This window comes from Carex rostrata, chromosome 31 (assembly GCF_964058835.1).
Source record: "Carex rostrata chromosome 31, lpCarRost1.2, whole genome shotgun sequence".
NCBI lineage: Eukaryota > Viridiplantae > Streptophyta > Magnoliopsida > Poales > Cyperaceae > Carex > Carex rostrata.
This window is the reverse complement of record NC_135948.1, coordinates 5,615,794-5,669,875: the sequence shown is the minus strand read 5'-3', so window position 1 is coordinate 5,669,875 and position 54,082 is coordinate 5,615,794. Positions and strand designations below refer to the sequence as shown.

The following is a 54,082-nucleotide window of genomic DNA, read 5'->3' as shown; positions in this document are numbered from 1 at the left end:
AATTTTCTCCTTTTTATTGCTCAATAACCGCATCCTGACTCATGAGATGATGGAAATAAGAGGTATGACTTGTGACATGAGATGTGTGATGTGTGAGGCTTGCCCCGTTGAAACATCTCATCACCTCTTTTTTGAATGCACAAATGCTAGAGAGGTATGGAGTAGTTTTCATCAACTGGTACAGTCGCATAACACAGTACCGGATACTTGGGATGCCTCTTGCCACCAATTCTGCCGTGAAACTGGAAAAAGTAAAAGCGAGTGGATTACTACTTTCATGGCAGTGTTGTGGTCCGTATGGAGGCAACGAAATGAAGTTATATTCCGTCACGTCAAGATGCCACCGTGGCTAGTTGCGAATAGAGCAAGGGAAGATGCAAAGCTGTGGGGTAGGTATTGCAGAAATGTAAAAAGAGTAGTATATGCGGGTTTGGGTAGAAGGGAACAACTAATCACAGAGATCAACCAATTGTTGTAAAAATCTAGTACTACTAGTTGTTGTAAGCACCTTTATCAATTTAATCTTGGTAGCCACTACCAAGTTTTCAAAAAAAAAAAAAAAAAAGCAACTGAAATCCAAGAAACAAATGGTTCAAAAGAGCAGAGGGCGTACCGATCAATCATGCTCCTTTGTTTCTCTCTGGTACTCACTTTCATTTTTACTTATTATATTGCTTAATTTATATTATCTCTTGGTGAATGCTCCTAATTATGATTGTGTGATGAGGATGATCATGCCAAAATGATGGGAAGGAAAGGTCATACTCTATGTATTTATTTACATAATTTTCTTATACGATTATGATATGACAAACAATGATTACCAGTTCCTAATTACCGAATCTACATCTCATATGCGCATGTTCAATCCTCACCTTTTTATATGGAGGGATAATTTTTTTTTGTATGGTTGTCAAATGATGGAAGGATAAATATTGTTAGCTTTGGTTTTTAAAAAAAATTGATTCAACATATGATTTGAGTAATTTTATTTGAAGGGATTTACATAAAAATGTAGTCTTTTTTTGAAAGCTTGGTAGTGGCTACCACATAAAATGTAGTCAAAGCTTGATATTGCTCGTCATTTGTCCTTGCGAATATACGGTGCATTCATGAACGTCCTCAATTCCAACAAGGAAAAAAGATAATTTATTGAGATACATTATAAAGGTTTCGGTATTTAGAAACTGCGGTGATTTCATTAACGGAGAATCTGTTTACATATAAACTTTACAATTTTACACTTTAGTCCCTATAACTAATATATTCATACTTTTACCTAAATACCCTTATTTATCAATACAATATCCAACACTCCCCCTCAAGATGATGCATAGATATTGATCATGCTCATCTTGCCTATTACATTGGAGAAGTCTGTGACACTCAACCCTTTTGTGAAGATATCAGCAATTTGCTCCTTGGTTCGAACAAAAGGCATACATATAATGCTCTCGTCAAGTTTATCCTTGATAAAATGTCGGTCAATCTCCACATGTTTAGTTCTATCATGTTGTACTGGGTTGTTTGCTATGTTTATAGCCGCCTTGTTGTCACAGTACAACATTATAGGTTTGTTCTCCAACAATCCCAATTCCGATAGCAATCTTCGTAACCACAACCCTTCACTCACACCTTGGGCCATGGCTCTATACTCGGCCTCTGCAGTGGACCTTGCTACTACATTCTGCTTCTTGCTTCGCCAGGAAACCAGATTACCCCCAACAAATGAACAGTAGCCTGAAGTTGACTTTCTATCATCTAAACACCCTGCCCAATCGGCATCTGTATATACTTCAATCCTAGTGTGCCCATTTTTACTGAATAGCACACCTTTTCCTGGACAGCTCTTGAGATACCTCAGGATCTGATACACGGCCTCATGATGTGGAACTCTAGGGTCGTGCATATATCTGCTCACTACGCTCACAGCGTATGCAATGTCGGGTCGAGTATGTGCCAAGTAGATTAGTCTGCCTACTAGGCGCTGATACTGTCCTCTATCTACTTGATCACCTATTCCTCCCTTCAGCTTATTATTAGGGTCTATGGGTGTATTGACGGGTCGACACCCAAGCATCCCAGTGTCTCTCAGCAGATCTAGAACATACTTTTGCTGTGAGAGAACTACCCCTTTTGTTGAACGAGCAACCTCAATACCTAGAAAGTAGCGCAATTCACCCAGGTCTTTCATCTCAAACTCTGTGGATAAGCTGGCCTTAAGCCTCTTCATCTCAACAGGATCATTACCTGTTAACACTATATCATCCACATAGACAACCAGAATGCAAATTTTCTCTCCTTTTCTTTGGATGAACATAGTGTGATCGGCACTGCTTTGCTGATAGCCTAGTTTCTTCATTGCCATAGAAAACCTGTCAAACCAGGCTCGTGGTGACTGCTTCAACCCGTACAGGGAGCGCTTCAGACGACACACTTTACCCTTCAGTTGTTCATTTTCAAAACCAGGTGGGATCTCCATATATACCTCTTCCTTTAGGTCACCATGAAGAAAGGCATTTTTAACATCCAGCTGGCACAAATCCCACCCGAAGTTTACCGCACACGAGATGAGGGTTCTAACAGTATTCATCTTAGCCACTGGAGCAAAGGTCTCCTCATAGTCCACACCATATGTTTGTGTGTAGCCTTTGGCCACCAATCTGGCCTTGAATCTGTCCACCTTTCCCTCTGGAGTATATTTTGTCGAGTATACCCACTTGCATCTCACAGTGCTCTTGTTGGACGGTCTAGGGACCATATCCCAGGTGTCATTTTTGACTAGTGCTCTCATCTCCTCGAACATTGCCTTCTTCCACTTTGGATCCTGCATTGCTTTCCTCCAATCACATGGAACAGAGTTAGAGTGTAAAGAGGTTACAAAAGCTTTGTAAGTCGGGGAAAGTGTCTCAAATGAGACATAGTGAGAGATAGGATGCGATGTTAAGGCATCTTCCCCTTGCTTCAAGACAATTGACCGAACTCCTTTGCGCAGGCCAATAGGAAGATCGAGATCAGAGAAAATAGGAGTACCTGAGGGTAACTCTGAGTTACCTGAAGGCTATGGTGTGAGCGAGCCGTCGACAGGAGCATGTAATTGGTATTGGTCTTGAACCGGAGGCTGCTCAACATTCTCATGGCGAGGTTTTCGAGTGTAAACCTTGTTGATCTGCCTATTAGGAGGTGGTAGGCTTTGGTTCATGTTTGAGTCCAGATCTGTCTCTGTAGTTGGACTCAGACCGATCGTAGTATCATCGGCTATACTGTTGTCAGATTCCTTACTCTCCCCCTCTCGACCAACTCGGTCTGAGGAATGGGTGACGACCACCTCAAGAAGATCATGAAATGGGACTGAAGATGTATTGGATTGTGCATCAGAGAGAGTAAAATAGGGTTCTGTTTCTCGGAATGTCACATCCAAGCTTTCCAGCATCCTCTTTTTCACAGGGTCATAACATCTATACCCTTTTTTTCCACTGGAGTACCCAACAAACACACATTTATGAGCCTTCACATCCAGTTTACTAATGCCTGGAGTTGTGTTATGAACAAAACACACACAACCAAACTTTTTGGGAGGTACCTTAAATGAGGTGGTCCCTGTGAGCATTTCAAGTGGTGTACTGAAGTCCACCGCTCTCAAAGGCATTCTGTTGATCAAATATGTAGCAGTCTGCGCTGCTTCTCCCCAAAGGTACCTCGGAACATTCATGGCAAAGAGAAGGCACCTTGTCACTTCCAAGATGTGCCTATTCTTCCTTTCTGCAACACCATTTTGTTCAGGTGTATTCACACATGTAGTTTGATGTATAATACCATTACCTCGCAAGAAGTCTTGCATTGCCCTGTTGGTGTATTCTGTGCCATTATCTGAGCGTAACACTTTCACTTTTTTCTCAAATTGGGTTTCCACCATTTTGTGAAAAGTCTTGAAGCACTCCAGAACTCCCTCTTTACTCCTCAACAGGTACAACCAAGTCATTCGGCTATAACAATCAATAAAGGTGACAAACCACCTTGAACCCGATAAATCAGTAACTCTAGAGGGCCCCCAAACATCAGAATGAACAATATCAAAGCAAGAAAAACTTCTATTACCGAAAGATGGATACATTGTTCTAGTGTGCTTAGCAAACTCACACGCATCACATACTAGTTTAGTCTTGCTATACTTAGAGTACAACTTGGGATACAACCTTCCAAGCACAGTAAAAGATATATGCCCTAAACGACTATGCAACAAAATCATCTCCAACTCTGGAGTCTCTGCCAAACAGGTCTAACTACAGTGGTAAGAAGAGAGGAGAGAGTGTAACCGTCAGCCCTAGATGGAGCAGCAGTAGATGAGGCACTGCTAGCTGGGGTAGTGGACAAGAACCGAGCTGCAAGCTGAGTCACCAGTTGAGTCACCATATCATCAGTGCCTGGAGCTGGTGTACTAGTGCTGTCAGCCATATGCGCCTTTTGGTATCCTTCACCACGTCCTGGTCCACGACTTCTACCTTGTCCTCTGCCACGACCACCATCACGACCTCGACCTCTAGCTGGTCTGCCGTGTAAATCCCAGCAAGTCTCCCGAGTGTGATTCTTCCTATGGCAGTGATCACATACTTTATCACCCTGAGAGGATACTGTGCGTGGCAGGCTGAACATAGCCGAACCCTCCTGCACTGGCAAAGATATCATTGCCTTCCTCCTACTTTCCTCTTGAACTGCTACTGCAAAGGCATCACGAAGAGCAGGTAGAGGATTCCTCTGCCAGAGACTCTGTCGGATCTGCTCGAACTCAGAGTTGAGGCCAGCAAGGAAGCGAAAGGTTCTTCTTTTCTCCAACCAATTTGTGAAGGCTAGTGCATCTGCTGAGCATTTCATTGCCAAAAGATCAAAGAAATCCATTTGTTCCCACATGTTGTTCAACTCTGAGAAATACTCAGTCACACTCATTTCTCCCTGTATCAGACTGTCTGACTTAGACTGGAGGTGATAGATCTGCCCATGGTTACCCTTCTGAGAATACATCTCTGCTGCCCGATCCCACACTTGTTGAGCAGTGTTCAACATCATAAACTGATTTTGCAGTCTCACCTCCATCGAATTCACCAGCCACGACATAACTTGCCCATCATCTGCCTCCCACTTCTGAAACTCAGGTTTTTCCTCTAGCTTTTCCTCTCCCACAGCTACGGGTTTCTTTGCTGTACCGGTAACACACCCGGTTAGTCTCTGACCCTTCAAATGCATAAGCATTTGTCTTGACCACAACAGATAGTTCTCAGCCCCATTCAATCTCACTGAGATGACTTGAGACGACTTAGAGAAGCTTCTCTCTTCTGCCATTTTTTTTTTTAATTTTAATTTTTTTTTTTTTTTTTTTTTAATAAAAAAAACACAGCAACGATCAGTTACGAATCCAGATAGAGAGAGAGGGTCCGATAACACAAAGTGAGAAAGTGAGAAGAGAAAGACGGAGACACAGGGATTTAGGGTTTAGACACACGGCGCGTGACCTGGTGCGAGATCTGGCGCGAGAGAGAGGGTCCGATAACACGTCTCTGGCGCGAGATCTGGCGGAGGCGGCGCGTGACCTGGTGGCGGCGGCGCGAGATCTGGCGGCAGCGTGCTCGACTCACTGGCGACGGTGGTGCGACTACACGCTGGCGACTACGGTGGATGGGGCGCCGGACTTGCTCTGGGCGAACGCACGCAGAGGCGGACGGCAGCGGCGAGCTCACGCGATACTCTCCCGCTCTGATACCATAAAGGTTTCGGTATTTAGAAACTGCGGTGATTTCATTAACGGAGAATCTGTTTACATATAAACTTTACAATTTTACACTTTAGTCCCTATAACTAATATATTCATACTTTTACCTAAATACCCTTATTTATCAATACAATATCCAACACATTATCACGTGGAGTTTTGACACGTAAGCAATCAATTTAATTAAATTTTACTATGATATTTTTTTTCTTTTCTTTTTTTTTGCATTTCAGGTTACATTTTAGTATGATCTCACTTAGTTATAACAAATTAACCATTACCTAGTAATTAACAAAAGTTTCTTGACTTCGATTAATATCAGCGTTTTTCGAATACACGGCCGGCAGAGTAAGGCATAAGAATCAGCCAGGGAACAAGTTTCACACTACTAATCGTTTTTTTTTTTTTTTTTTCTTTTCAATATATATGCAATTCAGTGCCCTCGCCAGTCTAAATCTTGGAAGCACTACTACAACAATGCTAATCAACCATGATACATCAGCTTATTATGTGAGAAATTTCTATTAAATCTGTGTGTAACAGTTTCCCCTAAGTTCGCATCTGGGCATACAATCTGGTAGAAAGCGGCTTGGATTGATATTGTGTCGGTTGGTTTTGTGTCCCTGTGAATTGATGGAATTTACAGAAGCTTTGGCATGCTTTTACTGGTAAGGTAAACAACTCTAACGCACATCAAGTGTTCGACGAAATTATCAAATGAGATGTTATTGGATATCTAGACCTTGCAAGTACAACTGTGACCTGATACCAATGTTATTGAAGTTGATCCATTATATACTGAATTTCCGGAATTTGCAGTAGTTTGTGGCGTGTAATTTACTCGTAATTTCACCGATATTGATGCAGAGAAAGGGTTAATGGTATTTTCCAAGTGAGATTTATGTTAGTATTCGGATCTGGAAAGCAATAATAAAAAATATTGTCAATCTTACAAAAGCTGGATTTGTTATGCATAGATTACAAAAGCTGGATCTGTTGGTTTAGGGGTGAAAACGGATCAGATAGTGGTAAAACCATATTCGTATCCGTTTTTTTTTTCGGATATGGATACAAATCGGATATTAGATAGATACATATGGATACTGATCAGATATCCGTAGATATACATACATATTTTCATAATATATATTAAACGCTATGGTGTATATCTACTATTCGGATATGGATAATTAAAATTCAAAACCATATTTGTACCACTATCCGCACGGATATTCAGATATCGGATATCCGTATCTAATTTTCGAATACGGATCCGGATTCGGTCAGATAATATCCGATCCGTTTTCATCCCTATTTCTATTGATTCATGATGTATTATGAATCTTTAGCTTGAAATGATATGTATCACACCATTTTCAGAAAATCGAGAGCATAGACAGAGAAAGAAATAAAGAAATCCTGATACACCAACGTAAAGTAGCTTTTCAAATAGTTCAAACTTTGAAGACGAACTGGAAATAAAGAGACAGAATGGAAAGGATATTTTGGCCAATTCAATATTTAAAATAATTAAATAAAAGTCTAATAAATAAAAGAGGATAGAAGAAATAATATCAAATTTTTATGGACATATTAGATATTACGATGATTTCATGGGGACATTGACTATTTTAAAAGTTTCCATGGATACAACGGAAATTATCTCTTTTAAGGAAATACGAAAAAAAATGTACTAATTCAATTCATGTAGAAATTTAGCTCTATATTTGACTTCAAGTTAATTTGAGCTTGATAGATTGATTAATAGCTTGAGTTGGAATCTTTTCAACTTATAAATAAATCAAACTCAAATTTGAATTAATCAATTTGGTAGAATTGGAATTGTTTAAAGCCCTACTTATTCGGATGGCCTGGAAGTAGTGGTCAGGGTATCATTAATTACCATTTAATAATTAATTTAAGCACGTTGGTTCATTTTTATTTTAGGGGGAATTGTGAGAATGCCACTACAAAATCTTGAAATTGTGAGATTGCCACTACAAACTTCAAAATTGTGAGAATGCCACTATAAAACGTCCATAATTGTGAAAATGTCATTAACTATGTATTTTTATAATATTTTTATCAAAAAATAACTGAAAAATACTGTTTTGATATACATAATTATGTATTTCCGATTATACCCTTCATACAAAAACAGTAATACTCCAGTTGATATCGCCTCTTCAAATTAATTTTTGATAAAAGTATTATAAGAATACACTGTTAATAGCATTTTCACAATTATGGACGTTTTATAGTGGCATTCTCACAATTTTGAAGTTTGTAGTGGCAATCTCACAATTTCAAGGTTTTATAGTGGCAATCTCACAATTTTCAAAATTCTAGATAACCGGAATCTAATTAATAATTGCAATTTAATTTGCTGGGACTAATCTTGTAATTGGTGAGGTGAGCATATGCATATCGGCGATGTCCGATTAATTTAAGGAAATTCATATGTCATGATTGATATATAAACTGCTGTTAAAGTTGTTGCGAAGAGATTTTAAATTGACACGAGCTCCACAAAAGTATAAAATAATATATAGAATAATTATATGAAACCCCTCACTCCCATTCCTTCATTTTTCCCACACTAATTTTGTTAAATTAGACTGTCATTTAATATCAATCCCCGCATTAATTATGTCTTCCTCTAATAACAATTCCCGCATTAATTATTCATTTAAAAACAATATCTGCATTAATTATACTGTTATCTAATAACAATCCCCGTTAATAAATGCTTATCTGTTAATTGATGTTCAAAAAAGTATTTATCATTATTTCTGAGAAGTATTTACCCTTATAACATAGAGTATTTATCTATGTAACATAGAGTATTTATCATTATGTCTGAGAGTATTTATCATTGATGTTTTACTAAAAGTTGCAAGTATGTCTGAGAAGTATTTATTCATGTAACATAAAATATTTATCTATATAATGTAAAGTATTTACCTATGTAACATAAAGTATTTATCATTATGTCTCAGAGTATTTATCATTGGGTGAGGGGATTGTTTATTTAATGGTCTCTAGTTGTGCGGGGACGATTCAAAAAAAAAAAAAAATTTTGTGCGGGGACAATTAATGGATTGATTTATTCTTTCATAAATAGAAATCATTGCATAGGATTTAATACCTGACAAATTCAAGTTAAATACCCGTAGTTTTTTAAACGCTCATTAATGATTGAGCGGTCCCCCCATGTTTAATGGTCCCCAGTTGTGCGGGGACAATTCAAAAAAAAAAAGAAATTTTGTGCGAGGACAATTAATGGATTGATTTATTCTTTCATAAATAGATATCATTGCAGAGAGTTTAATACCTGACAAATTGAAGGTAAATACTTTGATGCTTCAAGTTAAATACCCGCAGTTTTTTAAACGCTCATTAATGATTGAGCGGTCCCCCCCTATGTTTTTTTTGGCAGTATCTGCGGGAATAAATGCGGGGTGGAGGCTGCGGAGATTGTTATCAGCGTCCTAATATATAATCGATTCTTTAGTTTTATAATCGATTTTCTGTTGAAGATCTTAACCAATACAATATTTAATAAAATACAATTTATGGTTACACAAACCGTTGAAGATAGTTTACATCTGGATAATATTTTCATTCTCGAGCTTTATTAAAAATGTTATCATATTTTAAAAATATATATACATATCTAAAAAAGTGAGCAATATATGTAATATCAATAACTGGAAACTCTAAATTAAAAGGTTGCGGTCTCGGAATTATTAATTACAATATATCAATTTAATTAATTATAAAATAATGTAAGAATTATACTTGGAAATTACTTAATTTCTTGACAAAATTACTTGTAATAACATAAAATTAGGGAATTTTTTTAGTGAGAAATAATTATTTATGTGTGTATCGTTACTGTTCTGATTTTTTTTCTTATACACTATCACATATATCTAACTGATGTTATCTATTAATTAATTCATGTATAATCTCTATTATACTATGCATTTATTGTACTGGACTAGGCTTGAACTTTTCTGCAGTGAAGTATTATACTTGAGTTTTATTGCAGTAAGTGTACTGTGTACATGTGTAAGAATGTGTGTTATGCAAGCAACATTTTTTTTTTGTACGCGCAAAAGAAACAATTGAAAATTCGAATGGGTCTCACAATGGAGCAAAGAGAATTTTTGTTTATAGAAATTAATAAAAAGGAAGAGAAAGAAACAGAAAGAGTGCATTAAATTTTTTATTGATAAAAAGATCGGTAAGATTTCTACCAATCTTCAAAATCAAAAAGTTTGAATTGGTAGGAATTTTACCGATTCAAATTTAGTTATCTTTTTTTAGTTCTTATGCATAGATGGAGATTCTTCTATTAGATATCTAGTAAAATATATAAAAAATTCAAAAAAATAGATAGAATGTTTCTAGAATTTGGCTAATATGCTATGGGTAGCTAAGAGGCCTCCCGTGCTACGGCTCAATATTCGACTTTTCAAAATCCTAACAGTCGATCCGAACCGTTCATCTTATTCTCCATATTAATATGTGTTTGGAGACAAAATTTTACATTTTTTGAAAATTGTTTACTATTTTTTTAGATTTATTGAATATCGTTGTTTTTTATGGTCCAGATTTGTCTGAAAAACAGCGATTTTCAATAAATCTAAAAATATAGTAAAAAAATTTCCAAAAAATGTAAAATTTGGTCTCCAAGCACATATTAATATGGAGAACAAGATGAACGGTTCGGATCGACCGTTAGAATTTTGAAAAGTCGAATATTGAGCCGTAGCACGGGAGGCCTCTTAGCTATCCATAGCACCGTAGCCAAGTCCATGTTTCTATTATATCTAAATTTTAAGATACTTTATTTATTTTCATAAAATATTTTTATACTTTACTAGAGTAAATTAAAAGAAAAAGGAGAAAAGGTGGTTTCGATTGGTAGGATTCAATCCAAATTTTATTTTATTTTATAATCAGTAAAAATTCTACCGATCTTTCTATCAATAAAAAAAAATTAGTATACTCTTTCTTTTTATTAATTTCTAAAAAAAAAATTGAGCCAAGAGACATTGACTGCCAATTACATACTCAAATTAAAGATTGTTCAAATTGAATGTAATATATACAGGGAGGGATCCAATTACATCTTTTTTGGTGACACCGAATTACACTTTCGATTTTTAAAGTTTTCAAAGTTCAAATTGTCGATCCAACCCGTTCAACGTAATGGATATATTAAAGAGTTTGGCTAGTATAACATCAGTGTCATTTCAACCTATATAACACCAACTCTAAAACCTATCAAATCGACTTCAAACGGTGAATCCAAACCGATTTACTTCATTAGTTGTGCGTTTATATGCAAAATTTATAACTTTTCGAATTTATTTAGTATTAAGTCAAGCGGTCAAATGTGTGAGTTTTTAAGTTAATTTTAATACATTAATTTCAATATTTTTACCGCTTGATTCGATACTAAAATAACTCGAAAATATAAAAAAATTTGTATGTAAATGCATCACTCATAATGTAAATCGGTTTGAACGGTTTGGATTAGTCGTTCAAAATCGATTTGATAGGTTTTACAGTTGGTGTTATATAGACTGAAATGACACTGATATTATACTAGCCAAACTCTATATTAAAATGTGCTTGCAGATCAAATTTTACATTTTTTTTTAAAAATTACTATTTATTAAGTACTTAACAAAATTTGTTATATTCAGACCATTGAATATTTGTACCCATCTTAATAAATAATAAAAAAAATTCAAAAAAATGTAAAATTTGATCTGCAAGCACATTTTAACATATCCATCATGTTGAACGGTTTGGATCAATTGTTTGAACTTTAAAAATATATAGTATAAATCAGTATCACAAAAAAATGATGTAATTTGATCCCTTCTCATATATATATATATATTACATACTCAAATTAAAGATTGTTCAAATGAATATGGACTTGTACGAGTTCAAATCCAGTGAAGTAACTCAATTTTTTTGTTTTAAATCGGGATTGTTCGATTTGAATTTGTGATAATTTATCCGAAGTGGAATACACACATCCCGAGAGATAAATTCGAATCACGAAGCAATCTCAAGTGACGGATTCGAATCGAACGGTCTCAATCCAAAACCCAAAGATTGAGTTACTTTAGGGCATCCGGACCCTACTTGTACAGTTGTACCAGAACCACTGGCGCTAGCAAACGATAGTTCATAGTTGTTCCCCGGATTAGACAGGTTAGATTAGATAGTAATTGCTTTTTATGCATCTTGTAAACGATGGATACATTGAAATCACAACAAAGACCAACAATCGCTTTTCCTATTTATTTGCCCAAACCCTAAGACCTTGTTTGTGCAGACAGCAGAGAGCAGACTGCAGAGGCTATCACATGAACAAATTAAGCACAATGGATTTGTCGAGGGACGAATCCCTCTACAAGTCGCTCCTCCTCACCCTCTACACCATCATCCCTCTTACCATCCTTCCTCTCCAGTTCCTTTCAGCACCGTACGGCAAGCATTTCCGCCCTGGATGGGGCCCCACCCTCCCGGCCCCACTCGCTTGGTTCCTAATGGAGAGCCCTGCTCTTTGGCTCACCTCTCTTCTCTTCCCTCTCGGCCAATTCCGCTCTCATCCCCTCTCTCTCTTTGCTTTCTCTCTTTTTCTTCTCCATTACACCAACCGTACTATCATCTACCCTCTTCGCCTTTTCTTCTCCAGTAGGTCGTCTTCTCCAGTCCCACTTTCCATTGCCTTGATGGCCTTCTCTTACAATCTCCTAAATGGCTATGTGCAGTCCCGATCCTTGTCCCACTATGCAATTTATCCTGCCACCTGGTCAGCTTGGGTATGGGCCCGGGTTGTCATTGGAACTGCAATTTTCTTTTGGGGGATGAAGGTTAATATTACGTCGGATCAGGTGCTGGTGCGGCTTAAGGAGGAGGCGAAGGGAGGGTACAAGATACCAAAAGGGGGCTGGTTTGAGGTGGTGAGCTGTCCAAATTACATGGGGGAGATGGCCGAGTGGTTGGGTTGGGCTGTGCTAAATTGGTCACCAGCTGCGCTTGCATTTTTTCTCTATACATTCGCAAATTTGGGGCCGAGAGCAAGAGCACATAGAAAATGGTATAGGGAGAAATTTGGAGAGGAGTATCCTGCTTCAAGAAAAGCGGTCGTGCCATTTCTGTATTGAACACTGTTTGCCTTGGTGAGTTAATTTCTTCCCTCTTCTTTGTTCTCTTGTTGGAATAATTGAGGAGATGAAGTCAAATTGAAAATGTATCTAAGCATTGGAAGAAAAATAATGAATTTGGGTCTTGGACCTAGTCTAGATTTTAGTTTAATTTTTCTTTTTACTTATGGCCTGCTGCTAGCCTGCTAGTGTAGAATAAACGGAGGATTAGAGGTGGTAGTAGTACTGGAATAACTGTCAAATTTTTTATTTACAAATGTTACTGCTTGTAAGAATCAATTAATGAAATACAAAACTTCCTCCTCTTCTTCGTTTATTTCTTTCTCTTATCTAGAAAATATACAAACAAATTTTTACCAAAAACATACAAAAATATCAGCTTCTCTAATCTCAATTCAAGCACATATGAGGCTGAGCCTGTGACAAGTGTAAGAGGAAGAAATAATTCAGGTGAGCGGAGAGATGGGGAAGATGATTGAAAGCGTACGACTGAAGAGGAAGTATCCAAAGTTCTTTCTTTCATTTTTTTTCAGAAAACGGAACTTTCCAGGGAGCTCGAGTGGTAGAGAGAAAAGGAACTGAAGAAATTTTAGTCGAAGAGGCTGACAGTGGGATCTGCCTGTCGATCTCACTATTCATATTACTGTAATCCTCCATCAAGGATTAGATGTGAGTATTATACATGCATTAGGACTTGAACCAACGGGTGCATGTATTTACCAAAATGGCTGCTAAGCCGGTGGTACTATGTCTCGGATGCTTTCATGGTCCATCTGAATTGTTTATGTGTTGATCCAAATTGTTATTCCGTTGGGCTATGTATGTTTAATTTTTGCTTGTGTTAAGACTCTTGTAAGAGAAAAAAATTAGTCTTAAGGAAATCAAAATTAGTTCTCTTCTTGCTCTCTTCCTTCTTCTCAACCATGGTCCTGCAAGCTTTGCTATTTGCTATTTGATAAGTATGAGGTTGTTCGAATAAAATAATAATACAAGTTGGTACATTTCAATTTTCAGAAGGTATAACAAAAATGAAAAACTAATCATCTGTTTATGGTTTTGAATTTTGAGTCAAATTTTGGATGAATTGTGTGATCAATAATATAAATTCTGGTAAAAGGAATGACTAGAGTCTAGAGAAGTTGGAATTGAAGGAGAACCGGAGAAACAGAAACAGGATTAAAATGGAATATTCTAAAAATAGGCTTAACAGAATATCTTGATGATTTCATTTCAATTTATTTTTTAGGGTAATAAGGTGGCAATTTAAACAATTTGCTACCTAACATAATGCAACTGATGAAATCTCTTTTCTTTTTTTTCTTGATCAGATTGTCCAAATCGTTTCTATGTTTTTCTCAACTAAAAAGTGGTGTACTTAAGCAAATATGCTATTAATTTATCTATCCTATCCAAATTCCAGCTTTATAGCAAAGAAAGATTCTTAATTATATTAAAGGGGGAATTTCACGTATACCCCTCAAAAACTTCAAAATTACGTATTTCCCCCTCTAAATTTTAACATTACGTATTTCCCCCTCTAAACTTTAAAAACTTAGATATTTACCCATTTTATGTCTTTTAGATTAAAACTCATTCTAAATTTATAAAATACCTATTTTACCCTTTATTAAAAGTATAAAACACCCCATTGAACTCAAATTTGAATCTAAAGGGTTTCTCTACCGTCTGATCCGCATGCATCGCAATAAGATTATTGCGTGTTTGCTTCAAGATTCGTGTTAATCTAGCACACACAGATCTTAAAACAATTTTGATATGCGTGCACCACATTAAGATATGTGCACATTGCTTCAATATTATTGTGTGTTCGCTTCATGATTCGTGTTGTTTTAGCACGCACAGATCTTAAAGCAATTTGGATGGTAGAGGAACCTTCAGATTCAAAATAGAGTCAGATGGGTGTTTTATGTTTTTTAATAAAAGAGTAAAATAGGTATTTTATAAATTTAGAATGTGTTATAATATAAAAAACAGTAAAATGGGTTAATATGTGAGTTTTTGAAGTTCAGAGGAAGAAATATGTAATTTTAAAATTTAGAGGGGGAAATACGTAATTTTGATGTTTTTGAGGGGTATACGTGAAATTCCCCCTATATTAAAAGTCATATATAAATAATATTAACGATTGTAATGAGTTTTTTATAATATAGTATAATAGTAATGTTAGCACTTCACGCCAATTGCTAATGGTACACTTTAAATCATGCGTCTTTTGCCCAGAAGAGTGATTTTATTCATCCAATTTAATCTACACATTGAAATCTAATACAGTACAAATCTGGTAAATTTTAAAACTTTTTTCACATCCATCTGACGAGTAGATAAAAGAGGGTTATCGAATTACACAAAATGAATCCTATGTTAATTAATGATAAAAATGATACATAAATTTAATTGAACTCCATCCCTAACTGATATAAAAATAGCAATAATGTCGCATTAATCAGACCGCTTATTTGATATTTCTGTGATATGGTTTTGTAATACTTCTATTTCTAATTGTTGATTTATAGTAATTTCTAACTAAATGATGGATGCAGGGGCGTATCTAAGGATTAGTCAAAGGTGGCTAAGTCATTCCTATAATTTCAAAATTTTAATTATACATATAGGAATTTAATTGAATTTTATCTTCTTTTTTTTGCTTTTTATATAGTATAGTCACCCTCAATAAATGACATATGTTTAGTTGTAGTCTAGTGATTAAAACTCTATTTTATAGTTAAGAGACCTTGAGTTTAAATTCCACAAACTACAATTGTACATTTTAATTTTTAGTCACCTCTATCAAGATTTTCTAATCCGCCCCCTGATGGATGGAAAAAATATTCAAAATGTAATACTAATGGTGAAGAGTTAACCTTAGTATATCAGCAAAATTCTTATTTATTAGAGACATTATCAAAAAAATCACAAGTATTTTACATTAATTGTAATTACATCAATAGTATTTGGAGATGTGCCTTGTCCCTTGACCCCTAGCCAAAATGCTTTTAAACAATAATGGAATAAAATAATCAGTTGCTGACAGTAGAAGCATCTTTTGAAGGAAAAAAATTAAATAAATAAAAAAAGAAAGGGAAATAAAGAGCCGCGCGCGCAGACGAGTTTTGTAAAATCTTTCATGACTAAGCCTTCAAAAAAAAAAAATCTTTCATGACTTTGCTGGGTGTTTTTATTGTAATTCATATGCTTGATATTAGCATTTATTTATAGTCCTGGTAATTTTTTTGCGGAGGCGTATAAATTACTGTCATTCTTTACTAGAATAACAAAGCACCAAGAAAATATACCAAAATCCAAACAAACAAATTTCATTTAACTTACAATCCATATACAAATAACTAGAGATAGCACTAAAACAATCCAAAATTACCTCAACATCAGAGAAACTACCATTTACATTCATGCTGATGCTGGTAAAGGAACATCCACAAGCCGCTCAATCATTTCCAATTGATCATAAGGTGCTATCTGAAAAACCAAAATAACATTCTCAAGTTTACACGATAAAATTTTAATAAACTTATTATGAATGATGATCAAAATTTTTAATAAACTTATCTATCTCCATGGAGGTTTAATTATGTGTAAGCCTCAACTTTTCAATTTAAAAACCTCCCTAGAAAACCAAGACCCTGATTCTCATGTCCTGCCCGTACGATCTAAAGTGGACGGACCAGATTAAAAACCTTTTATGAGACATCATGGGTGTATGTATGATCAATCCGTTTCAGATTGAATGGACCAGATATGAACAACAGGGTACTATTTTTTAATGCATGAAAAACAGCAGATATGGACACCTAAACATAAGAAAATACAGATATGCTCATAGCGCATGAACATATAAGGTAAAGTTCTAATTTTTTTTGTTTTGGCAAAAGTACCTTAATATATATTTCAAAATTTTACCTGGCTAAAGCCATCTGGCCAGGTAATAGAAACTGCATAGTTTCCCATTGCCCGTATTTCTTCTGGTTCAATGTCTTCAGGTACATCCCCATATTGCATCTTTTGTTCTCCTGTCCATTCATCCTATCGCAGATTTTTTTTTTTAAAAAGTATAAATATAAAGGTTGGATCCATTCATTATGGATTAACTCCACAATATTTACAATATACTTAAAATAAAGTAAAGAAGTTCGAAATTTGAGTGTCATTGTTGGTCTTATAAATTAATTGTGCATCAAGTTTCATGGAATTTGAATGTCATTTGATATTTCCATCAAAGGCTGCTAAATATGGATCTTTGCAAATTTCAAGTTATTTAATGAACGATAAAACTTGCATTAAATTTCATTGTGTTTGGAGTTCATGATATACATAATATAAATCTCGTTCCAAATGTCAGGTACCAAATTATAATTTATTTCTGCGATTGTCAAGATTATCAAATTAATCAATTATCGAATAAATCCCCATCTAAAGAAAACATCTTATTTTGCCTATTTTGTATCTCAAGGGCTTTTTAAAAGTCCTTGCAAAAGACTTTAATCTCAACCAAACTTCTATAAGTTCTAGTTCAAGTACAAGTGAGACATCTTAGTGCTTTGTAATAGACCAATATATTGTTACAAATTCTGATATTGTGCAAATGATTGTTTTTGACAAAAGAATCAACCTACCACACTTTGTGCTGAACGGTCGTTTCTTCTAACAGTGGCAGGATGTAAGAAAAATTCTTCATCAGAATCTGGCACTTTTACTCTTATTACTTTTCTCAATCTATCATAAGAGACTGCTGTTGACACTGTCAGAGATGAAAGAGAGAAAGGTCATTTGCAAGAAAACCCTCATAGTTCTGAAAATTAGGAAGTGGAAGCAAAAGTTGGATACCTTGTTGGCGTATTTTGGCACATTGTTGTACAACACAAACTCCAAGATCCTGAAATGTCTTTGCTACCTCACCTTGTGGGTCCCGTGCCACCTCAGGCATACCATCATCACCAGATGCTGACAGCTGCCATCTCAAAAACATAATTTTTTTTCGCTTTTCATTTTTGAAAGGATGTGTTGATTTTACTTAAAACAAACAAAATCTCACCATATTAAATGAAAATTTATTAGAAATGCAATATTATTGTAATACAGTACTTACAGTTGGGCGTATAGGGAGATCAAAGAGATGCGGTATCCCAAATTGCTGCACAACCTGAAACGTTTTTTATTCAATAGAGTTAACATAAGTACCAGAAAATGATTCTAAAAGTTTTACTAAAACATAAAAAAACAAAAAACAAAAAAAAATACTAAGCATTGTGCCTTATCCTACATGACCTCAATATATAATGTATATCTTTACTAACAACATGAGACATACGACCTACTCTCCTCTATCTTTTGTCCTAAAGTACCCGAAGAACCCCCTTCATACCCCTTAATTTATGTTGAGGTAGAAAGGTATAGAGGATTTACTCATGCCTTCTAGGGCATGTATGATATTGATTGAAAGATACAAGATCATGTTTTGCTCAATTAGTGGGACAGTATATAACATTTTGAAATTTTGCACACAGAGACATAAAACTAGACCAAAAACATATACTAAAAGCATCACATGCCTGAGTTCCTGAACCTTTTCCAAAAGGGAAGTAACGTTTCCCATCTGCATCAAAGTAGCACATGTTCTCTACTACAGCTATGCATGGCACCTACACGATATCATGAGTAAAATTAACGAGGATGAAATTGCTTACTTCATCTTACTTCATCTTAAGTGTGGAGTAAAATTAACGAGGATGAAATTGCTTACTTCATCTTTCTCATCATATTTTACACCTTGTTGGGTAGCTTAATTATAGCTTAAATTAATCCGCCTAGAAGAGTAATATGTTGAGAGATACCTCAATCTATGACAGTGAGCTCTCCTGAAGACAGAGTAAGTGTGGAGTAACTTACTCCGGATTAACTTACCTCTTACTTCTATTTTACTCTTCGTTTGACTGCTTAAGTGTGGGGTAAGAGGTTTACTGCACCTCTTACTCCACAACCAAACATAGCTTTAAAGAAGGAGATCTGCTTGGGTCCGATGCCCATTGGACCCAAAGTGGTTCCAATGGGTTCGGTAACCGTCGGATTTGCTTTAGGATTCATGTATACGGATTTTAAAGCAGACGCGAATCCTAAAACAGATCCGACGGTTAGCGAATCCATTGGAACCACTTTGGGTCCAATGGGCATCGGACCCAAGCTGCTTTCTTAAAGAAGAAAGTTTAAGTACTAAACTAACAGCTTAAAGGATAAAACCTAGATAATAGACCTTAAGCTTGGAGAACATGCGTACACCTTTTGCAACATCAATGAAAGAGAGCTTTTGAGGGGTGGTGACAATCACTGCTGCTGTTAGTGGAGCTACCTATTTTTTTATCAAAAAGCAAAAGAAGAATAAAATGTTAAATGCCGTACATTTTATCTTCTCTTGCAATTAAGATATTATTATGAGTGATATTAGGTAGAATAACCTGGCATAATGTTAAATGAATGTCACCAGTTCCAGGTGGCATGTCAATGACAAGATAGTCTAGTTCTCCCCTGTATTTACAATTTAACCACTAAATTAGTGAAAATTACAATTTGAGCATAAATTTAAGAAGAAAACATGTACACAAGGAACGGTCACATGTTAGTGATTTCTTGATATCCATAATATTGTCTGGAAGTTACTAGAAGCTATCTATATCAAGGACAAGATTTAACATACTAGATGCATATTCCTTAATTGTCAAACTTTTAATTTGGTACAGGCTGGATTATAATCTGCTGGATCATTTTTTTCTTTATGTTTTTCTAAATTTGAACTAAATTTCTGAGGCCTAACTTGACTGAAACATTGGGATTGTGCTGTTCTAAGACTTACGACTAAAAAATAAGGTTGTATTGGTATCGTATAGGCACCTGAGATTAATACACTTCATATGAAATCTGGATGGATGCAAATGATAAGTTCTAATTGATCAAGTTGAATTTACCATTCGGCTGTGGTGAGTAGCTGATTGACAACACCTGATACCATGGGCCCACGCATGATTGCACGGCCCTGACCAGCAAACCCAAAAGATACCAATTTTACCCCTAGGTACTCAGTCGGCAATATGCTTCTTGTCTCTGGGTTCTGAAAGATCAAAGCTGTTTCAACACCATTAGAAAATTTAAAGATATTTTGGAACTTGATCATGTTACCATTTTTTATTTTTATTTTTTTTGTGCATGGGATGAGGGTCAATTCCTTAGCCACTAGGTTAGGTGTGGTTCTCTAATTATGGCACTAAAATTTGAGAAAAGGTGTACCATTTCAAGTAACCGGTTTTCGGGAGAAACCATTGTAGGTAGACTTGGCCCAAAAACATCTGCATCGAAAATTCCAACTCTTGCCCCCATGCCAGCTAGCGTGTAGGCCAGGTTAACGGCCACAGTAGATTTACCAACACCCCCCTGTAAGAAATGTTCATTTATTTTTTACTTTTAATTAACAAAATAGGAGTTATATAACTGAAAAGGCGATTTGTTTGGAAATTCAAGTGTTTGAGTTTCGGTTTTGTAATTTACCAAATAATAAACTTGGTATTTTTCAGATGAATATATCCCTTGGAAAAGTAGATATTTTCATGGTATCTATCTTCAAATGAATATTTTCCCTATTTTCAGATGAATATATCCCTCGGTACCAAATTCTAGAAATTTTTTCTTTCAAGGGAAACATCAATATTTGCTTTCTGGTGTTCATAATGCTAGAGTCCATAGGTCAAATTAAAAAAAATATATAGTATAGACTATAGATTGAGTAGAAATCTTTACCTTACAACTTGATACAGCAATTATATTGGAGATTTTCTGTAATCCTTTGGGCAGTTCACCAGCAAAGACAGGTTTAGCAGGTTGTGCTGACATGGTCACATTTACTTTTTTGACCCAAGGAAGTGCTGCCACCACTTCATTTGCTTTTTCTTCAAACTATCATAAAAGGTATTAAATAAAGATAAAATTACAAAAACACAGACACACATGCTCAGCTCTTACTTTTTTTTCCCCTTTTTGGTTCTTTCATATAGTTAAAGAGCAGATAACAGTTGCCCCCTAAAAGTCAATAAAAACATATCCTGGATCATATTCGTTAAGTACCCAAACCACCGGTACTTTTGCAAAATTGTATATTATGTAGTTAATAATTATGTTTTCAGGAATTTAGTAGTCAGTACCATATCCTTGATGGGGCATGCTGGTGTGGTAAGCTCTAATCGAAAAGAAACCTGAAATTCTAGAAAAGCAATATTAAGAGATAATAGTTCACATTTTTCAAAAAAGAGATAATAGTTCACAGTGATTTTAAGTTTATACAAAAGTTTGTTTTGGCATAATAATTTTAATTTAATACCTCTTCTTTAGTTTCGTTGATTTCTAGATCCTTCACGAAGCCACATGATACAATGTCAGTACCAAAATCGGGATCAATAATTTGTGACAGGGCCACTAAAACATCTCTTTTTGCCATCTCTACTGACATTGTAGATGCATCAGCTGGAATGAAATGCAAAATTAAAACTAGCTTGACAGATATAGAAACTTCATTTGTTCCTAATAAACCAAAAAGAGAAATTGTAAAATTATATATATATATATATATATATATGGGCGAATCCACATTCGATGAATGGGGGTCAATTGACCCCCATTCATTTTCAAATTTTTTGTATTTATACTCTATTTTTAATATAATTTAAACTAAAATATTATGGATAGTGTGAAATTGACTCTCATTTGTAGTAGAAAAAATTTATATACATGACTCCATTCACATTTGACCCCCATATATATATATATATATATATATATATATATATATATATATATATATATATCAGATGGGTCCCACGTCTTTAGTGGGTCCCAAAATTACTGATAATCCACCATATACCAGAGTAGAGAGGATTCATACTCTCATGAGACACGGGCTATTAGATAAAGGGATAAACCAAATATAGAAAGAGAAATTACCACTAGCTGAAGTAGCTCTTACTCGGCCAGAATTCAAATTTACACTTTGCAAATTCGCACGAATGCATGTTTGGTTACGGAAAGCGTTTTCACGAGGAAGAGTTCCTAAATTAGAAAAAAAAAAAAAAAAATGATAACAGTAACAATGATATAGCCTATGTGTGGAAGAAGAAAAGAACTAAAATACAGAAAAGTTGAAAGAGAAAAAAGAGACAAGTGTACCATAAATTGAACGAAGTATTGGGATGGGTAACCTGAAACTGGGAGCAGAGTAAAGAGATTGCATTCCTTTATTCTTCTTTTTTCTGTAACAAGTGAGCGAGAAAAGAGAGAAAGAAAGAAAGAATCGCAAAGGAGGAAAAATTGAGTAAGGAGTGAGGAGGGAAAGCTAGAATTAGCTTCTCTCTCAACCGCTAGTTCTTCATCGCTATGATCTCACAAGCTCAGTTATAAGACGATAACAACCTCTGCTCTTCATTTGTTGTGTCATCTCGTGTAGCGGGTTTTTGAATAAGTATGTTCCTCTGTACAGGAGTCTATTATACGAATTATTAGAAGAACAGTGTCGTAAGAGACATGGGAAGCGTTTATTATGTGGCAGTAGGAGTTTCGATTTCCAGCCGTCGATTGAGGGAGGGGTACGAAAATGGGCTGTTACATTACCTAAAGCCCAGCCCAATCCAGAGGAAAGAATTGTTGAATATAGGCCCCTTCAGATGCATATATTTATACACTACTTTTCTTCTGCTAATTCTCCCTACCCTCTATCTGTAAACCTTACGGGGCTCTTAGGCAAATCATTGAAACAGAGGAAAAGTAAAATTTGAAATAAATATATGCATCGTATTCAGTTGACGGTGGAAGTTGACGGTGAAAGAGTGAAATAGTATAAATAAATGAGTCTAATAATCTCTTAAAAAATATTAATTCCTCTATTTCATTTTTACTATGGAATAAAAAATTAGCTCATAGAGAAATAAAGGAGAGACCTAAATATAAAAAACAAGAATTTGACTGCAAAAGTTCAAATCTAATTTCACTATTCTCAATTCTCCAATACCACTTCTACTCTTGTCAGACAAAAATAGAACATTTTTTTCACTCTATTCCTCAGTTCAACTCTTGCCCAACGGACTATATGAAATATTTTCCCATTTATGCAAAAGCAGGTTATTATTTTTTAAACTTTTTTTATCAAATACCCGTAGGCCTTCATCTTTTGTAGCTTATGGTCAAATCATATGAGACAGCTCTGCAATTTGTATGATTGTACATTTGTACTTATCTTTCCGGCTCTTAGCAGTATAATCACGGTAACACTCCTGTATGTTACTGGTACAAAGTGCAAAATGTTTCATTGAAAACATCGCATTCAAAAATTACTGTGACATCTCTAATCCGAGAAAACCTGAATCCACAGAATATTAGCTTGCTGATCTAATTCAATCATTTCTGTAAAAAGAATGATAAATTAGATTGCTTGTCTACTGCTTTCTCTATTTTCCCCGTCTTGTTTACTTTTTTTTATTTATTAAAAAGGCCGGGGCCCGGTTTCCATTAAACGAAAACAAGTTTTAGGTTACATAGTTATGTTAAGAGCTAACAAAATGCAAAACTCCTAACCTGGCTATGGTTAACTACTTCCAAATACCCAAAAAAAACAACAGCATCATGCTGTAATGGGAAAGGCAACAGTCACTAGGCACATATAACAAAAATACTAGTCCCGTCTTGTTTACTGTTTTCTCTATTTCATTAATATGTCTGATTGCAAATTAACTGAGCATAAACCTTGATTATATGTACAAATACAGCCATAGAGAAATAATTACCACTAGAAATTCAAACTACATTTAAAATATTAAAAACTGAGCGTGTGCAATTATGATAAAAATAACAAAAGGAGTGACTGTCACCACAACTTGCAGAATAATATATTACATAATTTAATATCAAATTACAAAGCTTCAAATACTGCTTACCAGACAAACAGCTATCGTACCTATAAGAATGAAAAAGGATTTATCACCACGATTTTTGAATAAATACAATGTTTAATCTCATGCACATAATCGAAAAACTGAATTACCAGGATTTTGCTTGTGTATCAGTGTGGTACTGTCTATAGTTTAATAAGTTTTACTTTATCTTGGTACTGTGCTACTTTTACAAACTCTTAACAAAGTGCCAATTTCAGTGAGGTCCTACTTTGTACTAGCTCCAATTAATTAAAAATATTACAATAATCCGTATTTTAGTTGGCTTTATCTGGTGGTGCGCAAGAAAACCGTTAGAAATTATCCTCGGTAAACATATTGGCAGCGCTCTTTTGGCTTCACGCAGCGCATGTGTTTTTTTTTTATTTTAACTATATTGACTGTGCGCTGTCTCAAGTAAAAACAGGACTGTCAATAACTTTACCATCTTAAGTTTGGTCAACTATTTACCCATCCATACAAAGTAAGAAACCAGCTGCCAGCTAGATCCAGATTCGAGAAGAGCCAAAGCAATTTGCAAAACTAACCTCAAGATGACGCCTTTTTACCATTTGACCCCTGACAATCAAGGGTTTCATAGAAATTATTTGCCGGATATTTGGCAGAAGCAACTCCTACATCGAAAACTAGATCGTCTCCAGTGGATCGGATTGTAGTAATGGACCACCACCTGAAGAACGCCCGGACACGTATTCCATCCAGACCCGATATCTTCCTATCAACCAGTTGACCCGTTACGCGCTTGGAGTAGACAGCGAGGTAGTTATCAGGAGGCAACAAGACACGGCAGTGGTCGGCGAGGTCCACGGCGAAGTCACCGGTGGTGAGGTTCAGGGAGTAGGAGAGTACGCCCGAAGGAAGGAGCCCGATGGGGAATCCGGTACGATTAAGTTCGTCATAGGCGGTGAGGCTAGGGTTAGGGTTTGACGAGGTGGCGAGGAGAGCGAGGGAGAGGAAGGAGAGGAAGAGAAGGGGAAGGATTTTTTGCAACATTTTTCTTTTCCAATTGTTTTGATGAGTCAATTTCTGAGATATAAAGAGGATGAAAAATTTCATGATTGATGACTGATTGTAAGGTCGACTTTTTGTTGTTACGTACCTACGTGGGAGTCCTTTTTGTCCATATGTAATATAATAATTTCCTGGGATGATGTCATCAGATCTTACCCGTTCATTACGGATTGGACGATCTGATTATCGTCAACCATACAGATTTCTATGGACGTAATCGTCACACACGGGATTTTTCTTTCACATCGAATTTTCGTTAGCACATGGTTAAGAGTCTTAAGACGTAAAAAATAGGATACTAAACGCGACACGTAGAGTGGAAAAAATTGCACGGTGGAGAGGGTTTCGTTATGGAACGATAAAATATTAAAATTACAGTAAGAAACGGTACAGTATGTATGTTAATTATATGTCGTGATTATTTTTTGAAATTTTGATACGGCACGTGAAATATCTAGTTATGGCACAGTACGTAGTCACGCGAATCACATTATAATCAGAACTATTAGATATTGATTAAATGGAGAATCTTGAATAAATTAACTTAAATTCTGATTAAACGGTCATACGAGTCACATGGGGCACGTTTGGTCACAGCAAGTTTGGGTACGATGTGACTTACGTGGCATGAACGATACAGTACGTATGTTAATTATATGTTGTGATCATTTTTTGAAACTTTGACACGGCACATGAAATATCTAGTCACGCGAGTCACGTTGTAATTAAAACTATTAGATATTGATTAAATAGTGAATCTTCAAAATTAAATAATTATCGATTAAAGTTGATCAAATATATAAACGGCTTTCTTTTCCATTTTACTTTTTTATTTATTTTCTGTTTTATTCTTCTTAAATTTTTTTAATTAATATTTGTATATTAAAATTCATATGAATCAATTATCCGATAATTATTTATTTTGTATCCGTATTCGTAGATTATCTGTTTTGTATTTGTATCTGTTTAAAATAGATTTGATTTTGAATTTTAATATCCGTGTACTATTCATATCCGTATTCGTATCTGCTCATTAAAAAAACGAATACGAATACGGATTTAGTACCAGCATTATCCGCTCCGTTTTTACCCCTAGATATAGTATCCCAGAAGTATGGGCCAATCATTTTCTATTTTTTTTTAGAATCAATCTGCCATCTGTTTGAAAATGAAATTGGAAAATATGGGTTGAAAAGTGCTGGATAAAAGGCCTTTAAGGCCTAACTCATGGGCCTAACTAAAATCATCATTGGAAAAAGGAAAGAAAAATCAGATACTCAACTTGATATTTTACTAGTTAATTTATATACGCAATATTACATGCATAACCATAGAGAAATAGGTTTGTTCACCTACAACAATTTTCTTTTTCTTTTTAAATAGCAGACAATATTTACCTCTTAACCGACAGTCTCTACTACAAAATAGTACCGAAACCAAAACAAGAGTAAAACTAGTATGCTTTTAAATAAAGTTATCAAAGGCTTGATAAGCTTAATATCAAAATCGATCTATTTTAATGAATAATGTGTTTAAATACAAAATAATTTTAAATTTTAAATTAATTTAGTATAAATTCAAGCGGTAAAAAAATGATGTAAAATGAATACAATAAATTTGCTTACCGCCTAACTTCATGCTAAATCAATTTGAAAATTTATAAATTTTGTTTGTAAATGCGTAACTTATGAAGTAGATGGATTTGAACGGTTTGTATTCGTCATTTAAAATCATTATAGTATATTTTGAAATTAATCTCACTAAGAAATTCGTTGAGCTTAAGCGTAGTGCAACTCTCAAAATAATAGTGTAAAGCCAAACCTCAAGAATACTAATTATCTACTAACATTAGTATCTAGTAAAGAACTAGCTTTTAATCTAACATCAAACATAATGCTTTTCATATTTTCATGTAAGAGAACATATATTCAAAACCCAAATAGAGATTATTTGCGATATTAAAACAATTAAATAAGTTAACTCTCAACTTCTCAACTTTATTCAAAGAAAATATCAGCATCTAATGGTCATATAGTACCGCTACGGGTACCATCACCAAAAATCAGTAATTAGATCATACAATTGACGAAAAACCATGTCCAATTTGAAACGTAAGAAAAATCATATTGAAAATTAAATTCGAATTTTTTTTATTTTTTATTTTAATATATTTATTTAAAACCTTCATTTACTATATTTGCAAAATAAAGCAAACTGAAAAATATGTCTTAACCTCTCTTTATTTTAGAACTCTTTGATTCACTCTTTTTCTTATTAATTACATATTCAATCTTGGAGTTGGTTATGGTGCTACGCGTAGCATAGAGGGCCTCCGTGCAATGGCTTAATATTTGAGTTTTCAAAATCCTAACGGTCAATCTGAAATGTTCAATATAATCTCCATATGAATATTTACTTGCAAACCAAATTTTACATTTTTTAGAATTTTTTATAATTTTTTTAAAAAATTTTACTATTTTCTACCTATCTAAAAAAATAGTAAAAAATTTCAAAAAAAATGTAAAATTTGGTTTGCAAGTACATATTCATATGGAGATCATGTTGAACGGTTCGAATCGACCGTTAAGATTTTAAAAACTCAAATATTGAGCCGTTACACAGAGGTCTTCTATGCTACGCCTAGCAAATTAGCATTTTCTTTCCATCTTTGCTATCTCTGATTGTGTTCTCTACCAATAACATCTTTGATGGAGATGATTGTGGTCATACAAAATTTTGACCAATGCTAGATATTCTGATGATATGGTGTACTGTTTTTATAGTCGTGTTCTAAAAAACGACAATATGAAATTATTTTAATAGGGATTTCACAAGTCTTGCACGATAGAGAATTTGATAGTGATTTCATAAATCTTGTACAATAGAAATAAAATATATTTAAAAATAATAACACCATAATTCGGCCAATACAACTACTATTCGAACATTTTTGAAGTTATATCCAAACAAATTAAAGATTCAAATTAAAGGGTGATAAACAAAAAACTAATAACAAATCATGGCCAATTCATTATGTAATTATTATCTTCCTCCAAATATACAAAATGCAGAGTACTAATTAGCACTCTAGTATTACAAAATTATAAAATTGAAAAAAAAAACACAACCCATATTATGAATTTATAATGCAACATGAGATGTTATAAATGTAAATCTCAAATATTAGGGTAAATTTCGTCATAGGTCACTAAATTTTGTTATTTGTCACGAATTGGTCACTCAAATTTGATTTGTCTCTTTTTAGTCACTCAACTTTGTTATTTGTCTCAATCAAGTCTCTCTATACTTTTTCATCTAAAATCTTAACGAAATATGCCTATTCCGTTAGTATTTTGGATAGAATATGCTCATTATGTTAATATTTTGAACGGAATGAGCATATTCCGTTAATATTTTGGACGGAATGAGAATATTCCGTTAAGATTTTGGATGAAAGGATATAGAGGAACTTGATTGAGACAAATAATAAAATTGAGTGACTGAAAAAAAAAAAATTAAACTTGAATAATCAATTTGTGACAATTAACAAATTTTAGTGACCTCCAGCGAAATTTTCCTCAAATATTAATAATGCTGATGCTACTTCAATTATATAGAACCAAGCGCAACAAGTCAAAGAAACAAAAAGATGGATTTGACATGAGGTCATTTCATACAAAGACTTTCCATTAAAAAACATGGAGAAAAAAAAATATGAAAACAATGTCACAGGTCTGTCAGATGCTGTCATGGCTCTCAGTAATTTATATAGAGCCAAAATATCATGGTTGATGCATGACGTTTCATATGAATTAAGAATTATACAGGTGGGACCCACAACTCAGCAAGTTTGACCTTGGAAATGCTCTCAAGCACCTCAAATGGTGTAATGTCTCCAATCACTACCACCTTCTTGCTCTCCAAATCCACCTCAAATGATGTCACCCCTACATTTCCATGAAAAATATATGACAAAAAAATCAAAATCATTCTCTTATACAATACCGTTATTTCTCTTTATTAAACAATCCATTGCTTTCCACGAATATGTATACATTGAATATTGAGGGGATCAGCCACATTCTTTTTTCTTTTTTGTTTTTGTTTTACAATTTGTCAATCGTAAAATCTAAAACTTAAATTTAAAATCTGAAATTATGAACATTCTATGTTAATCATATTTCATATATATTATCTTAGAAAGATAAAATTAATACAAATTTCACTTTGATGCATTTCTAACAGTACTAAAATTACATTAAATTTGATTGTTAGGCTATTCACATATAAGAACTAATATATCTATAATATTACTTTTCATTTTTTTATTTGATAATTTTTTAAAATTCATCATCAAGACTGTCAAAATAACCATTATCAAGTAATCCCTCTTCTTATTATTTACATGTTTAAACTTCAACTTCATATATTGCTCCAATATATTAAGACCTAGATTATTTGTCCATAACATGCCTAATTTAAGAGCATCACCATCAAGCATACATACCAATTATAAATACTTAATTGGCAATAACACTTACACTTACAAGAATGTAGTAAAGTAACATTAAAAGGTATAATGTTTAAAGGTATCACGTCAGATTGTAATTAATAATTGTAGAGAAGTCTTACTGAAAAAAATTGAGAAGTAAAACTGAAATGTCTTAAATGGAGATAGTATAAAATTTATTAAAAATATATATATAACAATTATTGATGTGAAAAAATTGTCTTTGATTCACTGACAAAGGCGCATAACTCCTATGTGAGAGATCATGTGTTCGAAATCCACAAAATGAAAATTTTCTCTATATTAATACATAAATGTCTAAAATGCATTTGGGTGGTTTGAACTCCAATCCATATTTCAAAAAAAAAAAAACAATTATTTGATGTGACAAAAGATTATCTTTTATAATTTTATAATTGAATATTCTCAAATAAGATTACAATGATAAAGCTCAGTGAAAATTTAAAGACGAGAATACGCTTCTATCTTTTTGTTTCCTCTTTAATCTTCAAATTCAAATCATTTAAATACTAATCAAATAATTAGAAATTAACGACTTAGGGGTTTTCATTTAATTTTCATTTTTTTTAAGATTGCATCAAATATTAAACACATGATAGATTAATGATTAAAAACAGTTATAATAATAATTTTCAAAAATCGATGAATTTTTTACTTTGTCAAATGTTTGATAAACTAAAATTAATAATAATTTTCAAAAAATCGATGATTTTTTTTACTTTGTCAAATGTTTGATAAACTAAAATTCAATGCATTCCATTCCAAATGACAATAGCAACTAAATATTTCCTTTTTCCTAAATAAAAATCTAAATATTTCCTCATGGAAAGTTGGTGGAATAAAAACGATTCCTCAAAAAATGTGCTTGTTGACATATAGTGTACCTTTTTTTTTTTTTTTTTTTGAGTCGAATGCCCTTAGGCTACATATAGTGTACTCTCTCTCAAAATAAAAAAAAAAACATATAGTGTACTTTGGGTAAACAGAACACGTGATTGGAACTCACAAGTCAAGTAATCATACAAAAAAGAAAGCTTCTCACATCCCGATAAAGTTAGATTACTTACGGAGTTCAGATACATTTTTCCAAATTTCTTATTTTCAAAATATTTTAAATTAACTCATAGAAAGGTAAGGAAATTTTTATTTGTAGAAATTATAAAATTTAGATGTATGAAATAGATAGAGTGCCTCGTTTTTAACTAATATAGTAAGATCATAGGCAGGAAAAATGATCAAACTATTTATGAGTCGGAGGCATTGATCAAGATATATAATCTTAATCAATACCTCCGATCTATAAATAGTTGGATGAATGTGGTACTATTATTACAAATTTTAACTGTTTTAAAAAATAAAATAAAAAAGATGGATCTTGATCAATGCCTCCGATTTATAAATAGTTTGATCATTCTCATTACCTGCGACCTTATTAGCTTGTTGTTTTACTATAATTGTATTTTGGTGGCTTGTTAAACGCAAAACCTTTGTGTTTTGCTCTGCGTTAGTTAGTACTTTATAATTTCTTTTAGTTGAGCTTTGAACTCTACTTTCTTGTAAGTTAACTATGATTTCATGCTAATAAAATCGGCAATTTGTCTTTTATAAAAAAAAAATCGGTATTTTATTTATTTTAGAATATGATGTACTTTTATTACTAACAGGTGTTTAGATTTGGTCAGTAAAAATTCTATTGAGGAATCACCACTACGAAATGACATATAATTTCTGTAAAAAAATTATTTCGGTAAGTCCGAGTTAGTAAATTGATTTGACAATCTCTGTACTAGATTATGAAAAAAAAAAAAAAAAGACTGTAAGAATGCCATCTGAAAAAAAAATTGTATATTGTCAGAGAAAATGGATAAACTTGGATCATGTGGACATGGGCCTCGTTGGAACAAAGCAAAGGTAACTTCAAAGCCCAAGAATAAAACCAAATATTTGTATCTTAAAAATTTATTGATAATTTGCTGTGCTGTCATGATTTACAGAAGGGCATTTTTCATTCATTCTTTTTTATAGAATTATTGCATTTACTAAAACAAAAAATCCAGTGTAGCTAAATCCTATCATATGATTATTTTAGAAACGTAAAGAAGTTTTTCATTCTAATAAAATTTGGGCTTAAACTAATTAAATTGAAAATCTCTTAATTTATGTTTCTCTGTTTCTAGAGATAGAATCCTATATTTATTTTTTATTTTTTTCTAAGGTCGGTTGGTGGTTACCTACCAACATATGTATTTAAAGAAAGAATTGAAATCAATGTACAAGCTTTAAAATAAAATAAAGTTGAATAGGAAAATAAACCAACCAAAAATAAATAGCAACTAACATTACTGTACTACCAACCTAATACTACTGTTAAAGCACTATCAACAAGATCAAGTTCACAAAAAGGGAAAAGATGGTACTAAATAGGTAAGTCTGAAAAGCAATAGAAAAGAAACTAGTAGGCTCTGGTTTGTTAAACTTCTTATTATTACTATTATTGTTTTTGGTATTGGTTTGTTAAATAAACTGAACAGAAGGAAACAGAAGTAAGAAAAAAGGACTATTTTGAAATAACTTATTATATTATCCATCTGTGTAAACCTTAAAAAGATTTTTTTAATAAGTTTCTCTTAATAGGGTCTACCCTGTCCCTACTATTTCAAACAAATATATTATATTAATTTTTTGGAGATAGAAAAAGAAATTCAAGATGAGGGGGAAAAAAAAACATAATCTCTTTAGGGGACCATACCTTCCATCTTTGAAATGTGCTTTTGAACCTTCCTAGCGCAACCATTGCAATGCATATTAACCTTTAATTCCACTGTCTGTTATTAGAAAACAAAAGGTTGCTTTTATTGTGTTGTAAATAATAAAAAGGGAAGTTTATAGAACATTGCATAAACGAAAGAGATTAAAAATTTGCTTGTACATATATTTCATTTCTCATGAAATGAATACGATTCAAAACAAAAAGAAAAGCAGAAAGAACACAACCTTCAATCATTGGTTAACAGAGAGAAAAATCCAAACATATATTTATAATAGTACTGATATATATTGCTTAGAAAACAGAGTAATGTCTTAATATTATCTTCATAGTATACTAACAAAGAAGCATGTACCTTTGGTTCCAAGTGAAATGCCAAAGTCTTGGTACCATCAACTATATCTCTTAATTTTAAAACTTGATCCAAATGGCTTGCAATCAATGCTTTTCTCTCTAACACCTTCTCTTCTTCTTCACCATGTACCATAGAATTTGTGCACATGCAACAATTTGGAGGGATTGAAAGAGAGAAGCACTCTAAAACTCTATCAAAATGAAGCCTCCCCATCTTAATTTCTTACAAGTACAGTTTGATGAGGAGCGAATATCTCATTAATTGCCAAGGGATGGAGGGAAGAAATATGTTGATATTTCACATATGGGCTAGTAGAGCTAGCAGCTTCGTCGCTTGCATACATGTGATGTATTAAATAAATAAATGGTTTTTTGCACCGAACCCCAAAAAAGGATCGACCTTAGTGGGCTTATCCACTGCAATGTAAAATTATTGCATCCATATATAATTATATATGCTTACATATTAATAGTTATGGGCATTTGGAAAATTAATGAACACATATGTTGTATGAATACATATACGGTATCATATTGGACACGATACCGTATTACCATAATTATTAATATAAATTACATAAAATAGTCTAGTACAGCAGCTAAGAGTTTTGAGTCTCAACTAATAAAATATGGGTTCAATTCAGGCAAAGAGCAATTTTTTTTGGGAATTCAGATATGACGTGTCAGCCTGCAAATCAGGGGCATATCAGAGATTGTATCGTATCGGTGATGTATTGACGTGTACCAATATCCAATACCTATACAAAATCCTATATAGAGTATCAGGATAACATAGATGATCTATGAACACTAAACATAATTTATGTAATTTGATTGTGAACAGAGCAAACAAATAGTACAAAAAATATACTTATCTGTTTTATTTATAGATATTTGATAAATTAATCCATATGTAAATATTAGGTGGATATAAAAATGAAAAAATAGGTAGGCACCTAAATGAATACAAGTAATTGAACTATGAAGATGGATGCATATTAGAAAATAAGCATTTTGGAACAATAAAAAATTTAAATAGCTAAACTAATAATAACTTTACGTATAATAGTTGATATTCCAACTGATAATAAATATATAGAATATATCATTAGTTCGCAAAAAAGAAAGAAAAAATTTAGATGCACTTAGAAATTTTGATAATTTGAATATCTGTATCTTTGTATAAATTATATGTTTTTTGTGTCACATACAAATGCGAATGATTTTACATTTATGGATAATTTATTTACATATAATTACTCAAAAAGGGAGCTTAGAACAAATAATATTATTGGGAGTGTTCAATCCTGAAATATGGAAATGCCAAAAAAATTATGTTGTGTTAGTTTCTTTTAGATATTCAACCTCTATTTTAACATGTATTCATTTCACTAAAATAAAAGGAACAATCCATAACATAGAGGTAATCGAGTACTAAATTAATATATGAGTACAAATATTTTAAATATTAGAACAATTAATCTATAATCTATAAAATTATCTATTAATTAATATATTAGCTCTACAAATGGGGCTAATAATAATAGCAAATGTTAAATAGTTAACATTGTAGGGAACAGTAGCGAGAATACTAGAGTCAAAATTTGTTGACAAGAGACAAGTGTTATGAGACCCCATGTGAGTGCCAATGAGGCTATAACAGTTGATACTCTACGCATTTATTGAGATTAAAAAATGCAAGAAAACAATCAGGGCACTCCTGATTGGTCCATGAGATCTACAAGGTTTTCACACAAGACTTTCAAGAAGATTTAATACCATAAAAGGGGCTGCAGGAGAAAGTTTATTTAATTAACTACAAGTTTGGATAAGCCACAAATATGATCACTCTCTTTGGCGTTTACCAGATTATTTTTTTCTTTTTCTTTTTCTTTTTAACTTGATTGAATTCCACCGCCCATGTTGTAAAATACTTGATCTACTTGCAACTTAAATATTAAACAGTTAGCTTGCTCAAGTTTTCATCTTACAAGTATTGTCTAATATTATTTTTGGCCACCTTTTTAAAAAATAGTGAGATATACAAATTAAAATTAGTAAATATAGTTTCTAATATTTTAAGTACATATTATGTATAAGCAGGAACAAAGTTAGACTTTCAAATTATAAGAATCAAATATGAATGAGAATCAGTTCTGTAAAATTTTCATACTAAAAATAGAAGTCAATTTTACATCATTCATAATATTTTATTCTAAATTATATAGTAAAAACATATATAAATAAATCAGGACAAATTGATCCTCATTCATTGTCCGAATCAAACTTAACCAAGTTCGAGTTCGAGATCGAACCAATTTCGAACCAAGCCAGTTCGAAATTGAAGCAGAGTTTTGAATTGAAAATAAGAGTTTGAGTTTGATTTGGTGTAAATTGAACTAGTTTGATTTGATTCGTTAATAGTTTGAATTGAGCTGAATCGGAGAAGAATCAAAAGAGTGGGGAGGTTTCAGACTGAGCCAGACCAATTTCGAACCGAGTCAGATCCAGTTCGAGCTCGAGTTCAAGTTCAAACCAATTTCGAACTGAACTAATTTGATTTGTTTTAGAATAAACTTCAATCGAGTGAATTAATTATGATTTTTTTTTCAAATGAAACTCAATCGAATCACAAACTACAAACTTTTTTGCCAGCTCTATACATGCATGCATGCATCAGCCCCCGGTACCAAGTATTGTCTAATATTTTTTTGGCCAGCTTTTCTTTTTAAATAATAAATAGTCAGATGTACATTTACAATTAGTAAATATAGTTTTCAATATTTAAGTGCATATTTATATAACAGTTAGGAATGCATTTTAATTAAAAATGATTTGAACAATGAGTATTAAATATTAAAATAACAAATTTGTGCTATTGTCGTTGTTGTGGATGTTACTAGTATAATCGTAATATTTAAAATAAGGTGATATAAGATGCCTTCTAAAATTACTATGAGTATAATGGTCACCTAATCCAACAAACAGCATTAAATTAATTGTTTATAACACAATTATTGGAGTCCACTGTGATTATACTGATTACCTAATTTTTCAAAAAAAAAAGTTAAAAAAAAAAAAACACTACAGATCACATCATCAATCAGCCAAAGGCCCCAGTTGAGCACTCGATCGGCTGACAAAACACCGAAAGTAGACCTTAATTTTGATAATCAAAACCAAATGGCATGTTACACCAATAACCAAAATTCTTGAAAATGACCCTAAGAAAATATTATTGTTTCTCTACCTCATGTTATTGATAACCAATTTTCTAAAGGTGATGACTTCAGAGTTGCACCACCGGCCCTTCAAAATATAAATCATGAAATAAAATACGGTGGAGATATTGAGAATTAACTTTTTGTCTAATGAAAAAGCAATGTTCTCCATGTGAGAGGTCACACGTTTAAAATCCGAATAAAAGAATATCTTGTGAATATTAAATAGTTAGATGGCTTGATTCTAATCTTTACTCAAAAAAAAAAATATAAGATGAAGATTAACTCATGAACATGAACAAGATTTTTAGTGCAAGGAGACCGAAAAATCGGCCTCATGGTTCAATACATGATTTGGATAGTGATATTCACTTTGAAATTTGTGTGAAAAATTAAAATTATAAATCACTTCCTGTATTTAAATAAATCACGCATATGAATCTAGACACAGGTCAAACGGTTCAGATCGAACATCATACCAAATTTGGCCTGAGGCCCCTCGATCTGGCTCCTTTGTTCCCTTGATATTAAGGTGTTTTTTTTTTTTCTTTTTTTCTTTTTTCTTTCGATGAACCTGGCTAATATTTCCTGGCAATGATTAAATAGCAAATACATATATTAAAGTACCATTTTAGGTGATTAAAAGTCTTCAGCTAATCACATTTGTTAATTAAATAATCAAAACTACCACTTTTCTTCTTTGTAAGTATAAGCAATGAGATGTATCTTGCACGTTAGAAGATGATAAAAAGTTCTAGATAATCCAACAAGAGCCAACTAAGGAAAGCATCTAAAAAGTTTACATGCGTTGAAATTTTGTACTCGCCTTTTTTTCTCTATGAAGAAAGTGCATTGTGATGCACAAAAATTTCATCCCGATCTATATATATTGATTAGGTCAATTACATCATTTTCAATCCATGGGTTTCGTGGATTTTATAGATTTCAATAACTAACAAAAATATGATATGATAACAAGTTAGATAGTTTCAATTTAATTATATATAAAACTAAATTAAAACTTTGAAGTTATAGAGAATCTATTTTCCTTGTTGGAAGTAAAATTTATCTATGCTTGTTATACTGAGTTGGGTTGTATCCAATATTTTTAGTACAAGCTGCACTAAAAAAATATATTTTCCGAGTAAATCAAATACGACCTACATCTAATGAAATTATATAAAATGTAAACTACAGTTTCTCAAATCCAATTATTCGGGTCAATCAAATTGCTTACATCCCTGACAATTGAACCCCTCGACTCCCTTAAGCTCAACATATTTGAGATTATCAAAATTATATTATTTTACTGTTTCTCGATTTATTTCAGCTCATTCTTATTTATTTCTCTAAAGAATGCCGCTGGTAGATCTGAAATGATCATTTTCGGTTGAGGGCGGGGGGCGGGCGAGTTTGGTTCAACTCACCTCCATTTTCAGAAGAATTGGAGACAACCCTGACTCAAATGGAGCTAGGGAAAATCGCATTAGATATAACCATATTCACAACAAAGCAATATGAACTTCCCATGTCAAAATCTTGAAAGCATGAAAGCAAGAAACAGTTTGCCCGAAACGGAGAGGATCCAAACCAGAGATTATTCTCTAGAAAGGTGAAACAACTTAAGATGTGGTGGCGGCATAAAGTACTCCACAGTACTGTGGCCAGCACAGCTGAGCCTGAGGGGCCTCCATTTTGTGCCTGATAGGTTACTTCGAGACAATAAGTGGGACCATCTATTATTTGAGAGAAAATACCCCACCAAAAACAGAATACTAGGCATACTTCAGGGGCATCAACATCAACCTCATATTGCCTGCGGGTTTCCTCTCAAAAAAAAAAAAAAAACATCAACCTCATATGACAAGTGACATGCTAGATTTGTGTGCTAGATTTGCTGGTCTAATAGTCTTAGTTCTCCATTGTGTTTGTTTCCCACTTTTAAGTATCACCACGAATTTATTTAGACATGACTAGACTTGGCAGCTACCTTACGTTGGTTATACCAGGTGTTTTCTTTTTCCATTGAACAAATGCTGTGCATATGAATTTATGAATTTTCATACCAGTAAACCGACTATGAAATACTTGATGTTTGCGCTGTTTAGGAACTTGGTTTTGTATTGGGTCAAAATAGTATAAGAATGTTAACCAGGTGCGTCTTCTGAAAATAATTAATGTTTGCACTGTTTAGGAACTATGGTTTTGCATAATTAGATAGGTGAGGTACACCACAGAAAAAGATACATAAAACGATCAGATGCACTACAGACACATAAGCACAAGGCGATAGTACCATAACATGACATCGGCACAAGCTGCTTTTACTGGCATACTGCTTTATCTATCCAATAATAACATAAGACTAGAAGATAAATTAAAACATAACAGCAACATATACGAACAAACAAAATGCACCGTCTACTGGCAAATAATCACTTCCATAAACAAAAGAAAAACATAAAAACAAACAAATGGGAACTAATGCTCTTCACCTCCCATCTTTTTAATAAATAACCCTGCCTAACTACTACCTCTTGAACCTCCATTACTACAATCTACATTGAGAGGAAAAAAGTAAACTCCAATTAGTTAAAAAAACTTAGTTTCTTAAATAGAGAAAAAAGAGCACAAGAGAATCACCATAGTTCAAATAAGAGAAGACAACCAACCCCAAAAAATATGGTCTTTTTTCTTTTTTGTTTGATTATATAGCAAGGATTCATAACCTGTCCAAGAAAGTTATAGTACAAAAAACAAAACAGAAATCAGTTAGTATACAATACAAGTAAACTCAACTACAACATAAACAAAAGTAAAAAGGAAATAGGTCAAAGAAAAATACCTGGTATGGGAGATGTAAAGCAACCCAAAAATGGCTCTCCAGAACAAATATCTGGAGGGACCATTGAGGGGCATTTTGGGGAAATGAATTTGGTAGCAACACACGGAGCTGTCAAAGCAATACCATTGCAGCTTCTAATAGATTCATACAGATATTGATATCTACATAAATGTCTCATTGCCCAAAGTTCATCTCTGAGTATCTGCTTGTATGAATTAAAGGAGAACAAAAGTTAGAAAAATAAAACTTCATTAAGATGCAAGGGTAATTTAGACATTTTGCACTTGCCTACGAGGCTTATTCTGGCGTTGTCCTGGTTCTTCTGTTGGTACTTCTGCAAAACATATGAATAGCATAATTAACTTAAAAAGAAGGTAAAAATCTGCCCAAAAACTACTTGGAAAAAAAACTCAAACAGCACCTAACAGTGTGCTGTAAGGTAATTCAAGGATCAGTTTACTGTATCAATTTACTTACCCGGCTTCTGAGAAGATTTACTCCCATCTGACGATTTAGCTGCACCGGTTTCTCTGTATCAAACGATTCAAACCAAGATGAAAAGCAAGAATATTGTAAACAAAAAAAGGTAGAAAGACAAGAATAGCAAAAGTACTTAGACACATCCATTCTATGTAAATGAGTTGCAGGGCATGGAAGAAATTACTTGTACTGTCCACAGGCATAATTGAATGACCATTTGTTTGTTGGACCAATATGAAAGGTAACCTTTGCAGGTGCATATAATGGACATTTAAGCTATGCCGTGGACATGCCAAAAAAACAACAATAAATATTAAGGTAACGTAGTAATAGCAGAAAAGGAACACAAACCGGACAGGAGCAGAGGAAGAGATCTGAGACGAAGGGCGAGGGGCATTATTGTAATATCCACCATCAAGTGCTATGTAAGGGGGGCCATAAGAACCACCTATTGACCCAGCTGCTCCTGCTAACACTGGTACCCTATCATAGAGATTTAAAAAGAAATGAAAACCGATTAAAGATCTTAGTTCGGGTCTGTATATCCTTGTGTTATTCATCAGAGCGATTTCATTTATTAGTATGGAGACAACTGGGTATTTAATTGGGCTACCAAATAACGGAATTAATTCTTACCAGGTCATTTCAGAATTGTTAAAGCCAAGCTGAGATTGAGGAACATATCCTGGAAGAGCCATGCCTACACCAGGTACACCATGGTGTTGTCCGCTAAATTGCATAACTATACCACAAGAAAATGAAATATGCTTCAGCATTGTTGTTTATCAAAACATCTTAACTTTTCAGAATATGGAAGACTACACAAGAGTCAAGTCAAGTAGAACAAACCTGGCAAGAGGGCAGATGTCCCAGGAAACCCCTGCTCGCCATGTGGCACGCTCATGGGTCCTGTTGTGCCAATCACTGGAGCCCCACCATATATAAGTTGACCCGTACCAGGGGCCTTTCCCTTTGAGGCAGAAATACCCGGTTTCAGTTTATTAGTCGGTGAAACACTACTGGCTCTGTCCTCACCCAAGCCAGAACTAGAACCAGATCCTGGTTGCAGAGAAGCTGATACCTGCCTGTGTTGAGCCATTGAGGTTGGTGCCTGAGAAGAAACCCTTGAAATCTGACTATCAGTTCCCATCACTCCCCTCCCTTGAACCCTCACGGCAGTAGTAGTAGCACTATTAGGTGCTAATGTTGAACCCACTGCAACTGATTTACCCCGGTTATCTTGCGTATCACGTCTCACACCAGATGAGAGATCTTGATTGCTGTTGGATGAGTTGGAGGGATAGAAAGGAGGAGAGGCTGAGTTTAAGCTTGAAGAGAAGGTTTGCTTCTTAGGCAGTGAAGAGGAGAGGGCGTTTGAGGTTTGGGCTTGAGAGTGCTGTCTTGTATTAGTACCAGTACTTGTAGCACTTGGGTTTGATCCTTGCTCATTGGTTCTTTGTAATATTCTGAAAAGTTAGGTACTGATGAGTATAGCAGCTGTAAGCAAAGACATTTCTATCTTTTTACAACTATGTAACATAATAAAAAGACATTTCTATCCTTGCTCATTGGTTCTTTGTAATCTGCTATTCATGCTTGTTGCCGGGCATGACTGGTACACAAAAGGTACAGCTGAATTGAAAAGGAAATTTAATAACCGCTAAAAGTAACATGGCAGGGAATAAGCGGCATGGAACCAACCAACCAGATACTAAGTCTTACGAACAATCCAATTTTTCCGGGATTAAATAAAAGCTAAAATATGCTGCACTAAGATAACAAGCCTGTGACATTTGTGAGCAGCACTAGCTGCTGTTTTCTCATAGCCAGCAATGAACAAAAGGAATATAAAATAACCAGAAAAAAAAATATGAAGACTCACTGTTTCTCTTGAGGTGGTTGGTTCCTAGGATTATTTCTGTTAACCGGCTCGTACCGTCTCTGCCCCCTCCCACGCACTGATCTAGTTGATTTACTATGGGTTTGACCATCATCATAGTATGGACGGGACCCACGGCCCCCTCTGGGATAACTGCCACCACGGTCCCCGCCACCTCCAACCCGGCGCGGGCCACGGCCACCACTTCCACCTCTGCCTCTGAATCGGCCTCTTGTTGGTCTTCTCCTATCCTGTATTATACACAGTATGACACAATAAACAAGCTAGGAAAATGAAAAGCACTCATCCTTTGAGCACCTCTACTAAATCTTGAAATACCAACTAGACCCCTAGATGTTAAAAATATTGTCTAGAACTCTCTTTCACCCTTCTTAGTTTCAGGAGAGTTGAGGGTACTTCCAAGAAAACTTGCTCTGCAATCTCGCATGTCTACATCCCCAAATTTAGGGGAAGTACAATTTTATCTTGTTAAGGGCTATAAAGGTTAAATCTTACACCCTAAATATCTTATTTATTAAAAAATTGAGGAACATGGTTGATATATCTCATACCATCTTTGTTGTACCCCAAATTGGAGGGTACCTGAGGAATGAAGGCATACAAGTGACTTTTCCTGTATTTTATTCCAGTGCTTGCATATTCACCTATTATAGTACTAATGGTATATAAAAGATTTACTAGAGGCAGATGTAATCTGCCTAAAAGAAAAAAAGAAAAGAAAAAACATTACTTACATCATCGCGACGGGGTTCTTGGATAGTCATTTCCTCAAATCGATCATGCACCCAGGCTCTTTCATCCTTTGGGTTCCATATCTTCCTCCCACCAGCATACATGCGCCTGATTTATATAATAAAAACGTTTCATGTTATTCTCTTTTCTTTTAAAAAACAAAATCACTGTTTAGAGTATCTATCGGCAATAGCAAGAACCATTATTTAAATTTGTAAAATGCAAAATATCGGCATATACGCCAAATAATGGTTGCATAAATCCAATGCAAATATAACTTTATCTATAGGGATCCTTTGCAAAATGTAAGGTAAGAAAAGGCAGGAATTTGAGTCCCAAATTAACATGAACCCACTTTATGGCTCACTATAATTCAAATTCTATCATATTGAAAGAAAAGGTTTCATTGATTATTAAAATATCGTCTAGTCCATAGTTTTACATCATTAAAAAAAGATTAATGAATGCCACATGGGATGGATAGAAGGTTAATTAGCATTTTAGAAATTTTTAATAGGTCATTAGCACAACATTTTTGGGCATTAACTTCCCTTCCCTCTTTTTTGGTACAACCACAACCCAAATTCCAAGAAGACTTCCATTCTATTTGACATCTGGGTTCTGAATGACATTAGGTCTGGAGTATCTATGATTACACCCAAATAATAAAATGCTACAATCTCGAATTAAATTGTAAATCAAACCTTAAAAGTTGTTTACAAGGACTAACGCTAATATCAAAGAGGAAGTAATTCCATTTAATCTGGATTCTGAATACCATTGAGCCTGGAGTTTCTATGCTTAACCGGAATAATAAAAGGCTACTTGAATTAAAATTGTAAATCCAACTATGGGGTTCTTTCAAGAACTAAGGCCTGGAGTTTCTATGCTTAACCGGAAAAACAGAAGGCTACTTGAATTAAAATTGTAAATCCAACTATTGGGTTCTTTCGAGAATGAAGGCCTGCAATTTCTATGCTTACCCGGAAAAATAGAAGGCTATGCTTTGAATTAAAATTGTAAATCCAACTATGGAATTTTTTCACGAACTAAGGCCTTGAATTAAAATTGTAAATCCAACTATGGGGTTCTTACAAGAACTATGACCTGGAGTTTCTATGCTTACACGGAAAAATAGAAGGCTACTTTCTTGAATTAAATTTGTAAATCCAACTATGGGGTTCTTTCAAGAACTAAGACCAAATTCAATTCTCATTTCCTGTCAAAAAAAAAAAAAAACACTAACCCAAAACAGAGCAAATAAAAAGATATTCATATACCTGCGACGGCCTCCTCCTCCTCCTCGACCATTCTCTTGAAAACGATCATCATGCATGTAAAAAGCGCCACTGGTAGGCACAGCATATGGCTCATTCTCTTTCTTCTCCCCTTCCTTATTCTCTTCATCTTTATTCTCTTCTTTATTCCCTTCCTTATTCTCCCCTTCTAATTCACCTTGCCGCGTTTCCTCCAAAACTTCGTTTCCGTTCACTTCCTCCAAGTCCTCTTCGAACTCTTCTCCCAATTCATCGTATTCCTCTTCCTCTTCATCGTAATCATCCACGTCGTCGTCGTACACCTCAGCGCCTCCCTGACCATCGGAATCCCCGTCCGATCGGGCGCTCCTGGACATCATTGATTCGTTCTTCTTCGAAGAAACATCTTCTTCTCCGACGTCGGAATCCTCTTCGTCGTCGCTTGCTGCATCCCTCCGCCGCATAGCCGGAAGCGGCTTGTCCTCGGGGTCAGTCTCATATTCATCCACTTTTTCATCAGCCTCGTTCGCATTCGACGACATGGTTGGATCAAACGGAATTAGGGATTGGATCAATGGATCTAGGGTTTTTGAAGAGGGATGAGACGACCTTTTCTCTTTCCTGAAAGTGGTCGAGAATGGAGGATAGCTTGGATTGGGCGCACCTGACTCTGAATAAACCCGGGCTACAGATTAATCCGTACTCTATATCACCGAGGTTCGGGCCCCACATGTTGGTTTAATACGGTGTTTCATACGTCGGTGTTTGGTGACTCTTAGTAATATATTTACTGAATTACTGTATAGACATCATATACCAGCATGGACAATATTTGTTGACGCGGCAAGATAATGGGTCCACAACTATATAACCTACAGTCTACAGACATCTCTTTTTTTTTTAAAAGCTGATAGAAGCTATCAGTAAGGGAAGAAGAAGAAAAAAAAAAAAAAAAAAGCTAACAATTAACAACTAATCAGCAATTCTGAAGCCATAATATAGCTTCCTTGACAGCCCGATCAGCAGCTCTTCGAGGATCCACTATGCATCCGTCAAAAATCTTGTTGTTGTGTTCTCTCCACAGAATCCAACAAGCTGAGAAGAAAAACACACCCCAGATCCGCCTCGAAACGTGCCGCTTGCATGCTTGCCATGATCTGATAACTACCTCTTGCACTGATGACCCCCTGTGTACAATATCATACCCCAGCATCATGCCTAGTGATCTCCAGAACATCAATGCATAATTGCATTCAAAGAAAATATGCAAAGCTGTTTCGAGTGAACAATCCTGACATAGTTCACATCTTAACTCGCAATGAAAGCCTCTAGAATCTAGTACATCATGTGTTAGTAGCTTGCCTTTCAAGAACAGTAGGACAAAAACCTTTACAGAAGGTGGCAATTTGAGTCACCAAGTGAAGTGAAACCGCCAACACAATTTACCTCCACTAATTACCACCCTGTAGAAGGAATTTGCCGAATATTCATGATTAGAACTCCATCTCCATAAACACTTGTCCTGTGTTGAGTTCCGTATAGTAATGTGATGGGGAAGCCCCTGACTTGCAGCTTTCTCCAAAGACCAGTTTCGATTCGATGCTAATGGGACAAACAGTGAAGCCATGGTTGGGTAAGTCCATGAATCAAACCAATAAGAAATATCACAACCTGTGCCCACATTCCACTTGGTACTCCAATCAAATAGGGGTCTGATTTTGATTAATTGATTCCAGAAAAAAGACCCTTTAATCATCCAAATTCTATGTGTCTGATGCCTTGAATTTATTGACCTTATTGCCCTTGCAGTTTGACTCCAAAGGGAATTTGGATGCCTATATAGGCGCCACCACCATCGAAGAAGAAGTGACCAATTCCTTATATGTAAATTAGCCCCTCCCATCCCCCCATTCTCTTTTGGAAGGCACACCTCATACCAATTAAGAAGAGAAACCCCTTTCTTAGTCTCAGAATGTCCCCATAAAAAACGTCTCCGAATTTTATCTAATCTGTTCAAAATCCACTTAGGCAACAAGAAGGCTGACATGAAATAGATGGGGATAGAACTTAAAACCGAGTTCATTAATACCAACCTACCTCCTCTTGAAATGAACCGACCTTTCCATCCTTCTAATCTGGATTCGACCTTTTCAATTAAAGGTAGAAACAAAGCTTGATTTGGTTGAGTAAGAGTGAGAGGCAGTCCCAAATAAGTCAAGGAAAAATCGGTTTGAGAACAACCTAGAATAGCCGATATAATCGACACTTGAGTTGGGCATATGTTAATAGGAATCCATGAACTCTTGTCATAGTTGATTCCTAAACCAGAGATAGATGTAAAAAGTCTCAAAATTATCTTGAGTGACACTAAGGTGGTGGTATCCGTGTTAGCAATAAACACAGTATCATCAGCATATTGATGAATAATTATCGGTTTCTTCAATTTTCCGGATATACTGGACTGAATTGAAAAATTAATCACCTCGACCATTTTTTGTAGAACATCAGCCGCAAGATCAAACAACATGGGTGAAAGTGGGTCCCCTTGTCTAAGACCCTTTTTGTGCATGAAAAAATGAGTCTCGCTACCATTCATTACCACTCGAGAAGAAGCTGTGCTTAGAAGTTGCTCTATCCACGTAATCCATCTAGTCGGAAACCCCCGTGCTTGCATGAGATTGATTAAATAGTTCCAATTCACCGAATCAAAAGCTTTAGCAAAATCAATCTTAATAAAGCAAGCTGATTTTCCAGTACTTGATATGTGTTGTAGCATTTCACGAGTTGCATTAAAGTTTTCCGTAATTTGATGGCCTCTGACAAAGGCAGTCTGACAAGGGGATATCAATTCTGGTAAAACACTGCCCAACCGAGTTGAAAGCAATTTAGCAATGAGTTTCGGCACCACATTCATCACACTAATAGGCCTATAATCTCCAACCGTTTCTGGTACATCTTTTTTAGGAATCATGATAATATTTGCTTGGTTAATGCTAGATAAATCTACCGTGTGATTATAGAAGCCTTGAACAATATTAATCACCTATTCCTTCAATGTTGGCCAATTAAGTTGTAGAAATTAGTTTGGGAGACCATCAGGCCCCGAAGCCTTATTTCTTGCTAATTGCTTAACTGCAACTTCAATCTCAGTTTCTGTGAAGTGGTCCTGTAGAAATTCAAGGTTAGGATTAGAAGGGTATAACTTGGATGGGTTGAACTGGATGACACTGTTCTCTACTCCCAACAAGCTTTCCATGTGAGATTTGAAAGCACTTCGGATCATGACATCATTGGTTAGAACCTGATCTTGATGCATTAGAAAAGTTACATGATTTTTCCTATGGCGCGAGGAAGCCACTGCATGAAAATACCGAGTGTTTTTGTCTCCAGATTGCAGCCATTTACATCGAGACCGCTGATGCCATCGAGTCTCTATAATACAAGCCAACTTGTATGCTCGCTCTCGAACTATAATTCTGAATTTCCTTTCATGCCCCTCCAAATTTCGACGCTCTTCAATTTGATCAAAGAACAACAATGTATTTTTGCAAAAGTGCAATTGCTTCTCCACCTCACTAAAATTATTACAGTGCCAGTCTCTTAGCCGGCCATGCATTGACTGGACACTTAAATTGAATCTTTGCAAGCTCAAATCTTCTTTGTTCTGGTTCCAAACTTCCTGTATTATATTGGTAGCCTGCGAGTTGGTGAGCCAAAAAAGTTCAATTTTAAAGTGTCTTCGAGGGTTAGGTTCTGTGACACAATTCAACAAGAGTGGAGCATGGTCAGAAACCAAGACCTCCAAAGCATGCAAAGACAACAGACTGAATTGTTGAGAGAGGTCAGGAGATACGAAAATACGATCAATTTTTGAGTGGGATGGTTGCGGTCTGTTGCTACACCAAGTGAATTGCCGATTCTTCAAAGGGATATCAATGAGCTGTAAATCCCGAATTAAGTCATTAAATAACGACATTAATCGGAAGCTTCTTGTATTGCCAGTATGATTAATGAGCCAATGAACCAAATTAAAATCCCCACCCAAAATCCATGGATGTTGAACTAATGCTGCTAAACATCTTAATTCTTGAATGAATGCAGGCTTGCGGTCATCAGTTGAAGGTCCATAGACATTAGTCACCACTAATAATGCCCCTGAGGAGATTTGCTTCAAAAGAGCCGAGCAGGAATGAGGAGTTGCCCAAGAACTAATCAGTTGGTAATTCTTTTTCCATGCAATTAGAATACCCCCTGCTGACCCTTTAGCATGTACCACAACACAATTTTTATCAAAGAAAGAAGGAAGAACCCGATAATAATAGCTCAAATTAAATTCACTCCATTTTGTTTCTTGCAACATACAAATATCTGCCCTTGATTTTCTAATCCCGTTTCGAACAACATCACATTTTTCCTTTCTACCAAGCCCTCTACAGTTCCAAGATAAGACTTTAAATTTTCCAATTTTGTATGACATTAAAAAAACTTGAAATTACATCAACCTCTAACTCAAAATTGCAGTCAATAAGCTCCCTCATCTGAGGTGAGCTCATCTTCCGAGTCAGGTTCAAATCGTCCCAGGTCTAAGTTTTCATCCCCCAAATTATCTCCAACTGGATCCGAATTTTTATTTGAAGCTTGAATTTGGCGTTGCACATTGTCTGTATGAACTGCCTCTTCGACATCTTTGATTTTGAAACCACATCCTTCAGCTAAGGTAGAGAGATGCTCATAGTGAACCTTCACTTCATAGAAGCCCCCTGGATTGAACGATACCTCAGCTGCCTCTTTCGCCTTACCCTTGCTGGAAGCTTTCTTAACGGGTCCAGAAATTGGAGGTGCTTGATTCTTCCTCTTTAATGGCACCGCTTCTTTTGTTGGTTTAACAGAGGCCGAATTAGTAGAGTTGGGCTTCGTCCATTTGTACTTAGCGGCATATGGGCCTTGAAATAATGGGCCTTTATTTTTTCCTTGGGACATCATAGTTGAATTTTTCGCACCAGCCACACGTCCAGCTGTTGGAGCTTCCAAATTATTTGGAGCCTCAATCAATTTCGAGTTTATTGCTGCTTGGGAATCAATCCCCTCCGAAAATCGTGCTATGTCAGAAGCCGTTTTGGAAATCTCAGGATTGGTAGTAACTATCCTCCTCATAATCCTCTCTCTTGGTACCCGAGTTATGGCAGGTTGATTATTGTTTGTAGAAGAAGATCCTCTGAGTAGGATTTTCTGTGGCTGAGGTTTTGAAGGACCCGTGTGAGATGACTTTAATTGCTGAATAGTCTGATTCGATGCATCCTTGAATTGAATCAACTTGGCAGCCTTCATCTCGATACCAACAGCAATATCACCTTTATCATTATAATTCAAATTTGGTATATTTTCTTCTGATTTGTTGTGGCAATCTTTTGCAGTAAAATTTGAAATAGACTCCTCCACAGTATTTTCCTGATCCATTACACCAAACTGGTTATCATCCGACCTTTGAGAAATGATCTGATCAATATGGGAATTAATCGGGATTTCCTGATTCTACGCAGCCTGATCCTGTGCGGCCATGTGTTGTGTGGCCATCTCAGGATGTTGAATTTCAATTTCCTCCATGGTGGCAAAGCGGCGGAGCTCCGGCAGTAATGAGTCAGCTGTTTTGCCCCGACATATCTCTCGTAGAACCTTTGAGCTCATAGGAATTAACTCATTTTCATCACGCATATAATCATCATCCGAAGACGAAGATGAGGAAGGTGGTGGTTGAGGCCAGTTGTACACCTTAGGATGTTTTGGCATGTCGTCGGCTGTGTAGAGAGGTGACCTTTCCCAAGCTACCGGGTAGATCATTATATCATGCATCATGCCACTTACATGCATCACCATCTGCGGAGGAACTAAAGTTAGATCATCAACCCCCACCGCAACAAGCCATGAAGCAAGAGAAGCCGAATTCTCAGGTGCCACAGACCCAAGGTACACACCAAAACGGCTTACCGCTCTTATGAAATATTTGTCTCTACAAAGATGGGGAGGCATGCCAATCATCCTTAGGAGAATTTTATATGCCGGTATGCTAATGCCCGCATCTTTCAATGGAGACCATGGCTGAAATGAAAGTCCCTCATCCCACAGCTCTTGAGGAGTTGCATTGATAAAAGTGTCGGGATGTAGTCCTTCAGGTAAAACAATCAAAAACCTAGAACCACTAAGTTCTGAAACTTGAATCTCCTTCTTGTGAACTAATTTAGTACGGCATGCGTAGGTTGCAACATTGTCAACACTTAGATCCCACTTACACCCCTTTATGTGCATGACAACCGCACGTTGTAAACGGTTTAGTTCAGCATAATACTCCTCATCTCTTTCAATGAAGCAGTGCAACCTCATCGGACGTTCCGTCGGCATCTCCGGAGACTTGTAGGGATAAGGACCTTTGAGAAGTTCTTCAAAGTCGGGTTCAAACTGTTTAACCGGCTTTGGTTGGGCTGAGAGCTTGGTTGGCATTGGAGGGGCGATAACTTCCTGTTTGCACTTGGATCCAATATGGCCGTAAGACCAACACCTACCACATCTCTTGGGATTACGGCACTTGGCTGCCGAGTGGCCGGTACGGCAACACCGGAAGCATCTACCTTTCCATTCCGAATAAGTGTGAGACGGGGGAAATCGAAGCCTAGATGGGTTGTGGGGTGAGACATAGAAGGTGGTTGCTGTTTGTGAGTTTGGTGAGTTTGGAGGTGTTGATTTAGGTCGATTTTGGGTGGTCATGGGGATGGTAGGAGGGCTGCGGAGTAGAGCTTGGGCGTAGGTGGGACGAGAGTATGGTTGACAGGGTTTAGCCGTCGGTGGTGTAGGTTGAGAGTGTCGCCAGTTTGAAGGGTAAGGTCGCCTACGTCGGACTTCCTGCCATCCACCAGAAATCGCCTCTTGAGTCGCCATGAGTCCGAAATTGAGTTTTTTTCATAATACAGGCCTAGTAGCTCTCCTAAGCTCTTTATTAAATCTGCACTGATTTAATGTGTCGACCCGCCAGCTTTTAGTCTACAGACATCTCAAACTAATATCTGGAGTATTCATTAGTTATATGAACCGTGTGAACCGCCTCAAACTAGCCCCACAAGTCAGTGATTCGTCCTAATTCCGTTGATAGTTGAAGACTTGAAGCTGGTTTCAAATCCTCGCTGCGCTGGAAAGTTTCAGACGTGGTTCGTTTGTCTGCTTCTTGATTCGTGGCACGACTCTTGATATCTCTATATTTGTACAGCCAATATTGTGGGTTAATTGCTCCTATGCCGGAGTCCATATCCTCTGCATTAACTCAGAAGAGAATCTTTTGAGTTAATGAATCCTGACCATCCGATTTATTTTAAAATTCGTGCAGAGTAGATCCGCACTAAAATTAAAGAGTCCCTACCTTGACTCTATTTAAAATCAGACGGTTGAGTTTCATTAACTCAAAATATTCCTTTTTGAGTTAATGCAGAGGATACACATTCCTATCCCAGACGGCCGGATTTCTAAAATTGTCAATATTCTCCTCAAAATTAGACATTCTATTTTTCTAATTTTATCCATTATAAACCTTTTATGGAAATATAAATTAATTGATTTTTAAAAAAAAAAAAAAATCAAATCCCGTTTCATTAACATGAAACTTCAAAGTCTTACACAAAACAAAAAAGAAGAAAAAAGCCGAAAGAAAAAGAAACTGGAAAATAAAAGTGGAAGCATATACAGACTGCTCACAGTACCAAAAGTAGATGCAACATTCATCGTATCATATCCAACTAAGCCACATCAGGGCTAAGGACAAAAAGAAATAGACATTACAAGAAAGAGCTATCTTATTCTTAAGAAGAATCATCTGTTCAACATTAGGGGGTGCAACTGCAACTTGCAGAGGAACTATACTTCATCCAAATCCTGAGGAAGCCATTATTGTGCTGCCTACTGAATCTCTTCTGAAAGCTTACCTGTCCAGTATATAACAAGAGAAATGACATTAAGAATAACATCTTTACTAGAGTGTGAAATTGAATCATTAAAACATAGATCATTTCTTTGTTTCCAGATACACCACATTATTGTACTAACTACAATAACAAAAGAAGTTCTTCTAATTTTATTGTTATATTTTGAAAAGGAATGTCTTTTTTTGATGCGGAAATAGGTTACCATGATAATTTATATTGTTATATTTTGAAAGTTATAATGGTCAAATAATAATTGAATAGTCTCAAAGAAAAATTAGACTCTTTAAACCTTTGAAGACATTCACAAATTGGGCCTAAAATTTAAATTCGTCTAATCATTTAAATTTCGGGCTTCAATTGACGGGCCGGAAACTAGACCTTATTTTCAACAAAGTCCGAAGAGTGAAAGCCTGTTATACATGGAACGCCTGAATACAAACCCAATTATTGTGCGGAGCTGCCGGAGTAGGGGTTTTCGATATGCATCCGACGAAATTCAGTGTGCACTGCGCTGATATTCGTTTAAAATCCCTTTTTAATTTTGTGCATACATAATATTTAATTCCATACGAACTTAACCTGTCCGCGTAAATCTCAACGCGAATTGGACCGTTTAGACCAAGCACTGAAGAACTCCAGTTCATAATAATACTGATTATTAAACGAATAGTTTGGTATCTCAATTAGAGTTTCCTTTAGCACGATATAGGCTAATCGAGCAATACAATCACTCCGATAGAAAACTCTAATTTTAACGTATAACCACCTTTTAAAAAACTCACAAAGAGATCTACAATCTTCATGTTTGATAAATTTATCAAATATATTATCTCTTCTTTAAATAATTAAAAAATATTTTTTTTTATCATTCATCTCAAATTAAAGATTTTAATGCTCTTACAGCATATTTTTAAAATAATACTATTTTAATGTTATTTCATAATTTTCCAAACGTGCAAAACAGACAATATATAATAGATATGAAAATTTTACTCAAGGGAAAATTATAGATTAATGAGAACCAAAGCTTCAACTTCTAAATATGGACAAAATCCGGATATGAGGTTAACCTTCATGGATTAAAAGTTGCATTCTTTTTTAATTAAAATTTATGACATTTACAAGAACATTTATTTCTTTTGTTACTTCTTATGAAATTAAATTACGCTATACTTTATTATCTTTAGGACTATTTCTATTTTAAAATTTCAGTTTTAACAACATATGACTAGAACTAATATTTAATTTAGTGACAAAAACAATATCTTTGATGTGAGAAAACGCTGATTTAAAAATCAGTTAATTTTTTTTTTATAAATATTAAATAGTTAGATGACTCGAGTTCTATTTTTTATTAGAAAAAACAACAACATAAGTTGATAGAGGTGAAAGTCATATACCACCGGTTTCCAGTAATTAAGCACGAGTTTTAAAGCTTTCAATTATTTCCGTTATATTTTTGTCGAGAGTATGGCTAATATAACATCAGTGACATTTTAGTCTATATAACACCAACTCCAAAACCTATCAAATCGGGTTCAAATGGTGAATCCAAACCGTTCAAACCAATTTACTTTATGAGTGATGCGTTTACATGCAAACTTTTTATATTTTCGAGTTATTTTAGTATCAAATCAAGCGGCAAAAAAATGGAAAAATGAATGTATTAAAATTAACTTAAAAACTCAAACATTTGACTGCTTGACTTTATACCAAATAAACTCAAAAACTTATAAATTTTACATGTAAACACACAACTAATGAAGTAGATCGGTTTGAACGGTTTGGATTCATCATTTGAAATCGATTTGATAGGCTTTGGAGTTGGTGTTATATAGACTGAAATGACAATAATGTTATATTAGCCATACTCTTTTTTGTCGAAATTTATATTTTAGCCAGTGATGATCATTCCAATGATCTTGTATTTTCTTTTTAGTTTTTAGGATACCAAACAAATAATAGACGTTGAGAACTCAACCCGGGGACCATGGACCGTTAAACAACTGTGAGAGAGGGTTTATTTTCAACAACGGCTGCTATCAATCAATCAACAAATACCCTCTGATTTGACAGAAAAATAAAATCTAGAAGCCCTTTCCGTTCAAAAGCAAAACAAGACACATCACATCAATGTTCAAACTTTAATTAAGCACAAATAGAACTGTTCATGCATGTGGCACATTTCAATTAAATATTTTTGTGATGTGGTTGTATTTTTGATAGATTTAAGAAAGAGAGAGTAATGAAATGATTGTATTGATCTTGTGTAAATGTATAGTACATATACATCATGTATTATAGTCATGTTTTTTAAGTATAATAACTTTATAACAAACTAACTAGTTTAACTATTAAAATGTTAAGAGTCCTAATCAATATATTGCTTGTATTAGTTTGAGTTGGTCAAATCTTGTGTTCTTATGTTGACTTGGTCAAACCTTGTTTTCTTATGTTGACTTGGTCAACACCGTGATTCTCTATATGCCCCCCCCCCCCCCCCCTCCAAGTAAAATATGATCTAGAAGTAATGTTGAATTTGGTCCGGAAAAAAAGATTGATGTTGCCAATATCTAAATGCATGTTTGAAGCTTCTTATAATTAATACATAGGGGCCGTTCGGCAATAAAGAATTAAGAGTAAATGATTAAGAGCTTAAGCAGTGCTAAGGAACTGATGTTCGGTTGTCTTAATCCGTGAGTGAAAGCTAAGGAAGCTAAAGGAAGGAGTAGAGGTGCCTTAAGGCCCGGGCAGATGATTAAGATCCGGACAAAAGGAAGCTAAAGGAGGTGTTTTTAATCCGCGCTAAGGAATCGATGTTCGGTAGGATTAAGCAGCTAAGGATGCTTAATCTTTTGTTGCCGAATGGCCCCATAGAGAGAGAGAGAGAGAGAGAGAGAGAGGAAATTAGCTCTTAATAGGATAGAGAGATTATAACACATATAGAGAAGTAGGGCTGCTAACTAGTCGAGTTAGCTCAAGTCCCAAGTAACTTGAAAAATAGCAAGTCGAGTTGACTTGAGTTGTGAAGTCCCGAGTAACTCGA

General features: G+C 34.9%; 6 protein-coding genes across 8 annotated transcripts; 1 reads left to right on the top strand and 5 right to left on the bottom strand.

Moving 5' to 3' along the window:
• Positions 1 to 12,032: 12,032 nt before the first annotated feature.
• Positions 12,033 to 13,835, top strand: LOC144547484 (steroid 5-alpha-reductase DET2-like). Its single transcript, XM_078296151.1, has 2 exons — positions 12,033 to 12,978; positions 13,497 to 13,835. The coding sequence occupies exon 1, from the start codon at positions 12,160 to 12,162 to the stop codon at positions 12,961 to 12,963; it is 804 nt and encodes a 267-aa protein (XP_078152277.1). The 5' UTR covers positions 12,033 to 12,159; the 3' UTR covers positions 12,964 to 12,978; positions 13,497 to 13,835.
• A 2,295-nt stretch (positions 13,836 to 16,130) lies between these two features.
• On the bottom strand, positions 16,131 to 22,402 carry HCF101 (ATP binding protein). Its single transcript, XM_078295760.1, has 15 exons — positions 22,201 to 22,402; positions 21,979 to 22,083; positions 21,359 to 21,501; positions 21,183 to 21,233; positions 20,782 to 20,937; positions 20,275 to 20,418; positions 19,956 to 20,098; positions 19,449 to 19,518; positions 19,247 to 19,342; positions 18,549 to 18,638; positions 18,086 to 18,139; positions 17,824 to 17,947; positions 17,613 to 17,737; positions 16,900 to 17,022; positions 16,131 to 16,458 (listed from the first exon to the last, which is right to left on the bottom strand). The coding sequence occupies exons 1-15, from the start codon at positions 22,262 to 22,264 to the stop codon at positions 16,390 to 16,392; spliced, it is 1,557 nt and encodes a 518-aa protein (XP_078151886.1). The 5' UTR covers positions 22,265 to 22,402; the 3' UTR covers positions 16,131 to 16,389.
• A 1,393-nt stretch (positions 22,403 to 23,795) lies between these two features.
• LOC144547171 (DUF538 family protein (Protein of unknown function, DUF538)) lies at positions 23,796 to 25,000 on the bottom strand. The gene is made up of 2 exons (XM_078295761.1): positions 24,503 to 25,000; positions 23,796 to 23,980 (listed from the first exon to the last, which is right to left on the bottom strand). Exon 1 carries the CDS (start codon positions 24,966 to 24,968, stop codon positions 24,504 to 24,506), a length of 465 nt encoding a protein of 154 aa, XP_078151887.1. The 5' UTR covers positions 24,969 to 25,000; the 3' UTR covers positions 23,796 to 23,980; position 24,503.
• A 3,619-nt stretch (positions 25,001 to 28,619) lies between these two features.
• On the bottom strand, positions 28,620 to 32,943 carry LOC144547526 (Heavy metal transport/detoxification superfamily protein). Its single transcript, XM_078296196.1, has 3 exons — positions 32,640 to 32,943; positions 32,267 to 32,342; positions 28,620 to 28,933 (listed from the first exon to the last, which is right to left on the bottom strand). Exons 1-3 carry the CDS (start codon positions 32,850 to 32,852, stop codon positions 28,806 to 28,808), a joined length of 417 nt encoding a protein of 138 aa, XP_078152322.1. The 5' UTR covers positions 32,853 to 32,943; the 3' UTR covers positions 28,620 to 28,805.
• Positions 32,944 to 38,162: 5,219 nt separating this feature from the next.
• On the bottom strand, positions 38,163 to 43,774 carry LOC144547297 (protein MLN51 homolog). 3 transcript variants are annotated; one of them, XM_078295909.1, is made up of 12 exons: positions 43,097 to 43,774; positions 41,819 to 41,924; positions 41,067 to 41,314; positions 40,266 to 40,650; positions 40,034 to 40,154; positions 39,821 to 39,926; positions 39,536 to 39,667; positions 39,182 to 39,234; positions 38,993 to 39,038; positions 38,705 to 38,906; positions 38,503 to 38,588; positions 38,163 to 38,417 (listed from the first exon to the last, which is right to left on the bottom strand). In XM_078295909.1, the coding sequence occupies exons 1-10, from the start codon at positions 43,612 to 43,614 to the stop codon at positions 38,879 to 38,881; spliced, it is 1,743 nt and encodes a 580-aa protein (XP_078152035.1). In that variant the 5' UTR covers positions 43,615 to 43,774; the 3' UTR covers positions 38,163 to 38,417; positions 38,503 to 38,588; positions 38,705 to 38,878. The 3 variants fall into 3 exon arrangements, with proteins under 3 accessions (XP_078152035.1, XP_078152033.1, XP_078152034.1); XM_078295907.1 differs by having other exon boundaries at positions 40,034 to 40,650; XM_078295908.1 differs by lacking the exon at positions 38,503 to 38,588 and having other exon boundaries at positions 40,034 to 40,650.
• A 2,377-nt stretch (positions 43,775 to 46,151) lies between these two features.
• On the bottom strand, positions 46,152 to 47,432 carry LOC144547228 (uncharacterized). The gene has a single exon (XM_078295817.1). The coding sequence runs from the start codon at positions 47,430 to 47,432 to the stop codon at positions 46,152 to 46,154; it is 1,281 nt and encodes a 426-aa protein (XP_078151943.1).
• Positions 47,433 to 54,082: the final 6,650 nt, after the last annotated feature.

Excerpts from the sequence above, each read along its gene's own strand:
- LOC144547484 (XM_078296151.1), top strand. The coding sequence starts at position 12,160 with ATGAACAAATTAAGCACAATGGATTTGTCGAGGGACGAATCCCTCTAC.
- HCF101 (XM_078295760.1), bottom strand. The coding sequence starts at position 22,264 with ATGCAATCTCTTTACTCTGCTCCCAGTTTCAGGTTACCCATCCCAATA. Across the intron at positions 21,234-21,358 it reads TCAACGAAACTAAAGAAGAG|GTTTCTTTTCGATTAGAGCT; the intron begins GTATTAAATTAA and ends CTAGAATTTCAG. Across the intron at positions 19,519-19,955 it reads CTACTCACCACAGCCGAATG|GGGAGAACTAGACTATCTTG; the intron begins GTAAATTCAACT and ends TTGTAAATACAG.
- LOC144547171 (XM_078295761.1), bottom strand. The coding sequence starts at position 24,968 with ATGTTGCAAAAAATCCTTCCCCTTCTCTTCCTCTCCTTCCTCTCCCTC.
- LOC144547526 (XM_078296196.1), bottom strand. The coding sequence starts at position 32,852 with ATGGGGAGGCTTCATTTTGATAGAGTTTTAGAGTGCTTCTCTCTTTCA. Across the intron at positions 32,343-32,639 it reads CATTTCACTTGGAACCAAAG|ACAGTGGAATTAAAGGTTAA; the intron begins GTACATGCTTCT and ends TTCTAATAACAG. Across the intron at positions 28,934-32,266 it reads GCACATTTCAAAGATGGAAG|GGGTGACATCATTTGAGGTG; the intron begins GTATGGTCCCCT and ends ATGGAAATGTAG.
- LOC144547297 (XM_078295907.1), bottom strand. The coding sequence starts at position 43,614 with ATGTCGTCGAATGCGAACGAGGCTGATGAAAAAGTGGATGAATATGAG. Across the intron at positions 41,925-43,096 it reads GGAGGAGGAGGCCGTCGCAG|GCGCATGTATGCTGGTGGGA; the intron begins GTATATGAATAT and ends TATATAAATCAG. Across the intron at positions 38,907-38,992 it reads CGCCAGAATAAGCCTCGTAG|ATACTCAGAGATGAACTTTG; the intron begins GCAAGTGCAAAA and ends TCATACAAGCAG.
- LOC144547228 (XM_078295817.1), bottom strand. The coding sequence starts at position 47,432 with ATGTTGCAAGAAACAAAATGGAGTGAATTTAATTTGAGCTATTATTAT.